The 72089-nt window shown below is 38.2% G+C and overlaps 1 protein-coding gene across 1 annotated transcript in view; it reads left to right on the top strand.

The window, feature by feature from the left end:
- Positions 1 to 1402, top strand: part of WDPCP (WD repeat containing planar cell polarity effector) — a 1247576-nt gene extending 1246174 nt beyond the window's left edge. Inside the window, exon 18 of the mRNA XM_053712064.1 lies at positions 1192 to 1402. Coding sequence (XP_053568039.1) covers positions 1192 to 1242 — 51 coding nt within the window. The 3' untranslated portion in view covers positions 1243 to 1402. The remainder of the gene's footprint in view (positions 1 to 1191) is intronic.
- Positions 1403 to 72089: the final 70687 nt, after the last annotated feature.

Below are 72089 nucleotides of genomic sequence, written 5' to 3'. Positions count from 1 at the left end.
CCTAGAGAGGCAGGAGTGCATTGTGCAGTAATTGCTTGATCAGTGAAGTAGTGCATTTATAGCTTTCTCTAATTAACCATAGCAAAGGAGTGGTAATAAACATAAATAAAATTCACTACAAGAGTCATGTTCCTGGACTGCAGACTATTGCAGAAATGCTTATACTTTGTGCAGGGATAAAGATATTACTACAATTTACTTGTCAGTGGTAAAAATAACATATCAGAGAAGAAAGAAATTACTAGTCCACTTAGTCATTCTCTGCAATTTCTTACGTCTAGCAGAATAGTGACGTTTCCAGCCCTGACTAAGCATACAGAAAAATGACATTGTCTCTTTAAACAATGTTTTTACCAACTTAAAAGGTTACCAAGCACTCAGTGTCAGAGCAGCAGTTAAATTAAATGACTACAACCCACTCTGGGCTAGATTACAAGTGGAGCGTAAAATATCGCTTGTGTAAGTAGGGTAGCGATAGCTGCAAATATAAATATATATGTATATGATTATATACCCATATTAACACATAAATATATTTATACGTATATATAAATATATAAGCATATACATTATATTTACAGGTAACACACAATTATAATAGACAATGTAAAGGCACTTTTCAGTGCTCGTTTTTTTCTAGAACCCCACTCCCGCCATCTTTACCCCAATGGGACATAGCAATTAGCGCTTATAAAATTAGCCAGAGATTTTGTAATGGCTGGCTATTTATCGCACGTCCGCAAACGGGCAAATTTGTCCGTTTGCGAGCTCACAATAAATTATCGCTCCACTTGTAATCTAGCCCTGTGTTTTGGGCACAAATGCCAAACCTGCAGTTTAGAGAGCAAGACACCATGCACCATGCTACGCTCATAAGATGCAGCTGCAAGTATTCCCCAGTCGGAACAAAAACCCATCACCACCAAAAAACAAAAATAAAATATCTGCAAACTAATAAAGAACAAAATAATATGATTAAATATTTGTGTGACCTTAGCACTTACTAAACAAACTAGTGGTTTCAAAGCATTTACAAAGAAAATAATTTTGGCTACTGGAAAAAAAAATTAGTTTATTCTTTATTTGTTTTTTCCATTTGAAAAGCTTGTCTGGTTATGTTTTGTATTCTGTGGTGTCTCTCGGTTACTCTGTGTACAATATAATAATGTGATGATTTTATTTGTTTTTCAGAACAATGGAGCAAATGGTTCTCTAAAAGTGGTTCATTTTGGTTTAGTGTAAACAGCACTTTAAGCATTAAATACAGAACATTGCAATACTGAGAGAGAAAATACCAGGAGACCATATCCATCAAAAGCATTTATATACTTTCTACAAGGAATAAAATCATTTATTTTTGTAACTGATGTCAATAGCCACTTGTAATAAAAAAATCCAAAAATCCTGTTGCATTTGAGGTTTCTTTCCAGTTCTACACTGTGATTATTTTCTCAATGTATTTTCAAGAACTGAACATTTCCGTCACAATAATTCTTGATCTATTCAGCTGTAGGAAGACTAGAGAATATAACATCCTTATCATTCATTATCAATGGACCCTGAAGGTCAAGTCTTGGTTTTGTTAGGTCAGATGAGGGCACATCGCATGGCACTCAGTTGAATGTTTTCATTTTCACAACCCTTTAATAATATAGATTATGACTAGATTAAGATAGATTCGACCTTTTGGGTATTAGATAGTGATTTTTAAATGACAGCAGTGTTTCCTGTAAAATTAAGGTGAATATGTATGTGAACGCATATGAAGAGAGAAGCGCTCTACCAGGAACGAACAACAGCTCATCAGCTAGTTCTATGGTGATTTACCACCGGAAGCAGCCTCTTTTAGACCAGTTGTGCTTTTCACAGAGGAAAACTTTCCTGAAGTATATCAGTCTAATCCCGCCAAGTAAGGTCAGTCCAGCCCCGAAATAGCAGGCAATTCTCCTCTGAACAAGGAACATGACAACCCCAGACGATCGTGTAGGCCTCCTATGGGCCTAGTCAGTGAGGTTCAGCCACATTCCTCTAAGCACACTGGGCAAGGAGTCCACGTCTGGTTCCCCCATCACCCTTAGGGAGACTTCCCTAGGGTCATTGTAGAGGGCTTCTCTCTTTATATGCAAAATATGTATGTGAACCTTAACTTAAGAAGCCTAAACTTAATTAAAATGCTAGAAAACAGATACACTACATTTATGTGACCAAAAATACAATTGATTTCAATGTTTTTGTTTTTATATTTATGGAAATAGACTGACACCTTATAGGTGATAGGTTCCTGAGAGTGAGCTTCTCTTTCTGTATGTTAAAGGTGATAGGTGTAAAATCTTAGTAAAGAATCATTTTTCATCCCTGCAAATAACTTTTACCAAGGAGAACTACTATATAAAATATGCCCATGTGCTATGCAAAATAAGGAGCTGTTTATTATGTTTATTTATTTGTTAAAGGGATATTATTGAACTAATCAAATCAATGACCCAAAAGAATATTCAATTAAGCATCATAAAAAATGCAATGTACTTTTTTTCTTTTTGTTCCATACAACATACGTAGGTATGGGCCAGTTGCCTGACCTTGCTAAATGCTATACAGTTTTTTGTTAGACCATTGTATTTTCTTTCATGTAATTAGCAAGAGTCCATGAGCTAGTGACGTATGGGATATACATTCCTACCAGGAGGGGCAAAGTTTCCCAAACCTCAAAATGCCTATAAATACACCCCTCACCACACCCACAAATCAGTTTTACAAACTTTGCCTCCTATGGAGGTAGTGAAGTAAGTTTGTGCTAGATTCTACGTTGATATGCGCTCCGCAACAGGTTGGAGCCCGGTTTTCCTCTCAGCGTGCAGTGAATGTCAGAGGGATGTGAGGAGAGTATTGCCTATTTGAATGCAATGATCTCCTTCTACGGGGTCTATTTCATAGGTTCTCTGTTATCGGTCGTAGAGATTCATCTCTTACCTCCCTTTTCAGATCGACGATATACTCTTATATATATACCATTACCTCTGCTGATTTTCGTTTCAGTACTGGTTTGGCTTTCTACAACATGTAGACGAGTGTCCTGGGGTAAGTAAGTCTTATTTTCTGTGACACTCTAAGCTATGGTTGGGCGCTTTTTTTTATAAAGTTCTAAATATATGTATTCAAACATTTATTTGCCTTGACTCAGGATGTTCAACATTCCTTATTTTCAGACAGTCAGTTTCATATTTGGGATAATGAATCTGAATCAATCATTTTTTCTTACCTTAAAAAATTTGACTTTTTCCCTCTGGGCTGTTAGGCTCGCGGGGGCTGAAAATGCTTCATTTTATTGCGTCATTCTTAGCGCAGACTTTTTTGGCGCAAAAAATCTTTTCTGTTTCCGGCGTCATACGTGTCGCCGGAAGTTGCGTCATTTTTTGACGTTCTTTTGCGCCAAAAATGTCGGCGTTCCGGATGTGGCGTCATTTTTGGCGCCAAAAGCATTTAGGCGCCAAATAATGTGGGCGTCTTATTTGGCGCTAAAAAAATATGGGCGTTGCTTTTGTCTCCACATTATTTAAGTCTCATTTTTCATTGCTTCTGGTTGCTAGAAGCTTGTTCTTTGGCATTTTTTCCCATTACTGAAACTGTCATTTAAGGAATTTGATCAATTTTGCTTTATATGTTGTTTTTTCTCTTACATATTGCAAGATGTCTCATGTTGCATCTGAGTCAGAAGATACTTCAGGAAAATCGCTGCCTGGTGCTGGAACTACCAAAGCTAAGTGTATCTGCTGTAAACTTTTGGTAGCTGTTCCTCCAGCTGTTGTTTGTATTAAATGTCATGACAAACTTGTTAATGCAGAAAATATTTCCTTTAGTAAAATACCATTACCTGTTGCAGTTCCATCAACATCTAATGTTCAGAGTGTTCCTGATAACATAAGAGATTTTGTTGCTGAATCTATTAAGAAGGCTATGTCTGTTATTCCTCCTTCTAGTAAACATAAAAAGTCTTTTAAAACTTCTCTTTATCCAGATGAATTTTTAAATGAACATCATCATTCTGATTCTAATGATTCTTCTGGTTCAGAGGATTCTGTTTCAGAGGTTGATGCTGATAAATCTTCATATTTATTTAAAATGGAATTTATTCGTTCTTTACTTAAAGAAGTCCTAATTGCATTAGAAATTGAGGATTCTGGTCCTCTTGATACTAAATCTAAACGTTTAGACAAGGTCTTTAAATCTACTGTAGTTATTCCAGAAGTTTTTCCTGTTCCTGGTGCTATTTCTGAAGTAATTTCCAGGGAATGGAATAAATTGGGTAATTCATTTACTCCTTCTAAACGTTTTAAGCAATTATATCCTGTGCCGTCTGACAGATTAGAGTTTTGGGACAAAATCCCTAAAGTTGATGGGGCTATCTCTACCCTTGCTAAACGTACTACTATTCCTACGGCAGATGGTACTTCCTTTAAGGATCCTTTAGATAGGAAAATTGAATCCTTTCTAAGAAAAGCTTATTTGTGTTCAGGTAATCTTCTTAGACCTGCTATATCTTTGGCGGATGTTGCTGCAGCTTCAACTTTTTGGTTGGAAACTTTAGCGCAACAAGTAACAGATCATGATTCTCATAACATTATTATTCTTCTTCAACATGCTAATAATTTTATCTGTGATGCCATTTTTGATATTATCAGAGTTGATGTCAGGTTTATGTCTCTAGCTATTTTAGCTAGAAGAGCTTTATGGCTTAAAACTTGGAATGCTGATATGTCTTCTAAATCGACTCTACTCTCCCTTTCTTTCCAGGGTAATAAATTATTTGGTTCTCAGTTGGATTCTATTATCTCAACTGTTACTGGTGGGAAAGGAACTTTTTTACCACAGGATAAAAAATCTAAGGGTAAAAACAGGGCTAATAATCGTTTTCGTTCCTTTCGTTTCAACAAAAAACAAAAGCCTGATACTTCATCCTCAGGAGCAGTTTCAGTTTGGAAACCATCTCCAGTCTGGAATAATCCAAGCCTTCTAGAAAAGCAAAGCCAGCTCCTAAATCCACATGAAGGTGCGGCCCTCATTCCAGCTCAGCTGGTAGGGGGCAGATTACGTTTTTTCAAAGAAATTTGGATCAATTCTGTTCACAATCTTTGGATTCAGAACATTATTTCAGAAGGGTACAGAATTGGTTTCAAGATAAGACCTCCTGCAAAGAGATTCTTTCTTTCCCGTGTCCCAGTAAACCCAGCGAAAGCTCAAGCATTTCTGAAATGTGTTTCAGATCTAGAGTTGGCTGGAGTAATTATGCCAGTTCCAGTTCTGGAACAGGGGCTGGGGTTTTATTCGAATCTCTTCATTGTACCAAAGAAGGAGAATTCCTTCAGACCAGTTCTGGATCTAAAAATATTGAATCGTTATGTAAGGATACCAACATTCAAAATGGTAACTGTAAGGACTACCCTGCCTTTTGTTCAGCAAGGGCATTATATGTCTACAATAGATTTACAGGATGCATATCTGCATATTCTGATTCATCCAGCTCACTATCAGTTTCTGAGATTCTCTTTCCTAGACAAGCATTACCAGTTTGTGACTCTGCCGTTTGGCCTAGAAACAGCTCCAAGAATTTTTACAAAGGTTCTCGGTGCCCTTCTATCTGTAATCAGAGAACAGGGTATTGTGGTATTTCCTTATTTGGACGATATCTTGGTACTTGCTCAGTCTTCACATTTAGCAGAATTTCATACGAATCGACTTTTGTTGTTTCTTCAAAATCATGGTTGGAGGATCAATTCACTAAAAAGTTCATTGATTCCTCAGACAAGGGTAACCTTTTTGGGTTTCCAGATAGATTCAGTGTCCATGACTCTGTCTTTGACAGACAAGAGACGTCTAAAATTGATTTCAGCTTCTTGAAACCTTCAGTCACAATCATTCCCTTCGGTAGCCTTATGCATGGAAATTCTAGGTCTTATGACTGCTGCATCGGACGCGATCCCCTTTGCTCGTTTTCACATGCGACCTCTTCAGCTCTGTATGCTGAACCAATGGTGAAGGGATTACACAAAGATATCTCAATTAATATCTTTAAAACCGATTGTACGACACTCTCTGACGTGGTGGACAGATCACCATCATTTAGTTCAGGGGGCTTCTTTTGTTCTTCCGACCTGGACTGTAATTTCAACAGATGCAAGTCTTACAGGTTGGGGAGCTGTGTGGGGGTCTCTGACAGCACAAGAGGTTTGGGAATCTCAGGAGGTGAGATTACCGATCAATATTTTGGAACTCCGTGCAATTTTCAGAGCTCTTCAGTCTTGGCCTCTTCTGAAGAGAGAATCGTTCATTTGTTTTCAGACAGACAATGTCACAACTGTGGCATACATCAATCATCAAGGAGGGACTCACAGTCCTCTGGCTATGAAAGAAGTATCTCGAATTCTGGTTTGGGCGGAATCCAGATCCTGTCTAATCTCTGCGGTTCATATTCCAGGAATAGACAATTGGGAAGCGGATTATCTCAGTCGCCAAACGTTGCATCCGGGCGAATGGTCTCTTCACCCAGAGGTATTTCTTCAGATTGTTCAAATGTGGGAACTTCCAGAAATAGATCTGATGGCTTCTCATCTAAACAAGAAACTTCCCAGGTATCTGTCCAGATCCCGGGATCCTCAGGCGGAGGCAGTGGATGCATTATCACTTCCTTGGAAGTATCATCCTGCCTATATCTTTCCGCCTCTAGTTCTTCTTCCAAGAGTAATCTCCAAGATTCTGAAGGAATGCTCGTTTGTTCTGCTGGTAGCTCCAGCATGGCCTCACAGGTTTTGGTATGCGGATCTTGTCCAGATGGCCTCTTGCCAACCGTGGACTCTTCCGTTAAGACCAGACCTTCTGTCGCAAGGTCCTTTTTTCCATCAGGATATCAAATCCTTAAATTTAAAGGTATGGAGATTGAACGCTTGATTCTTGGTCAAAGAGGTTTCTCTGACTCTGTGATTAATACTATGTTACAGGCTCGTAAATCTGTATCTAGAGAGATATATTATAGAGTCTGGAAGACTTATATTTCTTGGTGTCTTTCTCATCATTTTTCCTGGCATTCTTTTAGAATTCCGAGAATTTTACAGTTTCTTCAGGATGGTTTAGATGAAGGTTTGTCCGCAAGTTCCTTGAAAGGTCAATTCTCTGCTCTTTCTGTTCTTTTTCACAGAAAGATTGCTAATCTTCCTGATATTCATTGTTTTGTACAAGCCTTGGTTCGTATAAAACCTGTCATTAAGTCAATTTCTCCTCCTTGGAGTTTGAATTTGGTTCTGGGGGCTCTTCAAGCTCCTCCGTTTGAACCTATGCATTCATTGGACATTAAATTACTTTCTTGGAAAGTTTTGTTCCTTTTGGCCATCTCTTCTGCCAGAAGAGTCTCTGAATTGTCTGCTCTTTCTTGTGAGTCTCCTTTTCTGATTTTTCATCAGGATAAGGCAGTGTTGCGAACTTCTTTTGAATTTTTTTTTTTTTTTAATAACTTTATTTTCACAGATCCAAGTAGAGAGAGACAATACAAATCACCGTAGTAAACATGGTACAGAGATGTTTTTACAAAACTGATTTTACAGCAAGTAGTGATGAAAAGTTTCTGCTGGTAGTACTCAGCTCTCTTCCTCCTGGGTCTGTTCACATTTTCCAAATAACTTGGGGGGGGGGGGGAGGGTGAGGGTGTGGGGAAAGAAGAAGAGAAGAAGGGAGGGTGGAGAAGAAGAATTGGGTATGGGATGGGAATTAGGTAGTGGAGGGGTAGAACGGGAATAGGGGGGGGGGGGGGTTAAGGGGTAGAGAAGGAGGGGGGGGGGGGGAGGGAGGGAGGGAGGAAAAAAGAAAAAACAGGGGAACCAACATGGGAAACAGGGGAGAACAAACAACTATTTAAACCTGGTTTTACATTAGATGGCACCCGTTACTTTTGTCAGATTCTTTGTTTTAATCCATTTAGTCGTTTATTACTGGGGTGTCATCCTTAGGAACCTTGCGTAGAAGCTAATGTCAAGCAAACATTGCATTCAATTAAACTAGATATCTTACAACTATTCATTTCAAACGGAACCGTGAACAATCATGTCAAGGTATTAATGTGCAGATAACAGATAATAGTCTTGATACGAATAAGCCACAGGCTATAGACTACAAGTTCCATGCCTTGTGCAGCTCAGTGAGCAGCTATAGTTAATCCTGCGGCCCATCCCCAAGCCCCTACCATTGATGAAGAGAGGAGGAGAAGGTGGGGGGGATGGATAAATGGAGCTGGTGGTAGTGGTGGTGATGATGATGCTGATGAGGGGAGGGGGGGGGAAGGAAGGGGGGAGGGAAGGGGGGGGGGCGGTCCCAGGGGTCCACCAGTCAACCTACGAGTGAACAGTCTCTATGTCTTGGTCTCAGTCCGGGATCTGTCATCGGGGGAGGAAGTGACGGTTGCTGTGTTGTATTGAGGGTCAGAGGTTTCCTTCAGTCAGGGTCCATCGGCCCCTCAGTTGTTCAGTCATAAGGTAAGTGCTGTTAAGGAAGGGAGTCAAGAGGTGTCGTCTGATGGTCGGTGCAAGATACATTAAGTAGGGTTCCCACTTGGACATGAAGTGTTTTACTCTCTTCTCCACATCCCCCTTAACATCTGCTTGTTCAACTAGGAGTTGGGTGTGTGTCAAGCGTATGAGTTCGGTTATGTGTGGGGGGCCAGGTAGGATCCAATGCTTAAGAATTAGTTTCCTGGACAGCAATATAATGGCATTTATGAAGCGGTCTGCTGGGGATGAGTGAGCGTGCCCTCTTAGGAAAAAGACCTCGTATTGTGTAAGTTTGATGTGTTTGCCGCTAACTTTTGAGAGCCAGAATTGTACTTTTGCCCAGAATTGTAGGATTTTGGGGCATTCCCAGAACAAATGCATTATGTCTGGGTCCGGGAGGGAGCATTTTAAGCAGGCGTTGTTTGCGTTGGGTACCCATTTGGCTCGTAAGGCTGGTGTTATGTAACTGTTGTGCAAGAGTTTGAGGTGTGATTCTCTAGCTTCCGAAGCCAAGGTGGCTCGTGTTACCCGTTCAAAACTGTCCGACAGTGTGTCTGCATCTATGTCCTTGTGCATAGTGGCGGTCCATCTGACACTCAGGTGTTGTGTAACTTCTGTAGACATCTGCTGCGTGATTAAGTTATAAATGTGAGAGATGGAGTGAATTCCCTGTTTTGCTAAGGAACACAGACTGTCTATATGTGTGCGTTTCGTAGTGTCTAGTCCGTCAGTTTGAAGCTTATGTACATAGTGGGTGCATTGCAGGTATGGAAAGGTACTATGAGGGGGGAGATTAAACTTTTGCTGGAGCGTAGCTAGCGGATACACTTTGTTGAAGAGGGGGTCTACGAGTTGCGATACTGAGGTTAAACCTTTCTCTCCCCAGGTTCTGAATGCCTGTGTAGTCATGCCTGGAAGGAAGGTCGGATTCCCTTGCAATGGGAGGTATCTGGTGATAGTATGAGACAGATTCCACCACTTGCACAATTTCTTCCATGCCCTCAAGGGATCCCGGAATAAGATGTTGTCCCTAACGTGGGGCGGCAGTGAACGGAGTTCCGTGTGTGGCAGGAAAGCTCGGGCTAGCGGGTATGTGAGGTGTGTCTCTAGTTGCTTATCACCGAACATTGATGTACCCTCCAGCCACTCTAAGACTAACTTAGTCAGAGTAGACCAGTTGTACCACTCCACGTTAGGCAGCCTAAGCCCGCCTCGAGTCACCGGCATAGCCAGCTTGAGGCGACTAATCCTCTGTTTTTTGCCATTCCATATAAATCTGGAAAACATTGTGTTTACAGTTTGTGTATCCTTTCGCGTAAGGAGAAGTGGCAAAAGTTGGAGGGGGTATAGCAATTTTGGCATTACTATCATCTTTATTAGGTTAGACCTTCCTGAGAGTGGGAGTGGGAGCCTGTACCAACCGGTCAAGAGGGTCCGCACTTGTGTGAGTACAGGGGGGATGTTGAGCTTATAAATTAGGTTGGGGTTTGTGTGTAAGTAGATACCCAGATATTTAAACGCCCCTGTTGTGACTTTAAGTGGGAACTGAGGTGTATCAGGGCCTGCAGTGTTTCTCAGGTACAGAAGCTCCGATTTGTCTAAATTAACCCTGTATCCTGAAATCTGGCCAAAGTGATGTAGCATGTCGAGGAGTTTGGGGATTTCAGTATTTGGGTTTTGAATGTAGAGTAGCAAGTCGTCTGCATAAAGGGATAAGTGCGTGGGATGCTGACCAACCTCCACCCCTCTCAGGGTCTCTCTAATGTGGATGGCCAGTGGCTCTATGGCTAGATTGAAAAGGAGGGGCGAGAGTGGGCACCCCTGGCGAGTGCCCCTCTCCAGCGTGAAGGTTTGTGACGTTTCCCCATTAACTATGACTGATGTGTGTGGGCTTTGGTAGAGTGTCCGGATGAGATTATGGAAATCCCCCGTAATTCCGAATTTGTCTAGGGTTGTCAGCAGGTGGTCCCATTCCACCCTGTCGAACGCCTTCTCCGCGTCAATCGCGAGGAGACAGGCGTCCGGGAGCGGGTCAGGGTAGTCTCCTCCTCTGGCTTGCCAGTAGTGGGAGATAACTGCTAGTGTCTTGCGAATGTTCGTAACCGATGAGCGGTGTTTCATGAACCCTGTTTGGTCTTTGTGAATAACATTTCCCACCACCTTAGCCAGCCTGTCAGCCAGTATGGCCGTGAAGAGTTTGTAATCGTTATTCAGTAACGATATTGGTCTGTAAGAGGCGGCCAGTGTGGGGTCCCTGTCTGGTTTCGGTATCAGGCATATGTGTGCGTCTGCAAAGTCCGTCGGCGGCTGGGCAGTACCGCCCAAGTATGCCGTGAATGTTTGGGATAGTGGTATGCTAATGTTGTCTTGCAGTATTTTGTAATATTCTATGGGGATTCTGTCTGGGCCCGGGGCTTTCCCTAGTTTGGCCCTCTTAATGGCTTTCTGGACTTCCAAGGGTGATATGCGTGCGTTTAGGCAGGCTAATTGGTCTTGTGTGATGGTGGGAGTCTGTATTTGTTTCCAGAAAGCGTCTTTGTCATTAGGTGCAGCGGTTTGTTTGGTGTACAAGTCTGTGTAAAAACGAACAAATTCGTCCATTATGCTTTTGTTGTCAGTCTGAATAGTCCCATTCGCTCGTATGGCAGTTATTACTGATCTGGGTGTAATTAGTTTCACAGCGTTGGCCAGTAGTTTCCCCGTCCTATTCCCAAAGCGGTAAAATCGTCCTTGTCTATGATGCTGAAAATTTAAGTCTTGGCGGTATAACGCATCCTCCCTTATTTTCTTACACTCATAGTACTTTAATCTAGTCTGGGTGGATGGGCGCGCCAGGTATTCGTTGTATGCGGTGGTAACCGCTGCATCTGTGACTGTGTCAGCTTGTTTGCGCCTGGCGTTGTGAAAGGCCGTGTAGCTAGTTATGTGTCCCCTCATTACTGCTTTTGAGGCACTCCAGAAAAGGGCCGGGGTGTCTTGGTGTTGAGCATTGAACCGAATGTAGTCCGTCCAGCCTGTCCTCAAGTGCTTTTTGAAGTCTAAATTATTGTATAGGTATGTAGGGAAATGCCAAGCCCTTCGATAAGAGGGGGGGCGTGGATTATGCTGTAACTCTAACCATACAGGGGCATGATCTGAGATTAAAATGTCAGTGATATGTGTATGTTTGATCTGTCTGTTTAATTGTGGAGAGCATAGGAAATAATCTATCCGGGACAGAGAGCTGTGTGTCTTAGAGAGGCATGTGAAGTCTCTATGGGTTGGGTGGCGGAGTCTCCACAGGTCTACCAGATCTAGTGCAGTTTTAAATGATGTGATGGTAACTGTTTCTAATTTGTGTCGCCTACTGTGTTCTCTAGTGTGCTCTAAGTCGGTGTTCTCAACCTTGCGGTCAAGCGGTGTAGTCTGGATTAGATTAAAGTCACCACCCACTAACAGAGGCTTATCTGCGTGTGGTAGCAGGGCCGCCTGAAGGGTATGCCAGAATTGGGGAAGAGGGCGGTTAGGGCCATAGACGTTACATAAAGTGTAAGAGTTTCCTGCAAAACTGAGATTTACTATTAGAAACCTGCCTTTAGGGTCTGTACTAAGTGTGGAGATCTGGATCGGTAGGCCCTTTTTAACCAGTATAGCCACCCCACGCTTACGACCCTCAGTCGGAGTATAGTAAACCTGTCCCACCCACCTAACCTTTAGTTTTTCATGTTCGACATCTGTCAGATGTGTCTCTTGTAACAGGGCCACGTCTGCATGTAGGCGTTTAAGGTGCTGTAGTATGATACTCCTTTTGGCCGGGGATGTTATACCCCCGACATTCCAGGACACGATCTTTAAGCTTTGAGACATAGTGTGTAGAGTGAGGGAAATAATGTACCGTTATAGTCAGGAGTGGGGCCAGGACATGCCAGCTCTCTGTAATATTCGTCAGGTAAAACTGTCCGTTTGTTAGTGTAGGTGTGAGTGTTGGGTGACTTACGGTTACTACCGTCCGGGGAGAGGGCTGCTCCTGGTCTTGAGAAATGAGAAGTCAGCTGCCAGTCCCTCCATGGACCCCCCCCAGGACCTAGTAAGGAAGGTAAAGTAGAGTGAGACAACCACATTTGGAAAAATGCAACACATGGAGAGACATGCATGTAAAGAACAATAAGGTAACTGATAATATTACATATACATGTTATCAGGGATTCGTGAATAGGAAACAAAGTAACCCATAACAACCTGGTCACCTGGAACCCAGAACTAGAGGCTCCAGGCACCAGAGGAGTTTGTGCTCTAAAGGGTGTGAGTTCAGGCCCAGCCCATTGGGCCAGGTCACAGTCATTGAAAGCCATCATAAGATGGAGTTGCAGAGGGGCAAAGACCGTTAGTAAAGATGGGTACTATCGATCAGCTCTGACCATCCTTTTCTTCGGCCTCAAGATAGTCTTGTAACTGTTGGGGTGTGAGAAAGAATTTTGGGCCTCCAGGAGTGGAAAGTCTTAGTTTGGCCGGATATAGGAGTGAGGCCTGGCGGCCCTGTGAATGCAGTTTAGAGCATAGGGGGGCAAACTCCTTCCTTTTTCTTGCGACCTCTGCTGAAAAGTCTTGGAAAATGAGAAGCTTGTGTCCCTCAAAGCAGAGGTCTGGTTTAGCTCTATATGCCTTAAGTAGCGCCAGTTTCTCTTGATAGCGAAGAAGCTTGAAGATGACTTGTCTGGGGCGTTGGTTAGCTCTGGTGGGTAAAGATTCTGGCCCTATTCTGTGCGCCCTTTCCACATCTAGGGGTAGTGTGTCTGGGTCGAGTTGTAGTAGTTTAGGTAGTGTCAGGGCTGTGAATTCAAGTAGCTCTTTGTTCTTTATTGATTCAGGGACCCCGATCAGTCTCAAGTTGTTGCGGCGAGACCGATTCTCAAGGTCATCAAGTTTTTCTTGTAGTGTGAAGTTTTGACGCTCCAGTCTTTGAACAATGACGGAGGAGGAGTGCTGATTGTCTTCCACATCTGAAATCCGTTGCTCCGCTTGCTGCAGACGTGTGGAGTAGTGTCGTATTTCTGAGGTGAGAGTATCCATGCCCGCCTGTAGGGATTCCATTTTCGGAAGAAAAAAGGCTTTTAAGTCCTGCAGTATTATATGAGAAGTGTCCTGAGGTGTTTCCCTGTCAGGGGGGCCCGGTGGCTCCAGCTGGGGTTCTGGTGTCAGTTTTTGCCTCCTTTCTGTGGGTTTGTGTCTGCTTGACATGATGGGTGTGGCTTGTGTAGCAGAGACCTTGAAATATTTGTCCACTTTCATGTGGGTCAGTGAGGCAAAAAGTATGGTAATTCTTCTCTTGGTGTAAGTGACTTGCAGACAGGAGTTATATTGGCGATATGTAGAAGACAGAGCGTCCCTGTCAGCTCACAGCAGGGCAGCTAAGTTCACGCTGTGTTACTGTATTACTGCCGTTTCTGGTGGGAGCTCAGCTGCAGCAAACTGAGAGACTACTAGGGAAAGAGCGAGTGGGGCAGCCAGCATGTGTCAGGGCCACTTGTGAAGACAGGCTTGGGCAGTATTGTATGGCTGTCTCATGCAATGGCGTACAATTTGATTTAATGTCCCTTATGAGCGGTCTAGCCTGCCAGGAGAGGCCGGTTAGGAGTGCTGCTGTAGCTGTGCAGTTAACAACGCCTCTCACTTCCAGTCACTACTCCCCCTCACTCCCCCCTCTATCCAAGAAATCAGATGTGATATTTCTCTCCCCACTGCACCACAAATATCTTGATGGGAGGTGTGCAGGGGCGGGTATTCAGGTGAGGCGGGCAGTTATGAGCGTGTCTGCAGGGCCTTGTGTGGTATTGTGCAAGATAGCCGTCCTCCCGCTCCCACCCGTGTCTCACTGATCTCACCCAATTCCGCCGGGTATTGACTCCTACAGGTAGCAGAGTGTGGCTCCGTTTGTTGGTCCACAGGTCCTCTGGCGGCCGATAGGTCTCTGTTGCAGCTCTCGCGCCGTTTTCCAAGATGGCGCCTGTCTCCCTATCTCTCCTTACTGTTTCGCGCCTCCGGGGGCAAGGGCTGATCGAAAATGCCCTTCACGCTGAGTTTTCAGTTGGGGCTAGATTGGGGTATGAACACCCACCAAGAAATGTGCGTGGGGAGAAGCGAAGCAGCACGCTTAGACAGATTTTTTAGGCCGTGTAGTGCCGGAGCTCTTTACTAGTGCTGCCGCTCCGTGGCCCCGCCCACCGGAAGTCCCCTTCTTTTGAATTTTTACCTAAGGTTGTGAATTCCAACAACATTAGTAGAGAAATTGTAGTTCCTTCATTATGCCCTAATCCTAAGAATTCTAAGGAGAAATCATTGCATTCTTTGGATGTTGTTAGAGCTTTGAAATATTATGTTGAAGCTACTAAGACTTTCCGAAAGACTTCTAGTCTATTTGTAATCTTTTCCGGTTCTATAAAAGGCCAGAAAGCTTCTGCCATTTCTTTGGCATCTTGGTTGAAATCTTTAATTCATCATGCCTATGTTGAGTCGGGTAAAACTCCGCCTCAGAGGATTACAGCTCATTCTACTAGGTCAGTTTCTACTTCCTGGGCGTTTAGGAATGAAGCTTCGATTGATCAGATTTGCAAAGCAGCAACTTGGTCTTCTTTGCATACTTTTACTAAATTCTACCATTTTGATGTGTTTTCTTCTTCTGAAGCAGTTTTTGGTAGAAAAGTACTTCAGGCAGCTGTTTCAGTTTGAATCTTCTGCTTATGTTTTCATTTAAACTTTATTTTGGGTGTGGATTATTTTCAGCAGGAATTGGCTGTCTTTATTTTATCCCTCCCTCTCTAGTGACTCTTGTGTGGAAAGATCCACATCTTGGGTAGTCATTATCCCATACGTCACTAGCTCATGGACTCTTGCTAATTACATGAAAGAAAACATAATTTATGTAAGAACTTACCTGATAAATTCATTTCTTTCATATTAGCAAGAGTCCATGAGGCCCACCCTTTTTTGTGGTGGTTATGATTTTTTTGTATAAAGCACAATTATTCCAATTCCTTATTTTTTATGCTTTCGCACTTTTTTCTTATCACCCCACTTCTTGGCTATTCATTAAACTGATTTGTGGGTGTTGAGGGGTGTATTTATAGGCATTTTGAGGTTTGGGAAACTTTGCCCCTCCTGGTAGGAATGTATATCCCATACGTCACTAGCTCATGGACTCTTGCTAATATGAAAGAAATGAATTTATCAGGTAAGTTCTTACATAAATTATGTTATTTTATTTACACCTAGCTGAACTTGGCCAAAATACTGGCGATCAACGTGTTTAAGAGTGTTTTCAAGGGATGTGATTCTGGAGTGCTTCACCGCAAAGCGATGCACAGTTTGTAAGGAAACTTACAGCTTTAAATGCGTATAAAAAATGTTATCCAAATCATTTGCAATGCAGTGCTTAAAGGGACTTAAACGTGCAAAAAGAAAATGTTATCTGCAAGCGATAGCGAAATTACAAAATTCTCTTATTTGTTTAACCTCTTCAATGGGAATAAACACATAGTTAAAGTCAGCTCCTGAGCAGAAATGCACAACTGGGAGCTAGTTGGACACATCCGGTGACAAAAGACATGTGTGTAATTACCATTTGTCATCTCCCAGTAGCTATATGTAGCTATTCTGTTTCAACAAAGGATACCAAGGGAACAAAGTAAATTTGCAAATAGAAGTGCATTTAAAAGTGTCTGAAAATGACATGTTCTATATAAATCATGCAAGTTTAATTTTGACTTTTCTATCCCTTTAATTGCTTATATGTACTCTGCATGTAGAAAAATATCTTTAAAACTGGTTCCTTCCCTTTGGAATCTCATTGAAAAATGGGTAGGTAAGAAAATATTTTAACAAACATAGGGCTAGATTAGAAGTGAGGCACAAATGGTTTTGCGCAAGCGATATTGTCTTTTCGCAAGCCTTTTTCATTGCGCTATTACATGTTGAGCAAAATCGCAATTGCACTAGTGCAATCACCATTTATGCTTCAATCCTTACCGCAATCTCAGAGCTGTGGTTAACTATTTTCTGAAAAACAAAAAAGTTGCACAAAACACTTCAAAACTACATTACAAAGTACAGTTACACTCATATTAACACTGTCTAATAAAAATACATTACAAAGTACAGTTACACTCATATTAACACTGTCTGATAAAAATATATTACAAAGTACAGTTACACTCATATTAACACTGTCTGATAAAAATACATTACAAAGTACAGTTACACTCATATTAACACTGTCTAATAAAAATACATTACAAAGTACAGTTACACTCATATTAACACTGTCTAATAAAAATACATTACAAAGTACAGTTACACTCATATTAACACTGTCTAATAAAAATACATTACAAAGTACAGTTACACTCATATTAACACTGTCTGATAAAAATACATTACAAAGTACAGTTACACTCATATTAACACTGTCTGATAAAAATACATTACAAAGTACAGTTACACTCATATTAACACTGTCTTAAAAAAATACATTACAAAGTACAGTTACACTCATATTAACACTGTCTGATAAAAATACATTACAAAGTACAGTTACACTCATATTAACACTGTCTGATAAAAAATACATTACAAAGTACAGTTACACTCATATTAACACTGTTTGATAAAAATACATTACAAAGTACAGTTACACTCATATTAACACTGTCTGATAAAAATACATTACAAAGTACAGTTACACTCATATTAACACTGTTTGATAAAAATACATTACAAAGTACAGTTACACTCATATTAACACTGTCTAATAAAAATACATTACAAAGTACAGTTACACTCATATTAACACTTTCTGATAAAAATACATTACAAAGTACAGTTACACTCATATTAACACTGTCTGATAAAAATACATTACAAAGTACAGTTACACTCATATTAACACTGTCTAATAAAAATACATTACAAAGTACAGTTACACTCATATTAACACTGTCTAATAAAAATACATTACAAAGTACAGTTACACTCATATTAACACTGTCTGATAAAAATACATTACAAAGTACAGTTACACTCATATTAACACTGTCTAATAAAAATACATTACAAAGTACAGTTACACTCATATTAACACTGTCTAATAAAAATACATTACAAAGTACAGTTACACTCATATTAACACTGTCTAATAAAAATACATTACAAAGTACAGTTACACTCATATTAACACTGTCTGATAAAAATACATTACAAAGTACAGTTACACTCATATTAACACTGTCTGATAAAAAAATACATTACAAAGTACAGTTACACTCATATTAACACTGTTTGATAAAAATACATTACAAAGTACAGTTACACTCATATTAACACTGTCTGATAAAAATACATTACAAAGTACAGTTACACTCATATTAACACTGTTTGATAAAAATACATTACAAAGTACAGTTACACTCATATTAACACTGTCTAATAAAAATACATTACAAAGTACAGTTACACTCATATTAACACTGTCTGATAAAAAATACATTACAAAGTACAGTTACACTCATATTAACACTGTTTGATAAAAATACATTACAAAGTACAGTTACACTCATATTAACACTGTCTGATAAAAATACATTACAAAGTACAGTTACACTCATATTAACACTGTCTGATAAAAATACATTACAAAGTACAGTTACACTCATATTAACACTGTTTGATAAAAATACATTACAAAGTACAGTTACACTCATATTAACACTGTCTAATAAAAATACATTACAAAGTACAGTTACACTCATATTAACACTGTCTAATAAAAATACATTACAAAGTACAGTTACACTCATATTAACACTGTCTAATAAAATACATTACAAAGTACAGTTACACTCATATTAACACTGTCTAATAAAAATACATTACAAAGTACAGTTACACTCATATTAACACTGTCTGATAAAAAATACATTACAAAGTACAGTTACACTCATATTAACACTGTTTGATAAAAATACATTACAGTTACACTCATATTAACACTGTCTGATAAAAATACATTACAAAGTACAGTTACACTCATATTAACACTGTCTGATAAAAATACATTACACAGTACAGTTACACTCATATTAACACTGTCTGATAAAAATACATTACAAAGTACAGTTACACTCATATTAACACTGTCTGATAAAAATACATTGCAAAGTACAGTTACACTCATATTAACACTGTCTGATAAAAATACATTACAAAGTACAGTTACACTCATATTAACACTGTTTGATAAAAATACATTACAAAGTACAGTTACACTCATATTAACACTGTCTGATAAAAATACATTACAAAGTACAGTTACACTCATATTAACACTGTCTGATAAAAATACATTACAAAGTACAGTTACACTCATATTAACACTGTCTGATAAAAATACATTACAAAGTACAGTTACACTCATATTAACACTGTCTGATAAAAATACATTACAAAGTACAGTTACACTCATATTAAACACTGTCTGATAAAAATACATTACAAAGTACAGTTACACTCATATTAAACACTGTCTGATAAAAATACATTACAAAGTACAGTTACACTCATATTAACACTGTCTGATAAAAATACATTACAAAGTACAGTTACACTCATATTAACACTGTCTGATAAAAATACATTACAAAGTACAGTTACACTCATATTAACACTGTCTGATAAAAATACATTAAAAAGTACAGTTACACTCATATTAACACTGTCTAATAAAAATACATTACAAAGTACAGTTACACTCATATTAACACTGTCTAATAAAAATACATTACAAAGTACAGTTACACTCATATTAACACTGTCTAATAAAAATACATTACAAAGTACAGTTACACTCATATTAACACTGTCTAATAAAAATACATTACAAAGTACAGTTACACTCATATTAACACTGTCTAATAAAAATACATTACAAAGTACAGTTACACTCATATTAAACACTGTCTAATAAAAATACATTACAAAGTACAGTTACACTCATATTAACACTGTCTAATAAAAATACATTACAAAGTACAGTTACACTCATATTAACACTGTCTAATAAAAATACATTACAAAGTACAGTTACACTCATATTAACACTGTGATAAAAATACATTACAAAGTACAGTTACACTCATATTAACACTGTCTGATAAAAATACATTACAAAGTACAGTTACACTCATATTAACACTGTGATAAAAATACATTACAAAGTACAGTTACACTCATATTAACACTGTCTGATAAAAATACATTACACAGTACAGTTACACTCATATTAACACTGTCTAATAAAATGATTAAAAAAAATATTGCACAAAAAGAATTTACTGTAAGTATTCAAATTAGCTAATGCGAATATGCTTTGTTGTTTTTGCAATGGTTGCTAGGTTTTTTTTTAACAATTTTTTATCTCAATTGACTTCTATGGGGAATGCGAAAATACGATGGAGTTTGCGCGATCTCAGTTTTTTTTTGTTTTTTTTTTCTCTCCTTTCTCCATTTATTACTATGGGGGAATACATGCACGCGCACTTAAAAACTTAACTTAGGTTTTTCGCGCTATTCGGGTTACCGCTAGCTCAGAAAATCGTTTTTTTTTTTTTTACTTTTAATACGAATGCAACCCAACTAGCGCAAAAAGCTTAAAGGGACACTGAACCCAAAGTTTTTCTTTCGTGATTCAGATAGAGCATGCAATTTTAAGCAACTTTCTAATTTACTCCTATAATCAATGTTTCTTGATTATCTTGCTATCTTTATTTATTAAAAAGCAGATGTAAAGCTTAAGACCCGGCCCATTTTTGGTTTTGGGTTATGCTTGCTTATTAGTTTGCTAAATGTAGCCACCAATAAGCAAGTGCTATCTAGGGTGCTGAACCTAAAATGGGCTGGCTCCTAAGATTTAAATTCCTGCTTTTTAAATAAAGATAGCAAGAGAACAAAGAAAAATTGCTGTTAGGAATGAATTAGAAAGTTGCTTAAAGTTGCATGCTCTATCTGAATCATGAAAGAAAAACTGTGGGTTTAGTGTCCCTTTAACTCTAGTGGAGTTTTCACAATCGCGGGGGGGGGGGGGGGAATACAGCGCCACTTGTAATCTAGTCCCATAGTATGTCTGTAGTAATTGTGTAAATATATCAAAATAACTGAGAATGATATGCACATAAGAAAGTTTTTTTCAGCTTTTTTGCAGTTTCAGAGCTTAACATAAATGGGAAAACATTTAACAAAAAACAGATAAAGTTTGTTTACATTAGCTTAGTTGGTAATAAGTAGCTTTTATAAGGTTTGTATTCATAGCTTACTCTCCTGAATGCTGTAGGACTGAATAGTTAGACAGAGGTAAGAAATGCATCCCCCCCCCCCCCCCCCCGTGCCTCTGAAACGGTAAGTGACAAGCTCTGCGGTCCCCATCTCCTAGTGCTACTTGAGTGGTTATTATTTTCTGCAGGGATATTTAGATTATACTACTCTGGCACTGAACAGTCTATAGTTATCTGTATTAAGAATGAGGAGGTGGAGGGTTTGTACCTACAATGTTCGTTGTTAGCATAGGAGGAAACCCGCAGCGTGGGGTTGAGGCAAAGAGATCTCTAAATATGTACCCTGGGGTAGCAAGGAGTGTGTGTGTGTGTGTGTATGGCATCTGTATTCTTCTAGTAAAACAATACCATGTGGATAGTGTTGAGTTTTATTTCAGAAGTAGGACCAAATGCCTCCATGATCATACGTTTTATGCATCCAGTCTTGAGCTGTTAGTTTTATTAGTGAGAATATTTATAACTAAGATGTAAAAGTGTTTGTTCAGCTTTTAAATGCAATATTTTATAACTGACTCATTTATTTCTATAAATGTATCTGTCACTTTTTCTACATCCTTCTGTCTGAAATCTGTCATTAAGCTAAACATTTAGCTGGACAGATATTTAGTGTTTTCAGATTATTGCATATTTTTTACTAGTTTAAAAAAAAAACATCAAATCCACACCTTAAATTGGGTAAGGCGGCAGGCCCTGATGGGCTACCGGCTGAATATTATAAACTTTTAGGGGAAGAAATTAGCCCCATATTGGCATCCCTATATTCAGACTACCTAACGAATAAGGCACAGCCTAATGTGTGCTTTACAGAAGCCAATATTTGTATCTTGCCCAAACAAGAAACCCCACACTCACCTCCTCCTATAGACTGATTTTGCTGCTTAACAGCGACTATAAGTTACTGACAAAAATACTAGCTGACAGATTGGCATTGGTCCTCCCTTTACTAGTTCATCCGGATCAGACCGGATTTGTCACAGGACGTTCCTCTGTGGTAAATATAAGGAAAACCCTAGCGATATCCTCCTACTACTGGTACAAAACCCATTCAAGTAAACAATCTGACCTACAGGACGCATGTCTTTTGACACTAGACGCCGAAAAAGCCTTTGACAGGATTGAATGGGATCATCTATATACATCCATGATCCGATTTGGCATCACTGGCACCTTTTTTAATCTTATCCAAAAATTATATATAGACCCTAAAGCATCAATAATCGTAAATGGTGGATTATCCGCACCCTTCAGGCTACAAAGGGGGACCCGGCAAGGCTGCCCCCTATCCCCACTCCTTTTTGACCTGGCTATAGAGCCTCTAGCCTGCTACATTCAGCAACACAGTGATGGAATTGATATTAAAGGCCTAAGACAGCATCTATCTGTATTTATCTGTATCTATCTGTATTTATAGAAAATCTACAGTCAAATGTACCTAAACACCTTGACATTATTGACACATCCGGGACCTTCTTGGACTACAAAATTAATAAAGACAAATCAGAGGTCACATGGTTGAAAAAACGCAAAACATAACACTCTCAATAACACTGGCCTCCAAATAACGGAAGGTACATTAAAATATCTTGGCATTCGAATACATGTAGATCCAAATAGATTATACCCACTAAACATAGGTAAGACAGTCACAAATTTAAGGGAGGTGCTGCGTGGATGGGATAACTTCCCCTGTCTTTGACAGGTAGAATACACCTCTTTAAAATGATAGCTTTACCCAAGATACTCTATCCATAACAAATGTCTCCCCTTGCTATTGACACAAAAAGATGTTAAAGCATACACTCTGCTTTGGGCCAATTTAGCTGGAAGGGTAAGAAACAGAGGATCAGCAGGACTAATCTGGCCATGCCATTTACTAGGGGGAGATTGCGCCTCCCAAGCATCCTTTGGTACAATTGGCCGACATTGTCAAAGACTGTGCTGGATTGGTTATTGGGGAGTGGACAGTTTACAATTCCTACTTTGGAAACAGGTCTTACGTATCCTCTACACCTAGCTTTTTTACCACACGCAAAATTGAGCTCCCTGCCCCAGGAAATTAAGCATCATGTGCTATTTAGGGACCCTTTGAGAGCATGGGCCAAACTATGTAGGTTGTGGGGAATACAGTTTACTACTAGTAACTTTCTCCCCATTCAGGGAAATTTGTCTTTCTTGGCTGGGTATACCACAGAGGTGTTTAAAACATGGCAGGAGAAAAATCTCACTAAAATCGGACAGCTCTTTAATCCACTAACCCTCGATATCCATCCTTTTTAGGAGTTAAAAAACACTTACCAACTCACAAACACACATAGATTTGCATATCTCCAATGTCAACATTATATCACAAAATTAAAAAAGGAAGGCCTCCTCAGCACTGAAAATAATCATATCACTACATTGTGCTCACTAGCTAAACAGGGCTCATTTAAGATGGCAAACACATATGACCCATATACTCAAACACCCTGACACCCTTGCCGCTGAAAAAATATTGTTGAAGTGGTCTGGATGTAGGGCAATTGAGATGGATAGTGAGAGGCGAACAGATAGTTTCACAGAGGTTAGGAACATAACATTATCCGCAAACCTGAGAGAAACACATACCAAAATCCTTCAACAAGCATACATCACCCCAGCCGTCAGAGCCAAATGGATACCTGGAGCAAAAAATGTTTGTGTTAAAGGGACAGTCAAGTCCAAAAAAAACTTTCATGATTTAAATAGGGCATGCAATTTTAAACAACTTCCCAATTTACTTTTATCACCAATTTTCCTTTGTTCTCTTGGTATTCTTAGTTGAAAGCTAAACCTAGGAGGTTCATATGCTAATTTCTTAGACCTTGAAGACTGCCTCTAATCTGAATACATTTTGACCACTAGAGGGCATTAGTTCACATGTTTCATATATAGATAACATTGAGCTCATGCACGTAAAGTGACCTAGGAGTGAGCACTGATTGGCTAAACTGCATGTCTGTCAAAAGAACTGAAATAAGGGGGCAGTCAGCAGAGGCGTAGATACAAGATAATTACAGAGGTAAAACATGTATTATTATAACTGTGTTGGATATGCAAAACTGGGGAATGGGTAATAAAGGGATTATCTTTCTTTTTAAACAACAAAAATTCTGGTGTTGACTGTCCCTTTAAATGTAATCAGGCGAATCCTGACTGGATTCATTTATTTTGGGATTGTCCCAAACTAAAGTGGTTTTGGAGCAAAATAACATACTGGGTTGACTAGGGTGACTAAGAAGCAGATATACATCTCGGCGCAGCAAGTTTTGTTTCTGCTCCCGGAATACAGCACGCAATCCACATGACACCTTAGTTAATATAACCCGCTTGGTTGCAAGACAACTGATATTACAACACTGGGCAGATAAAATATCCCCATCATTTCAATAATTCCTCGCTAAGCTATATACCCAAATGCTCATAGAACAGGCAGATGTTAAGGGGAACATTGAACAGAGGATATCTAGATTCACAAAGAAATGGGAAATTATACTTACTACACTTACCAGAAATGTATAGAGAAATAGTCCTATACCCATTTAAAAACAGTGAATTCATAATAAAAGGATAATCTTAGGGGAAATTGGTGTTTCTCCCAACACCGCTACATAGCATATACATTTTTCTACCACAACCCTCTCACACTATCTTGATGGGATTGGTCAGTGGCTGGCGGCCTGGGGCAACCCGGGTAAGTAGGGGAGTTTGCACCCATTCTTTGTTGGTGCACACTATTATTTTATTTTATTTATGTTATTTGTTATTATTATTGTTTTTAATGTTTTAAGAAAATTAGAAAAAGTGGGGGGTAGAGCATGACCTAATGACTTCTTTGCATACTAATGCAGGGACTATTATGAACTTTTCATTGAACAGAAACATTGTCAGAGTCTTGTATTGGACGAGAAGTAAAATCTTTTCTATGTATGTAAAATTATTTATCATTGTCCTTGGTTTATGTGAATGCCATTCTCACTGACTAAATAAAGTTTAAAAAAAAAAAAAAAAACATCAAATCCACCATTCAAGTCTTCGTAAATGTTAAGAATAATATTCTGATATTATAAAGGATTTGTATATACCTCTATGTATTTCAGATGTTATATGACCTTACTTGCTTATTAGATGAGATTAAAATGACATTAAACTCAACATACATATTCCCTAGTTTACAAAACAAACAAACAACACTTATATAATATAATGTTTTGTACGTCCAATATTTATTTCTTGTAATTTAACTCTGGCATTTGTTGTTTTCAAACTGCACCAGAAAGACTGGAGTTCATTCTGTAGCATTCTGAACCCTGATGCTGTAACAGTCTATACAGTGTTTGCTTGATGACTGTAGGAATTAATTTAAATTATACTGCTCCCTAATTGGCCACAATAATATAAATATACTCAGTGCTTTTCAAGGGATACATCAATGGACTTGTCAATGTTTTAACATTTTTATTTTATGTGAAGATTTTTGGAATGCATGTATATATAAATAATTTAAAAAGGTGATGAAGCCTATGAGCCAATACTCCTGGAAACTCAACTCCTGGCCACTAGGAGGAGGCAAAGATTCCCAAAATCCATATGAAATCCAAAATGTTTCTTTCATGATTCAGATAGAGCATTTTATTATAAAAAAATTTATATTTTATTTCTATTATCAATTTTTCTTTGTTCTCTTGACATCTTTTGTGGAAAAGCAGGGACGTAAGCTTAGGAGTCTGCCCGTTTCTGGAGCAATATATGGTAGCAGTTTTGCAAGAATGTTATCTATTTGCAAGAGCACTAGAGGGCAGCACTATTTCCTGCCATGTAGTGCTCTGGATGTCTACCTAGGTATCTCTTCAACAAAGTATAAAGTAAATAGAAAACTTTATTAAAATTTCTGGGTTTCATATCCCTTTAAATCCTCCCTCCTCTCTGGTATGTTAGTATTATATTTGCCTCCAAAGGAGGAAGGTGAAGAACTGAGGTGCTCCAGATTTTTCATTGACAGGGGTCCTCAGACAGATTTGAGGCCCCATTTCCCCCTCAAAGAGCTGTCACTGGATAGATAGAGGGGAGTATGGAGTAGTGGCACATTTATTCTCAGTGAGGAGTTAACCACATGCCTGCCACAGTTGTTGTGGGAACCAGTTCCTTAGCCCCCTGCACTGTTGGTTTGTCAATATACTCCTTACCTAAATCCACTGCTGTGATGTACACAGCACTGGATAGGTTCTCTAATGCAGTGTTTTTCAACCAGTGTGCCGTGAGAGATCCTCTGGTGTGCCGCGGCAGACTGACAACAGTGCGGGGGTGTCCCTCTTTTAAATTTTGAAATATTGGGAGGTATGTGACAGGCTCATCAGGCATCATTTTACAACCATGACATTGACATTTATTCACACACAATGATTATGATTGTGAATGAATGTCAATATGTCATGTATAGTTTGTAGGAGGCATGGCGATGACAGCACAGTGCTGTGTGTATATATATACTATATTATATATATATATACTGTATATATATCCTGTATTCAGGCTACAATGTGTGATTTTGTAAAATTTTGTGATTTTTTAATGTAAAAAAGTGTGCCACGGCAAAAAAAAGGTTGCAAATCACTGCTCTAATGGACGCAGTCTGTCTGCAGCAGCAAATCACAGTAGAGTGGGTGCTAGTAAGGTAAGGACACTTTACATGGCACTCACATAGCTCACACGCTATTAGCAGGTAAGTTAATATTGTACGCCATAGCCAGTCTACATTCTACAGACAAACCACAACTAACTGCCTCTGTTTAGCAGCATACAGCCTCCGGCAGTACAGAGTGGAATTGAAACATGACCGAACTGCTAAGTAATGACAGCTGACTTCTTCAACGTGGAACTTGCACTTGTGTCTTTGTTGAACGTTCTCAATGAGCAGTCCAAAGAACCAATGTGATGACACGCTGAGGGTATCGGATTGACCCGAAGGGTGAGTGGCGATCCAGCAACGAGTCTCTGACAAGCAGTGTACTATGAACCAAGATCGCCCTTTAAACAGACTCGTTGTGTAGGGGGTTGGAGTGGCCTTCATGCCACAGTCTCCCACTGGATTCAGGAGTAAGGACGAAGCTATGCATTAATGACGCTGTATTTGCAATTAGAGAGGGTGTTACCAGTAAGTCTCCTTTTTTGACACAAGTATTTCATGTATATATGATATATATATATATATATATATACTGTATATATACAGGGCTGAAAAATTATAGTGGTCTACTAGTCCCGGAGGACTTAGAAAATGCACCCAACAACTTATAAGTGTGACATTTTCCTATCTTTAACATTGAGAGGACTAGTAACTTTTTCCCTTGGGCTAGTAGCTTTTAACCCCCCACTAGTAAACTATAGTGATATTTTTCTACCCCTGTGTGTATGTATGTATGTATATATATTGTATCCACTCTGACTGCTTGATTATTGACAATCTCGCTTTCATCCATATTTGTTTGGCTTGTTGTATTAATCCTCCCTGGGGACGAAGTAGTTATTTGAAGGAGCCTGCTTTTTCCAAAAAGGATTACTGGCAGCTAACGTTCCTACCTTAGAACTGGTTAATACGCTCTTTTATAATCATGGCATTAGTAACATCACAAGGACCTTTTTATTTCCGACAAAAGATTGATGATCTGACTTGTTAGGTTTATAATTAAATTACTTGTTCAATTTGGACGCATCTAGTACTAAATTCAGTGATCTGTTTTTTACTATGGAGAAACTTTGTATAAAAGCGACTAAATTAAAACTGGGCAGTTGGATTCTGAATAAATATTGTGCTTTGAATATGATTCCACGGGGACTCTAAATAAAGAAGTTTCCTACTTTTGATGTTACAGATACTGATTTTATTACATCATGGAATTCAGTATTGAGTGAATGTTCATTAAGATTAATGACTTCAATCATTGTGCACAAGAACAGGTTGCTAGATGAGGTGGGAGAATCAGAGCTAAATTGCAGGTGGAAATGAATAAGTTCTCTGATAACAATGAGTATGTGGATTTTGATAATTTATTGTAAAAGGTGGTTGAACAAAATTAGCCACGTTATTTAGAATAAGCATCAGAAATGTTTTAGTGATCAGAAAGATTATACCAACTACACAGTTTATATTTGGTGTAAAGCTTTTAAAAATAGAAGGAGGTCTTCTTTAATGGTCAGTCTACTCCAGAAATGTTATTGTTTAAAAAGATAGATAATCCCTTTATTACCAATTCCCCAATTTTGCATAATCAACACTGTTATATTAATACACTTTTTACCTATTTGATTACCTTGTATCTAAACCTCTGCAGACTGTCCCCCAATCTCAGTTCTTTTGACAGACTTGTATTTTAGCCAATCAGTGCTGACTCATAAATACCTCCACTGGAGTGAGCACAATGTTATCTATATGACACACATGCACTGTCTAGCTGTGAAAAACTGACAAAATGCACTGTGATAAGAGGCCACCTTCAAGGGCTTAGAAATTAGCATGTGAGCCTACCTAGGGTTATCTTTCAACAAGGAATACCAAGAGAACAAAGCAAATTTAATGATAAAAATACATTTGAAAGTTGTTTAACATTGCATGCCTTATCTGAATCATGAAAGTTTAATTTTTACTAGACTGTCCCTTTAACCCTTTCAGTACTAATGACAGCTCTGAGCCGTCACAGAGTTTCTCACTCTGGTGCTAATGACGGCTCAGAGTCGTCATGAGCACTCTCCCACCTTGAGGGAGATCTGGGGGCTCCTTACTGCTCCTACCCCGGCGATCATGCCTGTAGAGTGACAGGCATTGCCGGGGCTTCACGTGATGCGTGATGATGTCACCACGCAACTTTATTTATACTTAACAATGTTAAGTATAGGAGGAGGGGGCATGCTGCTTAGAAGCCTGTATCTCAGGCATCTAAGCAGCTACAGACCCCCAAGACCCACTGTTGGAAAGGTTGCCTAATTGCCTAACCTTTCCAACAGTGTAAGTCTTGGGGGTCTGTAAAAAAAAAAAGTTAAAAAAAAATTCAAAAATAAAAAAAATAAAAGAAAATATTAGCACCCAGGTGGGAAATGACTTAGCAGCCAAAGGGTTAAGCAGCACAGAAAGATCCAACACAGCTATGCCATTAATGTACATGAGTGATTAGAATAATAATAACAAAACTTAAGCGAAGAAAGAGGTCTACTAAAACTAAGTAAAGGGCTACTTTCTCTGATATTAGACTGGATTTAACCAACAGTAGCTCTAATGGACTTATTGAGTCCTCAGCCATTGATCAGTCGATGACTATTCCACAGAGGACCGGTATTGTCATAAGAAACTTGACAATGTGCGACAATGTTCCTTCTAATTTAGATGCTCGGCCAAAGGAACCACTTAAAACCCCTCAAGTTAAAAAAAAATATTATATTAAAATATGGTTAATTTCCATCAGGGGAGAAGGGGTGGTTTTTCAAAATGCCCTGAATACAGTGACGGGAAGGGGAACAGGTAGGCCAACAGATAAAGGAGAGCTCACAACATTTATTAACGGAGGGACCAAAAACGTGACAACAAATAAGTAATGTTATTAATTTATCTTCCTAGCAAGTTACAAAGTCTGAAGAGAGATACCTTAACTTAGGGGATAATTGTTGTCCATCCTGTGATTTTAATTTGTTTCAATCAATAATTGATTTGAACAAATTCATTAGAAATTTGAAAGTCAATAAACATTTTGTGACCTCTAATGATTATTTGAATTATGAATTGGTTATGGCCAAGTCTCCTTCCTCAAACACTAATAACAGCTCTTTGACCGCAGCATTTAATAAAAGGATCAGGCTGAGTAATAGGTCAGTATAACTGAATAATTGTAAAGAGCCATTAAATACAGTACAATTGTATAATTACCAAGTGCATAATAAAATGACAATTCAATAACACTTTGACATTCAAATAAACAGTAGATTTTTTTTCTGTCGATTTATGTTTTCTTAAATTTTTCCGGCTCCTTGTATCATGTGACAGGCATCAGTCAAACACTACCTGACTGCATTATCACACAGTTTACAACCCAGCCACTATAATTTGTCTAGGCAAGAGAGAGAGGCATTGACAACACTTCAGGCTAATATAGTCATTAAACAATCTGACAAAGGAGGCAGTTTTCTAATCCTAGATCGGGATTACTACATAACAGAGACATTGAGACAATTTAACAATATAGAAACCTACCAGATATTGCCCTTTAATTCAACTTTAAAATTTCAAGAGGAACTTAAGTATTTGTTAGAGGATGACCTTGTGGAAGGACATATTGAAAGAATTATGTCGGTTTAGGGGTTAATAGGTATGTTTATTAGGTTTGGTGATATATTTAAAAGGGATCCTTTACTTTACATCATCAATGTAGGTGGTAATGTTGCTTGGAATATATGTAACAAGTTCAGTCAGAAATTCCCTGTAAATGATATTGTATTTGGTATTGTTACAAACCGATTGTAGTTACTCCAAACTGTTACAATGTGTCAGTTTCACAAAATGTATGCAACAAATATCACACAGAGAAAACATAACTTTGACCGCCACTGCTTATAAGCAACAGTATGTGAACATCACAATATTTAGTTCATCCAAGTATAAGAACGTGATAAGTACCTTAGTTCTAGAAGAATATAAAGTTCACTTAAGTAGGTAACTCCGCTATCATGTCCCCGGTTAACCCTACTCAGATGGTGGGCCCAAGCTCCACAATGTGTGGAAAACACCGACAATTAGCTTCTGTAAGCAAGGCTCTTCACTCAGGTGGGTCACGTGACTGGCTAGCAGACACTCTATAGGAGGAACACAATCTTTGCACATATTGGATCAAGGAGCATCCCCAGCTCCAGCAAAAGGCAGCACAAGCTTAAACAACACATCCTACGCGTTTCATGCCGGAAGGCACTTCATCAGGGACTAAATGACTTTCCGCATGAAACGCGTACGATATGTTGTTCGAGCTTGTATGTTTCTACCACAATCTACAATAAAGTTTATCACTTTCACCTCACACTTGTGGATCTACTCTTTGGATGTTTATCAGGTAAAGCCCTGATAGTGATGCAATCTATATCAGTGCTGTGAAGTCTGGATCTGTGACATCTTCTAGTGGCTATCAGAGCTAAAATACCACCATTCTAGTGTGAAAGTGTATTTTTTTTAAGGAGCAGATGTATTTTCCTGAAAAGCTTTCTACATTATGTCTTCACATTGCTCAAATAGATAACATGTAAGTTTAATGTGTATTTACTAGTTTCTCCTTAAAGGGACATAGAAACATAGAATTTGATGGTAGATAAGAACCAAAAAGGCCCATCAAGTCTACCCATATTACATGTTACTTTTTCCTTAGGATAGCCTTATGCATGTCCCAGGCATTTTTAAATTCCTTTACAGTCTTTGTGTTTACCACCTCAAATGGAAGTTCATTCCATGAATCCACCACCCTTTCTGTAAAAAAATGCTTCCTTAAATTTCTCCTGAATCTGCTACCCTCTAACTTTAGATTGCGACCCCTTGTTTTGGCATTTATTTTTTGTGAAAAATGCTTTCAGCTTCTATTTTATTAAATCCCTTCATATATTTGAAGGCTTTTATCATGTCACCTCTTTCCCTTCTATCCTCTAAACTATACATATTTAGATCATAGAGTCTTTCTTTGTATGTTTTATATTTTAGACCATGTACCATTTTGTCAACACCAGAATTTTTGTTGTTTGAAAAGGTAGATAATCTCTTTATTACCCAGTCCCCAGTTTGGCATAACCAACACAGTTATAATAATACACTTTTCACCTCTGTGATTACCTTGTATCTAAGCCTCTGCAAACTGCCCCCTTATTTCAGTTCTTTTGACAGACTTTCATTTTAGCCAATCAGTGCTCACTCCTAGGAGCTTCACGTGCATGAGCTCAATGTTATCTATATGAAACACATGAACTAACAACCTTCTAGTGGTGAAAAACTGTCAAAATGCTTTCAGATTAGAGGCTGACTTCAAGGTCTTAGAAATTAGCATGTGAACCTCCTAGGTTTAGCTTTCAACTAAGAATACCAGGAGAACAAAGCAAAATTGGTGATAAAAGTAAATTGGAAAGTTGTTGAAAATTGCATGCCCTATTTAAATCATGAAAGGTTTTTTTTTTTTTTTACTATCCCTTTAACAGGAAGCAACACTGTGACCCCAAATACATTTTACTTTACTCACCTTATAGTTTGGAGAGTTGTGCATCCTTAGAGCCCCATTTAAAAGGATTCAGGCAGACATTATTTGTGGAACTGTACACCCCCTTACACTACCAGCAATGGGGTTGTGAATCGCTCCAGTCATATCTGTACAAATCGGTGATTTAACTCTGTACATTGGCAGATAGAGGAGCTGGTTCTAAGGGATCTCCAAAAGATTTTTCTCTATGTTCCACAATTTTCCCAGAAGAATTCTGTCAGTATCTGTGTTCAAAGAATATCACATTGGCATAGTATGTCTGAGTGCCTTAATATATAAGTGCAGTATACTCACAGAGTGATATCAGACAAGTGGCTCCACAGGTGATTTCACAATGTTCCCAAAAAGGGGTTCTATCTGGATCTGTGTTCAAAGAATATCACATTGACATAGTATGTCTGTGCACCTTAATATATAAGTGCAGTATACTCACAGAGTGATATCAGGCAAACAGTTCCACAGGTGATATCACAAAAAAAAGCAGGTGATTTCACACAAAAACAACGATCAGGAAAGGAAAAAAGCAGTTTTTTTTAAATAAAATGTTTATTTTGCTCGTCTTAAGGAATCTTGAGGTTTGTCCTAAATACTGACTTTTACACCCACATTGTAGCAAGTATATAACATTTTTTGTTTTACATGTTATAAACTCTTTTATTTCATAGACTTTTCCTGTAACTGATGAGGAAAAAGTTTTATTTGTCCTTTTAGTGTAGTTGCTAAAAGGACAAATAAAACTTTTTCCTCATCAGTTACAGGAAAAATCTATGAAATAAGATTCCTTAAGACGAGCAAAATAAACATTTTATTCTAAAAACCCTGCTTATTTCCTTTCCTGATCATTGTTCTTTTTGTGAAATCACCTGCTGTTTTTTTGTGATATCACCTGTGGAGCTGTTTGCCTTGATATCACTCTGTGAGTATACTGGACTTATATATTAAGGTGCACAGACATACTATGTGATATTCTTTGAACACAGATACAGACAGAACCTCTTTTTGGGAAGATTGCGAAATCACCTGTGGAGCCGCTTGTCTGATATTACTCTGTGAGTATACTGCACTTATATATTAAGGGGCTCAGCCATACTATGCCAATGTGATATTCTTTGAACACAGATACAGACAGAACCTCTTTTTGGGAAGATTGCGAAATCACCTGTGGAGCCGCTTGTCTGATATTACTCTGTGAGTATACTGCACTTATATATTAAGGGGCTCAGCCATACTATGCCAATGTGATATTCTTTGAACACAGATACTGACAGAATTCGTCTGGGAAAATTGTGGAACATAGAGAAAAATCTTTTGGAGATCCCTTAGAACCAGCGCCTCTATCTGCCAATATACATAGTTTGTACAGCTTTGAGAGAGACTGTTGGGAAGGCAGCGGTTATAACTAAAGGGAAGTAATTATCCTATTGTATACTCTTTTTTTTTTTGTTCGGTGATTTAACTCTGCCAGCTCTGAGGTTCAGAAAAAGCTAGGAAGTATTAGTCTTATGACTGCGGCATCAGTGTTCTTCCCAGGCCCTTTTTAGCGAGTGCACCTCCCGGCTGATTTAACTGACCACCCAGCTAAAATTAAAAAATGTTTAATTTTTATTGCACAAATTTTCATTAAATACATTTATATTAAATAATGCAATTAATTTGTGATTTGGATAGCTGAAAAGTATATAATATTATAAAATTCCCTGTGAAGAACACTGGACATGTTTTGGTCCTAACACTAGAGATTTCATCTGCAATTTTCACCTGGAAAGCATGTTATAGCATACAGTATATCATTTTTACCAGATCTCTGTCTTTAGAACTGCAGTTGTTCAGCAGCATCATTTTTATGTATTTTAAAGAAATCTAATTCTGGTGACTCATTCAGTGACGTATTTAGTTATCTCTTTTTTATATATATAAAGGTACAAATACCTTTATCCAATTTGCTTGGAATCAGAGAAGGTTTGGATTTTGTAACATTTATATATTTGCATCTGTAAAATGGGAGATCTTGGAGAGAGGATGGGACCAATTGTAAACAATATTTACACAATATTTCCATGTCATAATACAGCTTATACATGCAACCTACATTTTTTACCATAAGAAATATTTTACAAGACTGTAACCAGAAAGGTAAAAGTTGTTGTTTTAAATTAATATAGACAAACATTTGTGTTTTAAAAACATAAAAATCGAACCAGACTTGAAATATATTTCAAGTTATCTGTAAATGGAAAAAAAGTCATATACATGTATGTATCACACTAATTATTTTGTTATATTATATCTTGGGATGTACCATTTAGTGCTGGTTAAAATGCACCTTAGTTATCAAGCACTGTAATTACTGAGTCATTATGCACATTATTTGAAAGATCGTCACACTTTTGAAAGAATAACACTTTGGTACATCTAGCAGTTATTTCATTTATGTCCAATATATAAACACACAGAATAGTGCGCACAGCTGAGCTAAAAGCATAAAACTAAGTTTATTACAGAATTTAGCCAAACAGGGATAAGCCCAGGAACCACTTCATGGTCTCTTCTTATCCGGGTCCTAACCTACAGCAAACACATGCTGGCTTCCAACCATGCACACTGAGGAGTCCCAAAGGTGCCACAACTATTTATAACCTCCCCTAGACACATACAGAACCTAGAAGTAGACTGCACACTAAAATCGGATTGTGTTCTAAAATACCAATTATAGTCTATATATATTTAATACAACAAATATAACCTTTCTGATAACAGTACTGATAGTTATATAAACAAAAGTATTACCTTTCAAAACTATATATTTTTTTTTTAAAGTAGACAACCCAAAGTATTGATTTAGGCCAAATGCGATAAAATAAAATAAATTGTTAAAGGGACAGTCAAGTCCAAAATCTTTCATGTTTCAAATAGGGCATGCAATTTTAAACAACTTTCTAATTTACTTTTATCACCAATTTTGCTTTGTTCTCTTGTTATTCTCAGTTGAAAGCTAAATCTAGGAGGTTCATATGCTAATTTCTTAGACTTTGAAGGCCGCCTCTAATCTAAATGCATTTTGATAGTTTTTCACCACTAGAGGGCATTAGTTCACATGTTTCATATAGATAACATTGAGCTCATGCACGTGAATTTACCATGGAGACAGCTCTGATTGGCTAAAATGAAAATCTGTTAAAAGAACTGAAATAAGGGGGCAGTCTACTGAGACTTAGATACAAGGTAATTACAGAGTTAAAACATGAATAATTATAACTGTGTTGGTTATGCAAAACTGGAGAATTGGTAATTAAGGGATTATCTATCTTTTAAAACAACAAAAATTCTGGTGTTGACTGTCCCTTTAACTTTTTCACAAACTTTTGGTTTCTCACTGAAATTATTTACAAACAGCTTGTGCAATCATGGCACAAATGGTTGTAAATGCTTCTCTGGGATCCCCTTTGTTCAGAAATAGCCGCCATATATGGATTTGGCATTGCTTTTTGGTAATTAGAAGGCCGCTAATTGCAGCTGCGCACCACACTTGCATTATGTCCAGCAGTGAAGGGGTTAATTAGGTAGCTTGTACGCTTAATTTTAGCTTTATAGTATAGATTACCCTCCCACCTGACACATCTCAACCCCTGACCCCTCTAAAACAGCTCTCTTCCCTCCCCCACCCCCCAATGGTCACCCCCATCTTAAGTATTGGCAGAAAGTCTGCCAGTATGAAAATAAAAGGCTTTTTTTTTTTTAAATATATCTTCTGCAGTGTAGGATCCTCCCTTACCCCCAACCTCCCTGACCCCCCCCCCCCAACAGCTCTCTAACCCTCCCCCCTCTACCTATTAGCCTCCATCTAAGGTACTGGCAGCTGTCTGCCAGTACCCAGCTTGCAATATTTATTAGTTGTTTTTTTGCTTTTTTTTAAAAAAAAAGATATTTTTTTTTGTAGTGTAGCTGCCCCCCCTCATTACCCTAACCCCCCTACCAAATCGCTTTTTCATCCCTTTCTACCATAGGGGCCCCCTCTCCCGCCTTCCCCCTCCTCCTCACTCCCTTCTTTCCCCTCACTGCTGCTCTAATTTATTTTTTTTCGTAGCGTAGAGGTCCCACCCGCTTCCGCCCCCTCCAGTGATGGGCCGCCCACCTGCCTCCCTCCTAACCCTCCTACACCACAGATCGGTACCACTGTTGTCTGATGCAGAGAGGGCCACAGAGTGGCCCTCTCTTTATCGGTAACTCTGCCCAGAGAGGCCCAGTACAGGGAACAACACTGGTATTTAAGGGCATAACGACCAGTGTCGTACAGAGTACGGCGCTGGTCATTAAGGGGTTAAACTAAACATGTATGTACATTACAATGTAAACTTGTAGTAGATATATATATATATATATATATATATATATACACACACAATGTAAAAAAGCAGTTTATTTTTAAAAACATATTTTACATAGTGCAAAGGTCAAAAAGTGAGATACGACATAGATTCACCATTGTTAGGAAACCCCTTGAAGGAGAAACCATTCTTTCAGATAAAGAAATTGTAAACTGAAGAAATCTGCCTCACAAAAGTTCACTCACAAGATGTGAAATGCAGAAAGAGTACAGCACGCATAATCAAGTGACTTCCTTCTTTGAAATTATGCCACAGCAGTGACATTGTCTGACCAAAACAACACAAGAGTCTCATTTGAGTTAAAAGGCTAAGTCTGTGAACCAATTAAATTGCACAAAGTTTGAAGATATTTATTGGTAACCTAATTTTTGAGGAAACTAACTCTCTGCACTCTCCTCTACTCCCAGGCTGCACTCCAACTCAAGAGACTGGCATCAGTATAAATTATAGTCCAAGGGGGACAAATAAAAAACATCCCCAGAAGACTGCAGTGGTGATAAACCACTACAACAGAGACTGTTTTACAGTTGAGACCAAAAAAGATTATGAAAAAAAGCAGAATAAGATATCTGCACTAAGGAATTAGCTAACCAAATAGATAAGGCTGATATAGAAGATGTAAAGGGAAAATTAACAGATGGTGAAGCTATTCACCAAAGACTTCCAAACATAGAGCCAAGCAGGGAACAATAAACAAGCTGGTTGAACCGTAAAAGAAAGGGTGCATGATACATTCTACAAAGACTTTCAGATATAAAACTCATAATTAAGAAAACAAACATTCTGAGAATTGATTTTTCTAATGTACCTGTGAAAAAAAGCAGAAGACTGTTTGTAAAATACAGAGAAATGGAAACATTCGTATCAATAAATAGGACCACAGAAATTCCCGGGAATCTTATAATAAACAAGGAGATCCCAGAACCTATGCAAAAGTTTGGGAACTATAGTAAGTTCCATGAAAAAGACAGAAACCGAAAGTATTTGTTTAGAATGACAAGATTTAGGAACTAGTGGTGGTCTTAGAAGATAGAATTATGAAGGAAAACATTGAAAAATGTGTTATGTAGCTGGTCTAGGGTTTTGGACACCTAAATTCTCTCTTAGCCAAGCCAAAATGTTCTCCATATCTTGATCAGGATTAGATTCCTAACCATCAGAAAATAACTCACCTTTAGAAGACAAATCTGAGAAGATAGAGGTTTAATTTTTTTCCTTTGCTCAACTGATTATCAGACCAAAAACTAGAATTAGTTTGGTTAGAATACATAAAAAGATCCATAGAAAATTGCAAAGCTGCATTGGAAGTACTAAAATAAGCTTTTAATTGTTTAACAAAATAAGTGACACGTGGATTCTAACTTCTAAGGATCTAAATTATAATAGTGGGTAACACTAAATCATTTTTTTCTGTGTAAAATTAAACAGTAAAGAAATAGGGTAGATAAACCTACTAGGACTTTAAAAGTAAGACTAAGTAATAGAAGACAATAAATGTGAGCTATAAGGTAAGACCCCCATACATTAAAATATAAACAAGTCAACATTTTATGAATAATCAGACAAATCACCTTTGAGAGTGTAATACAGAGTTTAAACAAGTACTGTATATGTTTATTGGAAATAAAAATTTGTAGACCTTCCCTTAAAGGGATCATTTACATTTCACCTTTGCTGTAGATGGCGATACTGCTTTAAACATTTCACCAGTGACGGAGATCTCTTATCTATGTCAGGTATCACATAACCACTGTACCTTTAAGACCCAGTGCAGGCTCACTCCTTTCCCTATTTAAGGCTCCTCCTCATGATATCTCATTGCTTAGTATTGCAGTAATCTTTCCTAGATCCTCTGTGAACCTATGCCATCCTGTGAACGCTGTTCACAAACCTCTGAACTCCTGAGAAACTTAACATTGAAACTCCTATCTCTGTTGTCTTGTTTTACTTTAAGGCAACTTATCGTTTTTCCTGTGTTCTATATTTAAAGTTGAGAGGACTCTGCTTTATCTCTCTCCCGCACTCCGGTTCCAGCTACCGCTCTCCTTGCCTGTCAGCTCACAGCAGTGTTCTACAGGAACGCGGTGACGTCATCCGCCAGCTTCACATTACCGCTGATAGCAGCAGCTCCTATTCTCTGCTCACTCCCTCAGCTTGTGGCGAGTTTTGCTTGGCGCTCCTGCTTGGTAAGCACTGCTCTAGTTTGATCCTCTGAGCTACCGCAGAACATTGTATCTTTGCCTTACTCTCCTAAAAAACAAATCTAAACTTATATGAGTGCCAATATTATTTGTTCTGATCCTCTCACTTCCATAAGTTTTTCTCACTGTGTGGCAGCCATTTTTTTGTTTTCTCTTGCAAGAGTCTGAATGTTATAAACATCACACTGCATACAACTCTTATATCAGGATTGTTTTCAACTACCCCTGCTGCTTTATTTTTTCCTTCCACAGTGTCAACCCTGACACATGTGGCAGCCATAGGGGATATGTGGGAAACTGCACCTGTATATTAATATTGTATTGTGTGATTACTGAGTAATACATTGTTGCGCAGGATCACCATGTGTATCCCATACTATTCACTAATACAATACACCCTATTTAATAGTGTCATATCCTAGCAGTTGTGGTTCTAAAGCACCTGATGTTACATTCTTATTTAAGCTCTTTAAATTTCAGTTCCCTTGACATACCCTTGACATAATACTAAGCCAACTATCATGGACCCAGCTGGGATGAATACACATATTCAGAACCTCACTCAGAGGGTTGATCTGCTTACAGAGGCCTTGAATACCCTCAAAGTGGAGAATGATACTATGAAAACTTACATCCGGGATGTTGTGGATAAAAGGGTCCCCTTACTGGAGCCCCAGGTTAGTACTCCAGAGAAATTTAATGGTGATCGCTCTCAATATAGGGATTTTAAGAATGCCTGTTTGCTCATGTTTTCTTTGAAACCCCATACCTATCCAAATGATAGAGCTAGAGTATTAACTGTTATTTCCTATTTGAGGGGTGAGCCACGCACCTGGGCTAACTCCTATTTTGAAAGTAACGATGAGATTCTTAATTCATTAGAAAATGTCTTTACTGCCATGGGTACCCTATACGAAGATCCATACAAACAGCTCACCGCAGAAAACGCTATGAGAAACTTAAAACAGAAGAAAAGAATAGTCGAAGACTATATTACAGACTTTAAAAAATGGGCCAAAGACTCACAGTGGAACAACCTGTCTCTGAGAAATCAGTTTAGGTTGGGCCTATCAGATGGCATAAAAGATGAGCTCTCTCGCACTGACTTACCCCAAACCCTAGAAGAATTGATGTCTCTCAGTATTACCATCGACAGGCGCCTTAAAGAGAGACAACAGGAACGCTCCTACCATGATAGCTATCCTAAAAAACAAAACATACCTGCTGTGAGTAAATCTTCTTCCGAACCTATGGATATAGGTTTCATTAAAGGCCCCCTTTCCTCCGAGGAAAAGATCAGGCGTAGGGCCAACAACTTATGTTTGTATTGTGCCTGCGACAGTCACACTGTTAGAGATTGCCCATCCTTGCAGAAACAGAACAAGGGTAAGACTATCATTCAACCTTTTTGTTGTACCACTCAGCTCTTACCTGATCCATACTTACACTTGTCACTTCTCTTGCAGTGGGACTCCCATCGGGTCAACGCTACCGCGATCATTGATTCGGGAGCAACAGCTTCCTATATTGATAGTGTATTTACTCAAAAAAATAAAATACCTGTAGTCAAAAAGAAGTCTCCTGTCTTATTAAGAGGTATTGACGGTACTCCTATCCCCACTGGTCCTGTCGAATATCAGACTATCCCTTTATTTATCACCTCCACCGACCATCATAGGGAATATTTTACTTTTGATATCATTCCCTCTCCTATTGCACCTATTGTTTTAGGTATAAATTGGCTTTGTACTCATAACCCCCAAATAGATTGGAACTCACTTACACTTGATTTCAATTCAAAGTTTTGTCTGTCTACTTGTTTCCCTGCGACTGTTCTTCATACATCTGCACTTCCTGAGGATCCTCAGATCCCTGCTGTTTACCAGGACTTTGCAGATGTTTTCAGTAAGGCAGAGTCTGAAAACTTACCACCCCATAGAAAATATGATTGCCCTATAGAGATCATTCCAGGGTCTGAAATCCCTACAGGGCATATCTATCCTCTATCCAATCCAGAACTCTTACATTTAAAGACTTACCTAGACGAAAACCTTAAAAAGGGTTTTATTCGCCCCTCTACCTCTCCAGCTAGTGCAGGAATTTTCTTCGTGAAAAATAAGGATGGTACTCTTAGACCCATTATCGATTATCGTCAACTTAACAAGGTTACTATAAAAAACCGTTACCCCTTACCCCTTATTCCTGAGTTAATAGAGAGGTTAGAGGGCGCAAAATTCTTTACCAAACTGGATTTGAGGGGTGCCTATAACCTCATCCGTATAAGAGCTGGCGATGAGTGGCTGACGGCATTTCGAACCCGTTACGGTTTGTTCGAATATGTCGTCATGCCTTTTGGGCTCTGTAACGCGCCCGCAACTTTTCAGCACCTCATCAATGATATCTTTAGAGATATTTTAGATATTTTCATTGTTATATATCTTGACGATATTTTAATTTACTCCAAAACATTTGAAGAACATATCTCTCATGTTAGACAAGTACTTTCTAGACTAAGAGGTAACCACTTATATGCCAAGGCAGAAAAATGCCTTTTCAATACACAGTCTATATCCTTTCTCGGTTATGAGATTTCTCCCAAAGGTATCTGTATGGAAAACAAAAAGGTTGAAGCAGTCTTAAACTGGCCCATACCAAAAAGCGTACGTCAGGTTCAATCTTTTATGGGTTTTGCGAATTTTTATCGCAAGTTTATCAAAAACTTCTCTAAGATATCTCTACCTCTCACTTCGCTGACAAAAGCAAATACATCGTTTAAGTGGACCCCACAAGCACAACAAGCTTTTGATTTACTTAAACAGATGTTCACTTCAGCTCCCATACTCCGTTTTCCTGATCCTAATTTACAGTTTGTACTGGAGGTAGACGCTTCCAACCATGCTATTGGAGCTGTTCTCTCACAGAGAGAAAGTTTGAAAAAACCCCTTCATCCTGTCGCCTTTTATTCTAGAACTCTAAACTCTGCAGAACAAAATTACCCTATTGGTGATAAAGAACTTTTAGCTATAAAACTGTCTTTAGAACATTGGCGACACCTTCTTGAAGGCACTCCAGTGCCAACACTCATTTATACGGATCACAGAAACCTCCAGTATTTGAAATCCACTAGAACACTCTCGGCCAGACAGGTTCGCTGGAATCTTTTTTTTTCACGCTTCAACTTTCTGATAACCTACCGACCAGCAACAAAAAACCAAAAGGCCGATGCCCTTTCGAGAATTGGAGGCCATCCCAGTTCTCCACCAACCCTTCGCTCAGTGATTCCAGAAAACAATTTCATCTCTTTTACAACGGATATGACACCCTTACTTAAAAAGGAACAAACTTTGGATTCCACAAAACCATCACAACTCTTACAAAAGAACTCTCAAGGTCTCTATACTCATGACACAAAATTGTATGTCCCTCCTACTCTTAGACCTTCATTTCTCCGATCTATTCATGACAGCTTTTTAGCTGGTCATCCAGGTTTGCGCAAAACGCAGGAATTGGCAAATAGGACCCACTGGTGGCCAACCATCTCTGCCGATGTCAGAAATTATGTAAGCTCTTGTGCAACCTGTTCTGTTTCCAAGAGGGATAAACATTCCCCTTATGGTCTCCTTTTACCTTTACCAACTCCAAAGAAACCTTGGGCTGAAATTGCCCTAGATTTCATCGTGGATTTACCTCTATCATCAAAAAACAATACTATATTAGTGGTTGTCGATCTATTCACGAAGATGTCTCATTTTATTGCTTTCCCCAAACTTCCTACTGCTCTAGAGACAGTTCACTTGCTCATTGAACATGTTATTAAACTACATGGCTTACCCATATCTATACTCAGTGACAGAGGAACTCAATTCTCTAGTAAACTTTGGCACCAATTCTGCAAGACCTTCTCAGTTGAAAGGAAACTGACAACTGCCTATCACCCCCAATGCAATGGACAGACCGAGAGATGTAATCAATGGTTGGAACAATTCCTAAGATTATATTGTTCCAACAACCAAAATTCTTGGTCTGATTACCTCCCCTATGCAGAGTTTTGTTACAACAATACTATCCATTCCACCACTGGTATCACACCATTTTTTGCAAATTACGGCTTTCACCCAAACTTCCATTTATTTCAAAACTCTACCACATCATCCCCCACTATATATGAGTTGTCTGACAACATATCAGCTAACTTCAAAACTATTGAATCTGCTATAAACAGCGCAAAAGAAGTATACAAACGGTATTATGACCGCCGTAGACGTCCTCCTCCTCAGTATAAGGAAGGTGACCTGGTTTGGCTCTCCACCAAACATTTACGTCTCAATACTCCTTCAAAAAAGATGTCTCCTCTATACATCGGTCCATACCCAGTATTACGTACCATAAATGCTAATGCCATACGTCTCAAATTACCAACTACCCTCAAAATTCATCCAACTTTCCACGTCTCGCTTATCAAGCCCTACAGAGAAGTTAGAGACCCCATTACTTCGGTAGTGCAACCACCAGTTACTATAGACCCTACTGTGGAGTATGAGGTACACACTATTTTGGATTCACGAATTAGACGTGGTCACTTAGAATACCTCATTCATTGGAAAGGATACTCGCACAATGAGGATTCCTGGGAACCAGCTTGCAACATTTCGGCTCCACGTTTAATTACACTTTTCCATCAGCGACATCCAGATCGCCCGAAGCTTTGAGCCCCAGAGTGGCTCCTTGAAGGGGGGATTCTGTCAGGTATCACATAACCACTGTACCTTTAAGACCCAGTGCAGGCTCACTCCTTTCCCTATTTAAGGCTCCTCCTCATGATATCTCATTGCTTAGTATTGCAGTAATCTTTCCTAGATCCTCTGTGAACCTATGCCATCCTGTGAACGCTGTTCACAAACCTCTGAAATCCTGAGAAACTTAAAATTGAAACTCCTATCTCTGTTGTCTTGTTTTACTTTAAGGCAACTTATCGTTTTTCCTGTGTTCTATATTTAAAGTTGAGAGGACTCTGCTTTATCTCTCTCCCGCACTCCGGTTCCAGCTACCGCTCTCCTTGCCTGTCAGCTCACAGCAGTGTTCTACAGGAACGCGGTGACGTCATCCGCCAGCTTCACATTACCGCTGATAGCAGCAGCTCCTATTCTCTGCTCACTCCCTCAGCTTGTGGCGAGTTTTGCTTGGCGCTCCTGCTTGGTAAGCACTGCTCTAGTTTGATCCTCTGAGCTACCGCAGAACATTGTATCTTTGCCTTACTCTCCTAAAAAACAAATCTAAACTTATATGAGTGCCAATATTATTTGTTCTGATCCTCTCACTTCCATAAGTTTTTCTCACTGTGTGGCAGCCATTTTTTTGTTTTCTCTTGCAAGAGTCTGAATGTTATAAACATCACACTGCATACAACTCTTATATCAGGATTGTTTTCAACTACCCCTGCTGCTTTATTTTTTCCTTCCACAGTGTCAACCCTGACACATGTGGCAGCCATAGGGGATATGTGGGAAACTGCACCTGTATATTAATATTGTATTGTGTGATTACTGAGTAATACATTGTTGCGCAGGATCACCATGTGTATCCCATACTATTCACTAATACAATACACCCTATTTAATAGTGTCATATCCTAGCAGTTGTGGTTCTAAAGCACCTGATGTTACATTCTTATTTAAGCTCTGTAAATTTCAGTTCCCTTGACATACCCTTGACAATCTACCACAGTAAAGTATATTAAAATGTCTCTTGGCAAGACAGCCATGTAACAGTGATTTCTTCCCTTTAGAATATTTTACCTGCAATCTCAATCGAAATGCGGATACCTCTGTAACATAGCACTATTGTGACGATGCTTAAAGCATCGGGCCCTAAGTATCAATTTTTATGTATCGACAAAGAGATAAGATGAGGCATTTTGGTAGAGAGAAATAGATAAGGAGCTTATGGGCTGTTTCATTTAGCAAAAACTGTTATTTTGTATACAAAAAACTTCAAGGAGTGATCTATCTTGCATATACATTTTATACACTGCAGCTGTGTGTAGTATGCCATTACAGAAACAATGTACTATAAACTTTCTCCCCTTTATTGTATTCCGAATTCTCCATTTTACCTGCTGAAGTTCATTAAATTACTGCTTTTACCTTTATTTTGCAATTTAAAATGGCTAACTTTGTCTGCTGAAGTTTATAGCTATACTGCAAAATCAGCCGCTTGCCCGACTACATTGTCTCTTTAATTCGGCCTACACTTCAGAAAGAAAGAAGGGCAGTCTCAGTGGGCCTTTTATTTCTTATCTGCTTCTATATAAAATAATAAAATAATTTGTTTACAACATTCTCATATTCCATGTTTTATTTTTGTTTTTTTCGGTCTGTGAAAAGTCTGTTAAAGGTTGTCTTGCTTTTAATGTTTCCAAAAGTAAGAATCAAGAAATTCCGGATATATCTAATATATAAGCTAGACGAACTGTCTTATTAAAACGTACCCGGTTCTAATGGACTACAATGGCATTAGTAAGAAGGCCAAGAAAATACTCCAGCTGAGCTTTTAGCTTTTGCATAAAAACTCTATTGGAATGGAGCCCATGATATTAATGTGCATGTGACTCCACTATATGAAGCTGTCACATCTATGCTCCAGCAAGACACATTTAAAAATAAATAGATAATTCATTTAACTTCCCCCAAAGTCACTTTACCAAAGTTAATAAAAGTATCAAATTGACAGTCAATTTACCAACTGCATCAGTTTTCCCAAAAGTACTAAAGAAGACATTAGATGAATGAGTGCTTTTATTTGCCCCGCTATTAAATATTGCTGATGTTGCACCAGTACATTTTTTGCAATATAATATATTTCCATAATTACCTTTTTTCCTACAGCAGCTAGAATTGTGTGTTACATTATGAAGTGGAAATGTTGATGTCATAAAAATACTCATTAACAAGTAACACTGTTTAATAAGACCCTAGAACCCTGATAAGATATTGTGCATTTCCTGCAAATTATATCTCTGTTCTAGCAAACCACCCTTGTAATGCTGATTTGACTTCTACTTAAGTCGGTGAAAGGCATTCTATTGAGATACTGGCAGATAACATCTTCCTTTACAATACCTCCGCCAAAGAGCCAGTTTTCACAGGCTGAATCATTTTGCAATGAAAGCTCTCAATTTTTCTAATCTTAAACTATAATCTTGGTCAAATAATCATCATTTTCTTTTAAGACACATATAAAGACCTTTTATCCACTCATTTCAATTTTATCCCGTTTTATTACCCAGACAAAAATGATGCATTGATTTTAACCTTTCTCTATTATACAGCTCCATGCAGAACGTTTAAAAAGTAACATTAAATTGCTTATTTTACCTTATTTTATTATTCACAAATAAGTGTAGGTAAAATAAGTTGATTTTATTGGAAAATGGGATTTTACTTTTAATGCAATAAAATAATTTGCTTCTATATTTATTGCATTATAGTGCAATAAAGTAAAATAATAAGTGCTCTAACACAACATCGTGTTAGACTTACAGCGTGCAACCCAAAGCTCGTTATGTATATTTTACATTCCTATGTTCTTTACATAGAAATTTTTATTTTTTATTTTTAAATAAATAGGTATATATATATATATATATATATATATATATATATATAAAATTATATATAATGTTAATGTAAAATATATATCTATACCTATATATCTATATGAATATATATATATATATATGTGTGAATATCAATTTAAAAATAAAAAGAACATTTTACCCTATATAAAGGGCATTGGAATGTTAAATATTTACACTAAATATAAAGTAAAACATATTATGAAATATTATTATTTAGATTATTATTTATCTCTTTTGAATATTAAATATTATTATTTAGATTATTATTTAGCTCTTTGGAATATTAAATATTATTATTTAGATTATTATTTAGCTCTTTGGAGTCAAATACATGGCCATATACCATATATCGTTGAACCCTTATAAACAATTTTATTAATATTTTTAGATAGTGTTTATATGAGTGTGACAGTTTATTTTAATGTATTTATGTTGTGTTTGGTGCAATATTTTTTTTATTTAGCCTTAACCCTTTATACAAGGTCTTCAGTCTCACTAACCCGAAGCCCCTTTTAATTAGATTGCGCTTAAGCAAATGCGTTTGCTTTCAACTTGTAATATGCGTGCAAGCAAGCCATAAATTTAACGTTCTGCTTGTAATCTAGCCCTAAATAAATGCTGGATATAATAATATATTTAAAGCAAAGATTAGCTTGAGAATAACGTGCAGATGCATGTTTAATCATATTAGTTGTTTAAAGGGATATTAAACCCCAATTTTTTTGTTCATGATTCAGATAGAGAATACAACAACTTCCCAATTTACTTCTATTATCTAATTTGCTTCTTTCTTTAGATATCCTTTTAATCAATAGCAATGCACATGGGTCAGCCAATCACACAAGGCATCTATGTATACTCACCAATCAGCAGCTACTGAGCCTATCTAGATATGCTTTTCAGCAAATCAGGACCTTCTACTGTAAAGCCTCATAATGTAAGAGACTCTCTATACTGAGATACCCCACCAAAGTCTCTGACATAAACATTTCCCCCCCACTGAGGCAACCCCCAGCATACCCCTCAATATAAATTCCCATCACCAATAGGACCACTTAACCCCAGTGTACTTCCCTCCCATGGTGCTCATTTCAGGATACAGTGATTGTAACCCTTGCATGAATCCAACGTTCCTTATCTTCATACCAACAACAACAAAATCCTGCTTGATTAAAGTCTGTGATTTTCAGTCTTTAAATCTACAGCCATTTATGGACAGCTAAATTACAATTAAAAAAAGGCTTAAATTAAGGTCATGTTTAGTAAGGGAATGGAAAAGTAACCTCTATTTATGCAAGAGAGAGCTTATATTGGGTTAATTATTTTCAATTCAGAAGAATAAAGGGATTTATGTTCTAATTGATAGGTAGAATGTTGGATAGAAATATGTAGTGTTAACCTGATTACTTTATCAGACCTATCTAATAAAATAGGCATAAGCAATATGTTATATGTTAGAGACTATTTTCCATTTATAATTTGTAGATATGTCACTCTACTATTAAAGGGACACTCGGGTTTTATTAAATTTTCATTATTCAGATACAAGATGTAATTTTAAACAACTTTCCAATTTACTTCCATTAAAAAAAATGTGCACAGTCTTTTATATTTACACTTTTTTTGAGTCACCAGCTCCTACTGAGCATGTGCAAGAACTCAGACTATACGTATATGCATTTGTGATTGGCTGATTGCTATCACATGGTACAGGGGGAGTGGAAATATACATAACTTTGAAACTTGTTAGAATAAAATCTACTACTCATTTGAAATTCAGAGTAAATGCTATTGTATTGTCTTGTTATCTTGCATTTGTTGATTATGCAAATCTGCTGTGTTTACTGGTCCTTTAATTGGCTGCATGTTCAGATATTTATTACTTCCCCAGGTGACTCAAGGGCAATATCAGATTGACTTGATTTGAACTTTATTTTAGTAAAGTGATTTAAGTCTATATTTAGTTTGCATTTTTCCAGAGGTAATGAATTTATTCTGTGGATTGATTTATACTAATTTGTTTTCTGTATTAGATAGCAAACTAAGCTGAACTCACAAGTTCCTTATAATGCTGCCATATGTCACATAGCCAGAGAGCTTCTGAATTCCAGCCATGCTTATGTCAGTAACAAGTCGTGGGCTGTGTGAGGGATTAGTATGACACCAGTCAGTGATCTGTAATCCTTCACTATTATATTATAATCTATTTACTCTGCATGTTAAGAAGCTTTTGGGTTAGAAAAAAAAAAAGAATATATCATTTTAAATGAGACTCAAGAAAATTTCTTAGATGCCTTTGGAAGAGATGAGTCCTGTGGTTATAATGTGCTATCCCATTGAGCAAATCACAGAAATATATTGGGGTTTAAAAATAAAATATGATACATTTGCTTTTGTGGTAGATTGAATAGAAATGCAAAACTGTAATTTGAGCTAAATTTGAAGAGACTTAAACAATAATTTAAAAGTGGTTTCTATTTTTTATTTTTTATTTAAAAACATACTTAAAGCTATCGATTTTATTCATATTTTGCTTACATTATTACAATATCTTTAGAGCCACATAATGAATGGTTGAATGTTATGTGGATGCCTATGATACTGTCTAATTTTTATATGTAAAAATAGTCAAGAAATTATTTTCAAGTTATTTGATAAAATAGATACCCTATAGATGAAATTCATAGCATTGCACTTCATATACAGTGGGGCAAAAAATTGTTTAGTCAGCCATCAATTAGTGATGTCACAAACTGTTCGCCGGAGAACAGTTCCCGGCGAACATAGCTTGTTCGCGTTCGCCGCTGCGGGCGAACATATGCGATGTTCGATCCGCCCCCTATGTGTCATCATTGAGGAAACTTTGACCCTGTATGTCACAGACTTCTGACACATTAGAGCCAATCAGCATCAGACACTCCCTCACAGACCCTCCCAGCTTCTTGGCAGCAGCCATTTTAGACTCATAACGATTTTGCTTTGTTAGAGAGAGGACCTTTTGTGTTGCTTCTGCTGATATTATAGGGAAATAGATAGCTAGGCTAGTGTATTTAGTGTCCACTACAGTCCTGAAGGACTCTTCTCATCTCTGCTGCAAGGACAGCACCCCAAAAAGCCCTTTTTTTTGTTTGTTTTTGTATTTTTATTAACATTTGCCTGGCTTTCAGCCTGTGTGTGAGGCTCACAGCATATGCTGTGATTAGTGCCACCACATCATTTTGCTAGTGTAATTTATTTTCATTTTCTATCAGGCCTGTGTCTCTCAGGCTCACACAGCATATACTCTGGTTCATTGCTCTGTGCCAGCCACCACTCATAACCGCTTATAACATTATTTTAAATTTTAAAAAAAACTTTTAAATCATTTTGCTAGTGTAATCTAATTTCATTTTCTATCAGGCCTGTGTGTTTTGCTGACTTACAGAGCATACTGTGTTTAATTGCTGCCCTCCCTAGTCAATCAGCCACGACTCATATGTGTTTAACCTTTTTTTAAATTCCCAAAAAAAAACTTTAAATAATTTTGCTAGTGTAATCTAATTTTATTTTCTAACAGGCCTGTGTGTATCTGACTTACAGAGCCTACTGTTTTTAATTGCTGCCCTTCCAAGGCTATCAGCCACGACTCATATGTGCTTAACCTTTTTCTTTAAATTAAAAAAAAAATCTTTAAATCATTTTGCTAGTGTAATCTAATTTTATTTTCTATCAGGCCTGTGTGTATCTGACTTACAGAGCATACTGTTGTTAATTGCTGCCCTACGTAGCAGCCAGCCAGTGCCACCTCTCATATCTGCTTAACATTATTTTAAATTTAAAAGAAAAACTTTTAAATTATTTTGCTAGTGTAATCTAATTTAATTTTCTATCAGGCCTGTGTGTTTCTCACTTACACAGCATACTGTGGTAAATTGCTGCCCTACCTACCAGCCACGACTCATACCTGCTTTACATTATTTTAAAGTTAAAAAAAAATATAAATCATTTTGCTAGTGTAATTTAATTTTCTTTCATGTAATTAGCAAGAGTCCATGAGCTAGTGACGTATGGGATATACATTCCTACCAGGAGGGGCAAAGTTTCCCAAACCTCAAAATGCCTATAAATACACCCCTCACCACACCCACAAATCAGTTTTACAAACTTTGCCTCCTATGGAGGTGGTGAAGTAAGTTTGTGCTAGATTCTACGTTGATATGCGCTCCGCAGCAGGTTGGTGCCCGGTTTTCCTCTCAGCATGCAGTGAATGTCAGAGGGATGTGAGGAGAGTATTGCCTATTTGAATTCAATGATCTCCTTCTACGGGGTCTATTTCATAGGTTCTCTGTTATCGGTCGTAGAGATTCATCTCTTACCTCCCTTTTCAGATCGACGATATACTCTTATTTATATACCATTACCTCTGCTGATTTTCGTTTCAGTACTGGTTTGGCTTTCTACAACATGTAGATGAGTGTCCTGGGGTAAGTAAATCTTATTTTCTGTGACACTCTAAGCTATGGTTGGGCACTTTTTTATAAAGTTCTAAATATATGTATTCAAACATTTATTTGCCTTGACTCAGGATGTTCAACATTCCTTATTTCACACAGTCAGTTTCATATTTGGGATAATGCATATGAATAAATCAATTTTTTTCTTACCTTAAAAATTTGACTTTTTCCCTGTGGGCTGTTAGGCTCGCGGGGGCTGAAAATGCTTCATTTTATTGTGTCATTCTTGGCGCGGACTTTTTTGGCGCAAATTTTTTTTTTCTGTTTCCGGCGTCATATGTGTCGCCGGAAGTTGCGTCATTTTTGACGTTCTTTTGCGCCAAAAGTGTCGGCGTTCCGGATGTGGCGTCATTTTTGGCGCCAAAAGCATTTAGGCGCCAAATAATGTGGGCGTCATTTTTGGCGCTAAAAAAATATGGGCGTCACTATTGTCTCCACATTATTTAAGTCTCATTTTTTATTGCTTCTGGTTGCTAGAAGCTTGTTCACTGGCATTTTTTTCCCATTCCTGAAACTGTCATTTAAGGAATTTGATCAATTTTGCTTTATATGTTGTTTTTTCTATTACATATTGCAAGATGTCCCACGTTGAAACTGAGTCAGAAGATACTTCTGGAAAATCGCTGCCTGGGGCTGGAGCTACCAAAGCTAAGTGTATCTACTGTAAACTTATGGTATCTGTTCCTCCAGCTGTTGTTTGTACTGTTTTGTCATGACAAACTGTTAATGCAGATAATATTTCCTTTAGTACTGTTACATTACCTGTTGCTGTTCTGTCAACATCTAATACTCAGAGTGTTCCTGATAACATAAGAGATTTTGTTTCTAAATCCATTAAGAAGGCTATGTCTGTTATTCCTCCTTCTAGTAAACGTAAAAAGTCTTTTAAAACTTCTCATTTTTCAGATGAATTTTTAAATGAACATCATCATTCTGATTCTGATAATGGTTCTTCTGGTTCAGAGGATTCTGTCTCAGAGGTTGATGCTGATAAATCTTCATATTTATTTAAAATGAAATTTATTCGTTCTTTACTTAAAGAAGTCCTAATTGCATTAGAAATTGAGGATTCTGGTCCTCTTGATACTAAATCTAAACGTTTAGATAAGGTTTTTAAATCTCCTGTAGTTATTCCAGAAGTTTTTCCTGTCCCTAGTGCTATTTCTGAAGTAATTTCCAGGGAATGGAATAATTTGGGTAATTCATTTACTCCTTCTAAACGTTTTAAGCAATTATATCCTGTGCCATCTGACAGATTAGAGTTTTTGGGACAAAATCCCTAAAGTTGATGGGGCTGTCTCTACTCTTGTTAAGCGTACTACTATTCCTACGGCAGATGGTACTTCCTTAAGGATCCTTTAAATAGGAAAATTGAATCCTTTCTAAGAAAAGCTTACTTGTGTTCAGGTAATCTTCTTAGACATGCTATATCTTTAGCGGATGTTGCTGCAGCTTCATCTTTTGGTTAGAAGCTTTAGCCTAACAAGTAACAGATCATAATTCTCATAGCATTTTTATTCTTCAACATGCTAATAATTTTATTTGTAATGCCATCTTTGATATCATTAGAGTTGATGTCAGGTATATGTCTCTAGCTATTTTAGCTAGAAGAGCTTTATGGCTTAAGACTTGGAATGCTGTTATGTCTTCTAAGTCTACTCTGCTTTCCCTTTCTTTCCAGGGTAATAATCGTTTTCGTTCCTTTTGTCACAACAAGGAACAAAAACCTGATCCTTCATCCTCAGGAGCTGTATCAGTTTGGAAACCATCTCCAGTCTGGAATAAATCCAAGCCTTTTAGAAAGTCAAAGCCAGCTCCTAAGTCCACATGAAGGTGCGGCCCTCATTCCAGCTCAGCTGGTAGGGGACAGATTACGTTTTTCTAAGAAATTTGGATCAATTCCGTTCACAATCTTTGGATTCAGAATATTGTTTCAGAAGGGTACAGAATTGGCTTCAAGATAAGGCCTCCTGCAAAGACATTTTTTTCTTTCCCGTGTCCCAGTAAACCAAGCGAAGGCTCAAGCATTTCTGAAATGTGTTTCAGATCTAGAGTTGACTGGAGTAATTTTGCCAGTTCCAGTTCTGGAACAGGGACTGGGGTTTTATTCAAATCTCTTCATTGCACCAAAGAAGGAAAATTCCTTCAGACCAGTTCTGGATCTAAAAATATTGAATCGTTATGTAACTGTAACTGTAAGGACTATCCTGCCTTTTGTTCAACAAGGGCATTATATGTCTACTATAGATTTACAGGATGCATATCTGCATATTCCGATTCATCCAGATCACTATCAGTATCTGAGATTCTCTTTCCTAGACAAGCATTACCAGTTTGTGGCTCTGCCGTTTGGCCTAGCTACAGCTCCAAGAATTTTTACGAAGGTTCTCGGTGCCCTTCTGTCTGTAATCAGAGAACAGGGTATTGTGGTATTCCTTATTTGGACAATATCTTGGTACTTGCTTCACATTTAGCAGAATCTCATTCGAATCGACTTGTGTTGTTTCTTCAACATCATGGTTGGAGGATCAATTTACCAAAAAGTTCATTGATTCCTCAGACTTAGGTAACCTTTTTAGGTCTTCAGATAGATTCAGTATCCATGACTCTATCTTTGATAGACATGAGACGTCTAAAGTTGATATCAGCTTGTCGAAACCTTCAGTCACAATCTTTGCCTTCGGTAGCCTTATGCATGGAAATTCTAGGTTTTATGACTGCGGCATCGGACGCGATCCCCTTTGCTCGTTTTCACATGCGGCCTCTTCAGCTCTGTATGCTGAACCAGTGGTGCAGGGATTACACAAAGATATCTCAATTAATATCTTTAAAACCGATTGTACGACACTCTCTGACGTGGTGGACAGATCACCATCGTTTAGTTCAGGGGGCTTCTTTTGTTCTTCCGACCTGGACTGTAATTTCAACAGATGCAAGCCCTACAGGTTGGGGAGCTGTGTGGGGGTCTCTGACAGCACAAGGGGTTTGGGAATCTCAGGAGGTGAGATTACCGATCAATATTTTGGAACTCCGTGCAATTTTCAGAGCTCTTCAGTCTTGGCCTCTTCTAAAGAGAGAATCGTTCATTTGTTTTCAGACAGACAATGTCACAACTGTGGCATACATCAATCATCAAGGAGGGACTCACAGTCCTCTGGCTATGAAAGAAGTATCTCGAATTCTGGTATGGGCGGAATCCAGCTCCTGTCTAGTTTCTGCGGTTCATATCCCAGGTATAGACAATTGGGAAGCGGATTATCTCAGTCGCCACACGTTTCATCCGGGCGAATGGTCTCTTCTCCCAGAGGTATTTCTTCAGATTGTTCAAATATGGGGTCTTCCAGAAATAGATCTGATGGCTTCTCATCTAAACAAGAAACTTCCCAGGTATCTGTCCAGATCCAGGGATCCTCAAGCGGAAGCAGTGGATGCGTTGTCACTTCCTTGGAAGTATCATCCTGCCTATATCTTTCCGCCTCTAGTTCTTCTTCCAAGAGTAATCTCCAAGATTCTGAAGGAATGCTCATTTGTTCTGCTGGTGGCTCCAGCATGGCCTCTCAGGTTTTTGGTATGCGGATCCTGTCCGGATGGCCTCTTGCCAACCGTGGACTCTTCCGTTAAGACCAGACCTTCTGTCACAAGGTCCTTTTTTTCCCTCAGGATCTCAAATCCTTAAATTTAAAGGTATGGAGATTGAACGCTTGATTCTTAGTCAAAGAGGTTTCTCTGACTCTGTGATTAATACTATGTTACAGGCTCGTAAATCCGTATCTAGGGAGATATATTATAGAGTCTGGAAGACTTATATTTCTTGGTGTCTTTCTCATCATTTTTCCTGGCATTCTTTTAGAATTCCGAGAATTTTTCAGTTTCTTCAGGATGGTTTGGATAAAGGTTTGTCTGCAAGTTCCTTGAAAAGACAAATCTCTGCTCTTTCTGTTCTTTTTCACAGAAAGATTGTTAATCTTCCTGATATTCATTGTTTTGTACAAGCTTTGGTTCGTATAAAACCTGTCATTAAGTCAATTTCTCCTCCTTGGAGTTTGAATTTGGTTCTGGGTGCTCTTCAAGCTCCTCCGTTTGAACCTATGCATTCTTTGGACATTAAATTACTTTCTTGAAAAGTTTTGTTCCTTTTGGCCATCTCTTCTGCCAGAAGAGTTTCTGAAATATCTGCTCTTTCTTGTGAGTCTCCTTTTCTGTTTTTTCATCAGGATAAGGCGGTGTTGCGAACTTCTTTTAAATTTTTACCTAAGGTTGTGAATTCTAACAACATTAGTAGAGAAATTGTGGTTCCTTCATTATGTCCTAATCCTAAGAATTCTAAGGAGAAATCATTGCTTTCTTTGGATGTAGTTAGAGCTTTGAAATATTATGTTGAAGCTACTAAGAATTTCCGAAAGACTTCTAGTCTATTTGTTATCTTTTCCGGTTCTAGGAAAGGTCAGAAGGCTTCTGCCATTTCTTTGGCATCTTGGTTGAAATCTTTAATTCATCATGCTTATGTCGAGTCGGGTAAAACTCCGCCTCAAAGGATTACAGCTCATTCTACTAGGTCAGTTTCTACTTCCTGGGCGTTTAGGAATGAAGCTTCGGTTGTTCAGATTTGCAAAGCAGCAACTTGGTCTTCTTTGCATACTTTTACTAAATTCTACCATTTTGATGTGTTTTCTTCTTCTGAAGCAGTTTTTGGTAGAAAAGTACTTCAGGCAGCTGTTTCAGTTTGATTCTTCTGCTTATAATTTCAGTTTTTTTCATTATATGTTTTAAACTTTGTTTGGGTGTGGATTATTTTCAGCGGAATTGGCTGTCTTTATTTTATCCCTCCCTCTCTAGTGACTCTTGCGTGGAAGATCCACATCTTGGGTAGTCATTATCCCATACGTCATTAGCTCATGGACTCTTGCTAATTATATGAAAGAAAACATAATTTATGTAAGAACTTACCTGATAAATTCATTTCTTTCATATTAGCAAGAGTCCATGAGGCCCACCCTTTTTTGTGGTGGTTATGATTTTTTTGTATAAAGCACAATTATTCCAATTCCTTATATTTATGCTTCGCACTTTTTTCTTATCACCCCACTTCTTGGCTATTCGTTAAACTGATTTGTGGGTGTGGTGAGGGGTGTATTTATAGGCATTTTGAGGTTTGGGAAACTTTGCCCCTCCTGGTAGGAATGTACAGGGAGTGCAGAATTATTAGGCAAATGAGTATTTTGACCACATCATCCTCTTTATGCATGTTGTCTTACTCCAAGCTGTATAGGCTCGAAAGCCTACTACCAATTAAGCATATTAGGTGATGTGCATCTCTGTAATGAGAAGGGGTGTGGTCTAATGACATCAACACCCTATATCAGGTGTGCATAATTATTAGGCAAATTCCTTTCCTTTGGCAAAATGGGTCAAAAGAAGGACTTGACAGGCTCAGAAAAGTCAAAAATAGTGATATATCTTGCAGAGGGATGCAGCACTCATAAAATTGCAAAGCTTCTGAAGCGTGATCATCGAACAATCAAGCGTTTCATTCAAAATAGTCAAAAGGGTCGCAAGAAGCGTGTGGAAAAACCAGGGCACAAAATAACTGCCCATGAACTGAGAAAAGTCAAGCGTGCAGCTGCCAAGATGCCACTTGCCACCAGTTTGGCCATATTTCAGAGCTGCAACATCACTGGAGTGCCCAAAAGCACAAGGTGTGCAATACTCAGAGACATGGCCAAGGTAAGAAAGGCTGAAAGACGACCACCACTGAACAAGACACACAAGCTGAAACGTCAAGACTGGGCCAAGAAATATCTCAACACTGATTTTTCTAAGGTTTTATGGACTGATGAAATGAGAGTGAGTCTTGATGGGCCAGATGGATGGGCCCGTGGCTGGATTGGTAAAGGGCAGAGAGCTCCAGTCCGACTCAGACGCCAGCAAGGTGGAGGTGGAGTACTGGTTTGGGCTGGTATCATCAAAGATGAGCTTGTGGGGCCTTTTCGGGTTGAGGATGGAGTCAAGCTCAACTCCCAGTCCTACTGCCAGTTTCTGGAAGACACCTTCTTCAAGCAGTGGTACAGGAAGAAGTCTGCATCCTTCAAGAAAAACATGATTTTCATGCAGGACAATGCTCCATCACACGCCTCCAAGTACTCCACAGCGTGGCTGGCAAGAAAGGGTATAAAAGAAGAAAATCTAATGAAATGGCCTCCTTGTTCACCTGAGCTGAACCCCATTGAGAACCTGTGGTCCATCATCAAATGTGAGATTTACAAGGAGGGAAAACAGTACACCTCTCTGAACAGTGTCTGGGAGGCTGTGGTTGCTGCTGCACGCAATGTTGATGGTGAACATATCAAAACACTGACAGAATCCATGGATGGCAGGCTTTTGAGTGTCCTTGCAAAGAAAGGTGGCTATATTGGTCACTGATTTGTTTTTGTTTTGTTTTTGAATGTCAGAAATGTATATTTGTGAATGTTGAGATGTTATATTGGTTTCACTGGTAAAAATAAATAATTGATATGGGTATATATTTGTTTTTTGTTAAGTTGCCTAATAATTATGCACAGTAATAGTCACCTGCACACACAGATATCCCCCTAAAATAGCTATAACTAAAAACAAACTAAAAACTACTTCCAAAACTATTCAGCTTTGATATTAATGAGTTTTTTTGGGTTCATTGAGAACATGGTTGTTGTTCAATAATAAAATTAATCCTCAAAAATACAACTTGCCTAATAATTATGCACTCCCTGTATATCCCATACGTCACTAGCTCATGGACTCTTGCTAATATGAAAGAAATGAATTTATCAGGTAAGTTCTTACATAAATTATGTTTCTTTTTCCATCAGGCCTGTGTGTTTCTGGCCCACATCATATAGTGTTACACAGATTAATTTTTTTTCCACCACTTATATCTGGTGTAACAACATTAGTGTACATTTTATGTAAAACATTTTTTAACATCAGTCCTCTTCTAGTGTTATTAAATTTTAGTTGCCAGGCTGCCATTAGTGCCAGCCTGTGTGTCAGGCTGCCAGCATATACTGTGCCTACTTCCATCCTCAGTGCCAGTCTACCACTCCTATCTGTTGTAACATAACATTAAATGTTGTAAAAAAAAACTTTTACATCACTCTTCGAGTGTTATTTAATATTAGTTCACAGGCCAGCCTGCCACCACTAGTGCCAGCCTGTGTGCCAGGCCCATTTGCCAACTAGTTACACCAATCATAGTTGTTGTAACAGTATTGTTAATATTTTAAATTTAAAATTGTTAGATTGTGAATCATCAGTTTGCTCGTGCCATTGAATTGCACTTTCCTCCTGCCTGCCAGCCTGTGTGCCAGCCCCACTAGCCAATTAGTGCCACCAATCATATTTCTTGTAACAGTATTTAAAAAATTGTAAATCATCACTTTTTTTACTGTGAATCTTCAGTCTCCTAGTGCCATTGAATTGCAGTTTCCTCCTGCCTGCCAGCCTGTGTGCCAGGCCCACTTGCCAACTAGTTACACCAATCATTTTTCTTGTAACTGTATTTAAAAATTTTTTAAATCATAACTTTTTGGACTGTGAATCTTCAGTCTCCTAGTGCCATTGAATTGTAGTTTCCTCCTGCCTGCCAGCCTGTGTGCCAGGCCCACTAGCCAACTAGTGCCAACAATCATATTTCTTGTAACTGTATTTAAAAAAATCTAAATCATAACTTTTTGGACTGTGAATCTTCAGTCTCCTAGTGCCATTGAATTGCAGTTTCCTCCTGCCTGCCAGCCTGTGTGCCAGGCCCACTTGCCAACTAGTTACACCAATCATAATTGTTGTAACAGTATTGTTAATATTTAAAATAAAAAAATTCTTAGATTGTGAATCACCAGTTTGCTAGTGCCATTGAATTGCAGTTTCCTCCTGCCTGCCAGCGTGTGTGCCAGGCCCACTAGCCAACTAGTGCCAACAATCATATTTCTTGTGACTGTATTGAAAAAAATTTAAATCATAACTTTTTTGACGCGTGTCTTGTTGTTATACTTTGTCATGGTAATAATGCAGGCCTTATAGACCTCCCCCGATAGGAGGAGTTACAGGGATGAAAGTGCTAAGAATAGTACTACTTTACACAACCGAGTTACCATGGGTCCCAGACCGCATGTTTAATTATTATACTTTGTCAGGGTAGTTATATATTTAATAAATCAATCTATTTCTCTTCTATCGATTCTATCTAACTATCAATCTATGTATATCTATCTATCCTATCTATCTATCTTCTGTCCAGACTTTTTTGAGACAGCCATTTGTGTTTTGGACAAATTTGAAGTAGGAGGACAGACCAATCACAGGGATTAAACTGTGAAGAATAGTAATACTTAAGAAAACCTAGTTATACCAGTACCACCATGGGTCCCAGACCGCATGTTTTGTTGTTATACTTTGTCAGGGTAATCATGCAGGCCATATAGACCTCCCTTGATAGGGGAAGTAACAGGGGTTAAAGTGCAAAGAATAGTACAACTTAACACAACCTAGTTAACATTAACAGTGGTTCCCAGACCGAATGTCTTGTTATTAGATTTTGCCAGGATAATCAGCCAGGCCATATAGACTGCCCCCGATAGGGGGAGGAACAGGGATTAAAGTGCTAAGAATAGTAAAAATCAACACAACCTAGTTAACAGTGGTTCACAGACCGCATGTCTTGTTGTTATATTTTGCCAGGATAATCAGGCACGCCATATAGACCTCCCCTGATAGGGGGAGTAACAGGGATTAAAGTGCTAAGAATAGTACTACTTAACACAACCTAGTTACCATGGGTCCATGACCGCATGTTTTCTTATTATACTTTGTCAGGGTAATCATGCAGGCCATATAGACCTCCCTTGATAGGGGGAGTAACAGGGATTACAGTTCTAAGAATAGTACTACTTAACACAACCTAGTTACCATGGGTCCCAGACCAGATGTTTTGTTGTTATACTTTGTCAGGGTAATCAGGCAGGCCATATAGAACTCCACCGAAAGGGGGAGTAAGAGGGATTAAAGTGCTAAGAAAAGTTTTACTTAACACAACCTAATTACCATGGGTCCCAGACCGCGTGTCTTGTTGTTATACTTTGTCAGGGTAATCATACACGCCATATAGACCTCCACCGATAGGAGGAGTTACAGGGCTGAAAGTGCTAAGAATCGTACTACTTAACACAACCTAGTTACCATGGGTCCAAGACCGCATGTTTAATTATTATACTTTGTCAGGGTAATTATATATCTAACAAATCTATCTATTTCTCTTCTATCAATTCTATCTAACTATCAATCTATGTATATCTATCTATCCTATCTATCTATCTATCTATCTTCTGTCCGGACTGTTTTGAGACAGCCACTTGTGTTTTGGACAAATTTGAAGTAGGAGGACAAACCAATCATCTTCTTCCATCTCCCGGTTCCAAAAATGAAGGCCATATAGACCTCCCCCGATAGGGGGAGTAACAGGTTGTAGTAAACTGCTAAGAATAGTACTACTTAACACACTACGGGTCACAGACCGCATGTCTTATTGTTATACTCTGTCAGGGAAATTATATATATTTAAAATCTATTTATCTATCAAATCGATCTAACTATCAAACATATCTATCAAATGTAGATTGCATCTATTGATTGATGTAATTTGTATCTATAAAATGTATATTACATATTTTGGTTGATGTAATTCGTATCTATCAAATGTATATTGCATCGTTGGATCGATAACATTCATATCTATCAAATGGATATTGCATCTATTGATCTATGTAATTCGTATCTATCAAATGTATATTGCATCTATTGATCTATGTAATTTGTATCGATCATATGTATATTGCATCGATTGAGCTATGTAATCTATGTATCTATCTATCAAATCTATCTATCTCGTGGTTGTGCAAATGGACTGTTTGCGGTTGTTTGCAGTGCTTTACACTTGGAGTTTGCTCTGTCACTGTGAAGCGGCCATAACACTTACACTACCTGATAGATACGACATCATAACTGATGTTTTAAAGCACGTTACTGCAAACAATTTGGGAATGTTAGGTGATTTAGGCCCTTTATGGGTTAAAAGCAGACTCTGCATCAACTATGTAATTTTCCATGGGAGTTTTGCCAGGGATCCCCCTCCAGCATGCCACAGTCCCGGTGTTAGTCCCCTTGAAACAACTTTTCCATCACTATTGTGGCCAGAAAGAGTCCTTGTAGGTTTTAAAGTTCGCCTGCCTATTGAAGTCAATGGCGGTTCGCCGGTTCACGAACAATACCGGAAGTTCGAGTCCGCCTTTCGCGAACCAAAATTTTTAAGTTCACGACATCACTATCACCAATTGTGCAAGTTCTCCCACTTAAGAAGATGAGAGAGGCCTGTCATTTTCATCATAGGTATACCTCAACTATGAGAGACAACATGTGGAAACAAATCCAGACAATCACATTGTCTGATTTGGAAATAATTTATTTGCATATTATGGTGGAAAATAAGTATTTGGTCATCTACAAACAAGCAAGATTTCTGGATCTCACAGACCTGTATCTTCTTCTTTAAGAGGCTCCTCTGTCCTCCACTCATTACCTGTATTAATTGCACCTGTTTGAACTTGTTATCAGTATAAAAAAGAGCTGTCGAAGGACACCAGAAACAAAATTGTAGACCTGCACCAGGCTGGGAAGACTGAATCTGCAATAGACAAGCAGCTTGGTGTGAAGAAATCAACTGTGGGAGCAATAATTAGAAAATGGAAGACATACAAGACCACTGATAATCTCCCTCGATCTGGGGCTCCACGCAAGATCTCACCCCGTGGGGTCAAAATGATCACAAGAACGGTGAGCAAACATCCCAGAACCACACGGGGGGGACCTAGTGAATGACCTGCAGAGAGCTGGGACCAACGTAACAAAGGCTACCATCAGTAACGCACTACGCCGCCAGGGACTCAGATCCTGCAGTGCCAGACGTGTCCCCTTGCTTAAGCCAGTACATGTCTGGGCCCGTCTGAAGAATGCTAGAGAGCATTTGGATGATCCAGAAGCGTATTGGGAGAATGTCATATGGTCAGATGAAACCAAAGTAGAACTGTTTGGTAGAAACACAACTCGTCGTGTTTGGATGAGAGAGAATGCTGAGTTGCAACCAAAGAACACCATACCTACTGTGTAGCATGGGGATAGTGACATCATGCTTTGGGGCTGTTTCTCTGCAAAGGGAACAGGACAACTGATCCGTGTACATGAATGAATGAATGAATGAATGAATGGGGCCATGTATAGTGAGATTTTGAGTGCAAACCTCATTCTATCAGCAAGGGCATTGAAGATGAAACGTGGCTGGGTCTTTCAGCATGACAATGATCTCAAACACACCGCCCGGGCAACGAAGGAGTGGCTTTGTAAGAAGCATTTCAAGGTCCTGGAGTGGCCTAGCCAGTCTCCAGATCTCAACCCCATAGAAAACCTTTTGAGGGAGTTGAAAGTCCGTGTTGCCCAGTGACAGCCCCAAAACATCACTGCTCTAGAGGAGATCTGCATGCAGGAATGGGCCAACATACCAGCAACAGTGTGTGACAACCTTGTGAAGACTTACAGAAAATGTTTGACCTCTGTCATTGCCAACAAAGGATATATAACAAAGTATTTAGATGAACTTTTGATATTGACCCAATACTTATTTTCCACCATAATTTGCAAATAAATTATTTCCATATCAGACAATGTGATTGTCTGGATTTGTTTCCACATTTTGTCTCTCATAGTTGAGATATAGCTATGATGAAAATGACAGGCCTCTCTCATCTTCTTTTTTGCCCCACTGTACATGGGTGTTTTCTAATAATATTCTGTTTCTTTGAAAAGCTGATCAAACTATTTGAATGCAAAAGTACTATATATGTTAATAATGATTTTTTTTTGTTTAAAAAAGTCTTGGAAAGGTTTTCTAAAGAATAAGAAGGTATCTAACAGTTTGATTTTGATTTGATTACTGAGAGATTGTAGTTAACTTTTTTTTCTTATTTTATCTAAAATCTGTATTTATTTATTTATTTTAAACCTCGTGTTCCTTTCCAGAATACTGATCAATGTTTTTTGTCACTCTTGAAGAGGTGTGTTCCTCTTTAACTTAAATTTAAGTAGCTTTTACTTTACCTTTTTTAAGGCAAGAATATTCTGCAAATGCAGCTCTTTCATATTCATTTGAGTTCAATGTCCCTTTAACATATATACAACTATCTGCACATATGGATGTAGTTGTGTCCACCCAAGTGTACTGTGCAAGTTGGCCACATGTGGGGGGGGATGTTGCTGACACTTGGAACATGAGTGAGTAATACACCTGTTGCATATATTGTAAAAACTTTCTTGTGCAATGCTGGCCACTGCTCTTGCGCAACCAATCGTCAGAGAGCAGGGCATGTCAATCACCAAGAACAGTTGTGTGTCTGGGTTATTAATCTCGCTAATTGGGAGGTGGCAGAGAACATCTTAAATTTGTGGTTGCAGGCTCACTCATGTGAATGCAGCCTAGTAGATCTACCCCTTCACACATTAGATTGAACAGGAAGGCCTTGGAAGCAGTTTGCTTTTTATGTTGTTGTTTTTTAACAATATTTTTACTAATTTTGTGCAATAAGTTGTACAACCAGATGAAACATAGTAATAATGAAGGTGGGTCAACAACATAAGTTGATACATAACAATAAAAACAGTGAATACTTAGGTATTAAAGTGGGGGGTGGGAGTGCAAAATTATTATTTTTTTTACACAAAATAAACACATAAAAGGGCAGTAAACACCTTGAGATTTGTATATGAAATGGTTATTTATGCAAAATGAACCTACGTTGCAATATATTTTCATTATTTATTTTGCCCCATTTCCATGTAATTTAGCCATGAAAAAAATAAGCAATTTCTAATACTCAGAATTTAAAATGAACCCTGCTGACCTTTCAAGGATAACTCTGCTACATATTTGTCCCTAATTGGATTTAACTGATAACAACTGCAACTGTGGCTAGCCTAGTGGTCTGCTGACTAAAGCTTAGATTGTTTCATCCAAATAAGGCAAATGGTAAGTGGAGTTTGGCCTTTTTAAAAATAATTGAGGGGAAAAAAGGATGTTAATTTGTTTTTAAAAACATTATCGCCTAGATTTAGAGTTCTGCGTTAGCCGTCAAAAGCAGCGTTAAGGGGTCCTAACGCTGCTTTTTACCGTCCGCTGGTATTTAGAGTCAGCCAGGAAAGGGTCTAACGCTCACTTTCCAGCCACGACTTTTCCATACCGAAGATCCCCTTAAGCCAATTGCATATCCTATCTTTTCAATGGGATCTTCCTAACACCGGTATTTAGAGTCTTGGCTGAAGTGAGCGGTACACCCTATACCGACAAGACTCCAGCCGCAGAAAAAAGTCAGGAGTTAAGAGCTTTCTGGGCTAACGCTGGTTCATAAAGCTCTTAACTACTGTGCTCTAAAGTACACTAACACCCATAAACTACCTATGTACCCCTAAACCGAGGTCCCCCCACATCGCCGCCACTATAATAAAAATTTGTAACCCCTAATCTGTCAACCGCACACCGCCGCCACCTACATTATCCCTATGTACCCCTAATCTGCTGCCCCTGACATCGCCGACCCCTATATTATATTTATTAACCCCTAATCTGCCCCCCCCCCCAACGTCGCCGCTACCTTACCTACACTTATTAACCCCTAATCTGCCGACCGGACCTCGCCGCCACTCTAATAAATGTATTAACCCCTAAACCGCCTCACTCCCGACTCAAAAACCTTATAATAAAATAAAAACCTACCCTAATTTAAATTAAAATAGTTAACAGCTCTATTACCTTACCAGCCCTTAAAAGGGCTTTTTGCGGGGCATGCCCCAAAGAAATCAGCTCTTTTGCCTGTAAAAAAAACACAATACCACCCCCCAACATTACAACCCACCACCCACATACCCCTACTCTAACCCAAACCCCCCTTAAATAAACCTAACTCTACCCCCCCTGAAGATCTCCCTACCTTGAGTCGTCTTCACTCAGCTGAGCAGCGATGGACCAAAAGAAGACATCCGGAGCGGCAGAAGTCTTCATCCTATCCGGGCTGAAGAGGACATCCGGACCGGCAAACATCTTCATCCAAGTGGCATCTTCTATCTTCATCCATCCGATGAGGAGCGGCTCCATCTTCAAGACCTCCGGCGCGGAACATCCTCTTCTACCGACGACTACCGACGAATGAAGGTTCCTTTAAGTGATGTCATCGGATTGGCTGATCCAATCAGATTGAGCTTGCATTCTATTGGCTGATCGGAACAGCCAATAGAATGCAAGCTCAATCTGATTGGCTGATTGGATCAGCCAATCCGATTGAACTTGAATCTGATTGGCTGATTCAATCAGCCAATCAGATTTTTCCTACCTTAATTCCGATTGGCTGATAGAATCCTATCAGCCAATCGGAATTTGAGGGACGCCATCTTGGATGACGTCATTTAAAGGAACCTTCATTTGGCGAGTAGGCATCGGTAGAAGAGGATGGATCCGCGTCGGCTGGAAGAAGATGGCTCCGCTCCAGGATGAAGATAGAAGATGCCGCTTGGATGAAGATGTCTACCGGTCCGGATGTCCTCTTCTGCCCGGATAGGATGAAGACTTCTGCCGCTCCGGATGCCCTCTTTTGGTCCATCGGATGAAGACTTCGGCACCGGTTGGGTGAAGACGACTCAAGGTAGGGAGATCTTCAGGGGGGTAGTGTTAGGTTTATTTAAGGGGGGTTTGGGTTAGAGTAGGGGTATGTGGGTGGTGGGTTGTAAATGTTGGGGGGTTGGGGGGTGGTATTGTGTTGTTTTTTTACAGGCAAAAGAGCTGATTTCTTTGGGGTATGCCCCGCAAAAAGCCCTTTTAAGGGCTGGTAAGGTAATAGAGCTGTTAACTATTTTAATTTAGATTAGAGTAGCGAATTTTTTTATTTTGGGGGGCTTTGTTATTTTATTAGGGGGCTTAGAGTAGGTGATTAGCTTAAAATTCTTGTAATCTTTTTTTATTTTTTGTAATTTAGTGTTTGTTTTTTTGTAATTTAGTTTAGTTTATGTAACTGTATGTAATTGATTTAATTTATTTATTGATAGTGTAGTGTTAGGTTTATTTGTAACTTAGGTTAGGATTTATTTTACAGGTAATTTTGTAATTATTTTAACTAGGTAGCTATTAAATAGTAAATAACTATTTAATAGCTATTGTACCTAGTTAAAATAAATACAAAGTTGCCTGTAAAATAAATATAAATCCTAAAATAGCTACAATATAATTATTCGTTATATTGTAGCTATATTTGGGTTTATTTTACAGGTAAGTATTTAGCTTTAAATAGGAAGACTTTAGTTAATAATATTTAATTTATTTCGTTAGAATAAAATTATATTTAATTTAGGGGGGTGTTAGGGTTAGGGTTAGACTTAGCTTTAGGGGTTAATACATTTATTAGAGTAGCGGCGAGGTCCGGTCGGCAGATTAGGCGTTAATACTTGAAGTTAGCTGTCGCCGATGTTAGGGAGGGCAGATTAGGGGTTAATACTATTTATTTTAGGGTTTTTGAGGCGGGAGTGAGGCAGTTTAGGGGTTAATACATTTATTAGAGTGGCGGCGAGGTCCATTCGGCAGATTAGGGGTTAATAAGTGTAGGTAAGGTAGCGGCAACGTTGGGGGGGGGCAGATTAGGGGTTAATAAATATTATGTAGGTGTCAGCAATGTTAGAGGCAGCAGATTAGGGGTTCATAGGGATAATGTAGGTTGCGGCGGTGTCCGGAGCGGCAGATTAGGGGTTAATAGTATAATGTAGGTGTCAGCGATAGCGGGGGCAGAAGATTAGGGGTTAATAAGTATAAGGTTAGGGGTGTTTAGACTCGGGGTTCATGTTAGGGTGTTAGGTGCAGACTTAGAAAGTGTTTCCCCATAGGAAACAATGGGGCTGCGTTAGGAGCTGAACGCTGCTTTTTTGCAGGTGTTAGGTTTTTTTCAGCCCAAACTGCCCCATTGTTTCCTATGGGGATATCGTGCACGAGCACGTTTTTCCAGCTAGCCGCTACCGTAAGCAACGCTGGTATTGAGAGTTGAAGTGGCGGTAAATATGCCTCTACGTTCCCTTTTTGGAGCCTAACGCAGCCCTTCAGAGAACTCTCAATACCAGTGTTATTTAAAAGGTGCGGGGGGAAAAAACATGCGTAGCTAACGCATCCCTTTGGCTGCAAAACTCTAAATCTAGCCGTAAGATATTAAGAAGCTGATATTTTATTCTTTTGCAGCACAACAAACGTATTGTATTTACAGAGTGTTTACTGTACCTTTAACTTCTTAACATGCTAAAGCACTTGAAAATGTCAGAATTGCTCTGTGATGGATGAATGACTACATAGAAATACCTTTGCAGTTATCAATAGCCTCTTATAAGACATAACATTTAGTGGAGATTTTATAACATGAATTTTAAAAATGTGTTTCTTCATTTCCCTCTCTATTGGTCTATCACATCAGTAGTGTTGCCATGGTTATTTGTTAACCATCTGGGATTTTGACCACAGAATTGAATAAAGAGTCTCTCCTTTCAAAACAGGAGGTGACCTACTCAATTTCATTGCATGCCAGGAGTAGTTGTTTCATTTAAAGCCCAACAACCGCCCCCTCCTATTTGACTTTTCAGCTACTTTTGATACTATTGATTGTGCTCTGCCTCTAGAAACTCTCCATTTCATTGGTTTTCATGCCCTCTTCTGGTTCTCCTCCTACCTAATTAATCACTCCTTTATGAACTTCTTTAGTGCCATCTCTCCTTTACTTCCTGTGACATCCAGTGTCACAAATGGATCTGATCTTGGTCCCCTTATATTCTCCTTTTTGAAAAACGTGAGCTCATTTGACTTTCAGCACCACCTCTATGATGACAACAAACTATGCATTCCCTTCTGATATTGCTCACAAGGTTCTGATTCTTGTCAATCAACTTACATCAATATATGGCACACCACTAGCTAATACTCATGATGTCCATCATCCAGTAATGTGCAACCAACAAAAATAATCTTTACAATTACATGCATTGACTATTTTATTAATCTTCTGCTGCCCCTCTTTGCAAATCTATGTATTGTTCCCAGTCTATTCTTCACTTTCAAGTTCTTTGTTCTCATTTTAAAAGCACTCAACAATGCCACCTCTACTTATTTTTTTCTTCTATATACACTTTTTCCTCCTCTCTAATAAACTCTTTGGATTCACACATACAATACTTCTCATGTATTCCCCAACCATAGCAAGAACTTCCTTTCATGATTAATTAGTAATTAGGTCAGCATATAATCAATACTGACAAAATTACGGTTCTTCCCTTTCTTTTTTTCCTCCTAATTTTATTTGCTGATTTGAATTTCTTAAATCAACCCGAAGGATCAATGACGATTCCTATTGGTTGATTTGCAAATTAAGATCAGCCAATACTATAAAACCTAATTATATTCGCTTAGTTGCATTTTCAAATCAACCGACAGACTTAATGGCCATTTCTATTGGCTGATTTTTAAAAATAGTATAGCATTTTTTGTATTGAGGATGGGGTGATTTATGGGTCATTCGTGATCAAGTGCTAGCAGGGTGAATATCACTCACCAAATTATCTCAAAGCACAAAAAAAAAAAAAACTATTTTGCACAAGAGGTATTAGTTCCCAATACTGTTTTTTTGTCCTCTGCTTGTAGTGTATTATCTACCAAAATATAAATAAAACTCATTATTATTATTATGCACTTACAGGAAGTAAGGAAACAAGTAAGCTATGGAGCCTCCATACACGATTCAATTCTTCCTTCAGCTAATCCAGTATTATGGACAAACAGATGAATTTGTTATAAAATAGTACATTTTTTATTGTATTTACTAATTATTATATATTAGAATTATGAAGTATGCTTCTAATCTTCACAGACAATATATTATGCCCACTAGAAGGACTATAGGATAATCCCTTACAAAGCAATTTAACCCCTTAATGACCATGTACGTTGCTGGTCGTTAAGGGGTTTCTTGTTACTAATAGCACAGGTCCCCTCGCAAACCAAGGTCTCGCTATTAATTACACAATCCCCATAGAAATACCAGCAACTAGATGTTAATGTTATCTTCATAAGCTCAATACTTAAAAAATTACAAATACCTTTCCTTTTTTTTTTAATCAGTTATTTTTCCATTTTTTTTGGATTCTACTTTTTTCCCTACCTCCATTTTCAACTACCTTTATTTTTTTAGCCAAGCGGATCGCCCAACAAAACAAATTATCCAAATTGAATAAAAGGCCATTTTAATTTACGGTGATTATATCAAAATAAACAACATGTGTACTAGAAAATTATCCTTACAAAGATATTTTGTTTTTTATATAAAAAAAACTATACAATTTTGATGATCTGAAGGTTCTGTAAAAATGTTTACATCCCATATTATATATATTGTATGTATTTATTAATATAAAGGTCATATGGGTCCTAATATAGTTTAAAATTTCAGGTAGGAGAAGAGCATACTAAATAGTCAGTTTATTATAATCCACAAAATAGTTCTACTATAGAAAAAAAGTAAAATTCAATTAGCTTTACCAATAGAGGGCCATATTACAAGTGGTGTGCTAATGGAATTGTTCATTTCTGTGCTAACTGCGCTCAAAGTAAACTTTTAACGCGGGCAGGTTTGTGTGCGTATTACAAGTTGAAAGTAAAAAGTTAGCGCTTAAGCGATAGTCTGATGCGTGCTAACTTCAGGACTTTGGATATCATGACTGTATTAAAGGGACAGTCAACAACATAATTTTTGTTGTTTAAAAAGAAAGATAATCTCTTTATTACCCATTCCCCAGTTTTGCATAACCAACACTGTTATAGAAATACACTTTTTACCTCTGTGATTGCTTTGTATCTAAGCCTCAGCAAATTGCCCCCTTATTTCAGTTCTTTTGACAGACTTGCATTTTAGCCAATCAGTGCTCACTCCAGGGTAACTTCACATGCATGAGCTCAATGTTATCTATATGAAACACATGAACTAATTCCCTCTAGTAGTCAAAATGCATTCAGATTAGAGGCAGTCTTCAAGGTCTAAGAAATTAGCATATGAACCTCCTAGGTTTAGCTTTCAACTAAGAATACCAAGAGAACAAAGCAAAATCTGTGATACAAGTAAATTGGGAAGTTGTTTAAAATGACATTCCCTATCTAAATCATGAAAGTTTTTTTTGGACTTGACTGTCCCTTTAACTTCTTCTCCCATAGTCTTTAATGGAGCACAAAGTTAAAAAAAACTAAAGCTTATCGCTTGTGCGCTAAATCACTGCACTAAAGCTGAGGGTAATTATGCATATTTTACATATATATACAAATAAACACATAAATGCACATGCATATACACACATATATATGTACACATATTTAGACATAGACTCTCTCTCTCTCTCTCTCTCTCTCTCTCTCTATATATATATATATATATATATATATATATATGATAGCCCTTTCCAGTCAAATACCTTGTCATATACCACATACCTTTTAACCCTTATATTTATTTGTATTAATATTTATATGAAATATTTTTAACAGTCAATATATGGCCCATATTTATCAAGCTGAGGGTAATTATGCATATTTTACATATATATACAAATAAACACATAAATGCACATGCATATACACACATATATATGTACACATATTTAGACATAGACTCTCTCTCTCTCTCTCTCTCTCTCTATATATATATATATATATATATATATATATATGATAGCCCTTTCCAGTCAAATACCTTGTCATATACCACATACCTTTTAACCCTTATATTTATTTGTATTAATATTTATATGAAATATTTTTAACAGTCAATATATGGCCCATATTTATCAAGCTCCGTACGGAGCTTGAAGGGCCGTGTTTCTGGCAAGTCTTCAGACTCGCCAGAAACACAAGTTATGAAGCAGTGGTCTAAAGACCGCTGCTCCATAACCCTGTCCGCTTGCTCTGAGCAGGCGGACAAGAACCGCCGGGAATCAACCAGATCGAGTACGATCGGGTAGATTGACACCTCCCTGCTGGCAGCCGATTGGCCGCGAGTCAGCAGGGGGCGGCGTTGCACCAGCAGCTCTTGTGAGCTGGTGGTGCAATGTTAAATGCAGAGAGCGTATTGCTCTCCGCATTTAGCGAGGTCTTGCGGACCTGATCCGCACTGTCGGATCAGGTCCGCAAGACCTTTAATAAATAGGGGCCTTTGAGTGTAATAGTTTATTTTAATGTATTTATATTGTTTGGTGCAACTATTTTTTTTAACCCTTACACTTTACTCAAGGTCTTCACTCGCGCTAACCCAATGAACGCAAATTTTGTTTGCACTCGAGCACACCTGTTTACTTTAAACTTGTAATATCTGCCCTAGTTAGTGTGGTTGCAATATTGCTTAGCGTGCCACTTGTAGTCTAGCCCAGAATGTTTCTGGAGAAATTATATCTAGTAGACCTTGTGGATGACGGCACCAAATACAAAGAACAAAACAAGCGTAAGGTGAAGAGGAAAAGTATTGAGCATAGAAAGATATTGAGAATTTTAAGAAATGTAAACTTGAAGAAACAAGGCTGAATCTTCTGTCACAAGTAATCTCCTCAAATATTTTAGGGCTCGGAAAGACCAAAATAGGGAATGTGTGTGACCATCAAATATTCTTCAAATTGCCTAATTGTTCATAAACCTCCAAAAGATCTGAGGAATGTCCAAAGAAAGCCTTTTTACTTTTTATTATTATAGTTCTATGAAGAAATAAGAGAAAAAAAGTCTTAAAGTTCTCAGTGCCAAGAGAACCACAGCTCTGTAATTCCTCCTCTTAAAGGGACAGTAAATTCCAATTTAAAAATTCATGATTAAGATAGAGCATGCCATTTTAAACAACTTACTAATTTACTCATATTATATAATTTGCTTAGTTCTCTTGGAATCGTTTGTTAAAAAACATCCTTAGGCTCAGGAGCAGTAATGCACTACTGGAAGCTAACTGGTGATTGGTGGCTGCACACATATGCCTTTTGTCATTGGTTCACCCAATGTGTTCCACTTCAATAAAGGATACTAAGAAAA

This window comes from Bombina bombina, chromosome 4 (assembly GCF_027579735.1).
Source record: "Bombina bombina isolate aBomBom1 chromosome 4, aBomBom1.pri, whole genome shotgun sequence".
Lineage (NCBI taxonomy): Eukaryota > Metazoa > Chordata > Amphibia > Anura > Bombinatoridae > Bombina > Bombina bombina.
The sequence above is the reverse complement of the archived record's forward strand: the minus strand, read 5'-3'. Positions and strand labels throughout refer to the sequence as shown.